The following is a 70,097-nucleotide window of genomic DNA, read 5'->3' as shown; positions in this document are numbered from 1 at the left end:
CACTCTGCATACTAGGAAAAGCATTAAGTGGGCTTTTAATGCTTAGATAAATATTACTTATTAGTTTAATGTATAGGATTTGGGAAAAGTGACTGATTCCCTTTAAATCAGTGCCTGAAATATACAAAAAAGTAGAGTGAAATGTATATATCTTTATTGGCGAGGTAGAATTAGAGTGCAAGCTTTCAAGATAGTTAAGGCCTCTTTTTAAGGCTTGTTCAAGTTCTTGTCAAAGCTTACAGTCTAAATATCAACTTGACCTTGTTTTCTATATCTCCCTGGGTAACACAGTACCACACGGAAAACAAAAAGTACTAGGAATGGGCAAAATGTATTGCACTTGTCTCGCAATTGTTCATTTTGCTTTGGAAGAGCTTCAAAAGCCACTCCCTTGGCTTTCAATAATTTCTGGCGTAAAACAGGCCTAGTGTTACCATGCATGTACGGTTTGCCAGCTTTTCATTATATTCCGCTTAAAACTCAGGGAGTCACAAAAAAGTGTGTGTGTTTTTATGTGGAAAATATTGTGACTAACTGGTATCTACACATACGTGTGTATCTACTGTATGGGATCGCTGCAGAAAATAGCTTAAGGGGAAGAGGGTGTTCAAAACTGAGGTGCGGCCTCCTGTTTAATTTGCTCCCCACATTGCCTTTCAATGTTTGTCTGTTCGGACACTCTTGTATATTCTTGCATTTGGACTTCACAGGGCTGTCCCGGATCACATTTTTCCCAGGAAACATACAATTTTCATGTAATTCTGACCTTAACGTGCCGGGAGTGAGTAGAAAGCCCAGTAACCAGCTCTGACTTCCGAAACCTCATGATGAAATGAACAGAGTTCTTAGGTATGCGTATGTTCTATTGATATTAAACAAACCAGGCCCTGGAAGATTCTGGCATATTATTTATTAAATAGTTATTAAAAAATGTTTATACAAATTACATAACACAGTTTACATCATATTTTCTAATTTGTACATAAAGAATCACAGTAAAGCTCTGAAATCCATTTTTTTCTGGCTCAGCCAGTCAATGGAATGACATATTAACCCCTTTGCTGCCCAAAATACCCAGCAAGGTAATGCAGGGTCGTCTGTTCAAAGGGTTTTAAAAAAGCAGCAGGTACCCATAATACTCAATGCAAATTCCAAATTTCCAGCAGGAGCCTTTACACAGAAAATGGGCTCCGTTTGATCTACGAAAAAAGTAGAGAGGGGAAAAAAATATTGCATACATTCCAGACTATCAAAGTCAGCAATTATAAAGAAGAGTTTTACAAATGAATAAAATGCTTTCACAATTAAAGAAATAAATAAATTAAACACATACATTTGTAATAACATTTTCAACAAGGTATTAAGACGCCGCACCTTTTCTTTCATGCAATTGTAGAGGTGTATAAAACTATCCAGCAGCCCACGCAGCTGGCATTACACAGAATTCAAATTATAGAGATCATTGAGAAAAGTGATATTCTTGCTTAAAATATGAAATTTGCTGAGTACATGTCACTGCTTTGACAATGGACACCTAAGAAATACTTTTTATATTAATCATATGTTTGACGGATGGATGTTCTCGTAAGGCAGCCCCCTACCCCCTTTTTGTAACCTTACCATCTGGTTAATAGAGTGATATGAATGCTCAGATTTACGTTAAATGCATAAAACAAGGCCCTTTTTTTTTTATGAGTCGCGCAATGAAATGCTAAATAGTTGTGCATCAAGAATAGCAACATTACGCTAGCTGTTCTTTACTTGCAGCTCCCATGATACGTATCCAGTGATCGTGTGGATTACAGTTCACAACTATTGGGTCCATTTATTGAAACAAAATGGCAAAAACAATTACAAAAAAACACATACCAAAGCCAACAGATCTGCTGAAATCCACATTTCCATAAATTTGGCACAGTGCATAATAAAATAGCTTATGCAAGCCTTGCCAGCTCCTCAGTTTCTTTGTTCCTAGCGTTGTTTTTTTTGTTTCCTAATCACAGCCTAAATTGTAATTTTTTTTCAGAGGCCAAATGAAGACGTTTGCAGAAGACACAAACTGCACACAGTGTATGTCAGAGCCTCTGGAAAGCAGGCAAAGTGTAATAATTGTCACAGAGTAGGCCAGTGCTCCAGAATCCAATTGTAGTAAGCGTTACCTATTCAGTAACATGAAAACATTATTTATGTAGATCAATTTTGTAATTAAAATACATTGACTCAGCTAAATTACTGTTAATTTAAATATTGCATTCCAAACTGATAAGTGCCTAAAGACTGCTTTGCACATCAAACACCGGAGTTTCCTTTTCAACATCAATGTGTCTACTCCATGCAACAGAAAAAAACATCCTATGATAATATTAGTCTAGGCATGAACATATATTAAAGGATATTGACAGCCCTTTTCTTTTTAGTTTGTACCCTGTATTAAACAGTTCCCATGTATCTTTATTAGCTTCTAATTAGAATATCAGTTTAATTTGTGCAACCCTACAGAATAATAATTGGTGCAATTTAGTTCTTATTAATCTGTTTTAAGGGCCCCACTATTTTTTGATTTGTAACTTAAGAAAACACATTTTCAATGCAGCCAAAATATGTCATGAATTTAAACTTCCTGCGGAAGTGGTAAAAAAATAATTTATACCAGACGGAGTGACAAGACAGTAACTGAATCCAAAAGCTGAATTTCGAAAGTCAATATTTTCTATGATGGAACAAGGAACAATAAAGGTTTTGCATTGGAACTGAAGATTGTGCGCCGTCTCCAACTTTGAAAATGGCGGGTTTCTGAGTGATATGGTAACTTCACAAACATATTGTAAATATTTACACCATAGGTTAACCTGCGCATTTTAATCCATAGTCATTATGCAATAAAGTAGGCAAAAAGAATAGTGAGGTATCAGCAGAGGAAATATATTGAGAGCAGCGAGGCGGCTAAAATGGGTTTCATCAGGCTAACATGGATGCTTATGACCTTTGGATAATGGATTTATTAAACAATAAGAGCTATTTAATATTCTGGCACAACAAGCATTTATACAATTTTAAAAAATGCTTCCAAAGGTAATGCACTCATAGGCCATTGTAGAAACTTTTGTGTTAGCTATTGCATTGCAGTATCTAGTATTATTGAACTATGCTTCACCCAAGGAAGCCACCAGCATCTATAGGGGTTACAGACAAATTGACTGCTACTAGTCTTAACCCCAACAGGAACAAACTATAACAGGAGTAAACCACTTGTAATTCTCCAACATTCTTAGTCAACAACTAGAGCAGTTGACTCTCTTTCAATACTGGGACATTTAGAGTACGCAAACATTTAGATACACATAATGAAAATGTTTTATGTAAGTATGACCATGATGGCAATGGTGGCTATGCTTAATTCTGGGCTGGATAAAGGAAATGCCTACACAACATTTACTAAATAAGGCCACCAGACTATGCACCTCTAAAAGGTTTTTTCTAATGCTAGAAAATACGACAACAGTTAGCTTTGTTTATTCTGATTGGTGTTGTGTAAATATCTATTTTCCAAGGCACTTAAGCAGAAAACATTAATAGACATATTAGTGATGTTTTTGTAAAATGTTGAACCCAGAAATTAAACCTTATGTATGTTCTTTAACAAAAAAGGCATCGAGTTAGCACATGGCACTGGCGTCTCATATTCTGGCAAATTCTTCATATGCATGATATGTGTCTTATTATTATTATAAATAAATCTAGAATGAGACGCAAAAGAATCATATTGACACCCTAACTCTAATTTGTAAACACCAATAATGATTGAGAGTAATGGCCACTTTGTAATGTGCTGGGCATCAGATTATTTATATGATTTTAGTGTCTGAGTGCCAGCAATCCACTGTGTGGAAAGGTTAACAAGTAACTGTAATCAGAACATTAACCGCTCTGAAATTGAACACCTTTCCAAAAAAGTAGTTGCAATTTCAAGTGGTCCACCAAAACAACAATATATGAAATGCAATCAACTCTCTCTAAACATACAATACATAAAAGGAACAATCAAAGCCAGCTCTGAATAGAAAACCCTTTAAAAAGTGTCCTTTTTGTTCTAGGCATTGGGAGAAAACTTTAGAGGGCTCCTGAAGAAGAACACAGTCACTTTTGTACTAGAGACCTGAAAGTAGAAAATGGCTCTTATTCACAAGTTATGTTAAGGCTCTTGAACTTGTGTCCAGATGCCACCATGCACCCTTTTCACTTTGCAGATATATCTCATTCTAGATACACATTCTCCTGAAAATGAGAACCACTTTATAGAATAGACATATCTTCTGGCATAATGGAGTGTTTAAACTCATGGGAAGCAAAGCTGCTGATAAGTGAAAGTGTTTTTGGAGGCATGGCTAGAAGGATAATCTTCCTCCATTTTTTTAAAAGCAACTTTGTCAACACAATTTCTTCCTCTGCTTGGTAGGAACACATTCATAATAGTGTGTCTTTCAAAGCTGCAGATTAATAGAAGTGGCAATAATTTACCATCACAGCTGACACTCAGAGATAGCTTTCAATGCAGTCCTCATCAGCCGAGCTTTAAGTGTCTAGTATTAAAATGGATAATTCCATCACGCTTCAGAACAGCATTTTTGAGGGTTCATCTTCACCTTGTGTTTGATGCCGTCATACAACTCAAAGTTATAGTTTTCTAGAGTTGTGGAACTACGAGACGAGAGGCCTGTGTAAGAACAAGTGCAGTAGAGAAGCAGGCCAGCGCATATGGCCCCAAGAAGAACTCCAAGTGAACTCATAGCAATGATGGTGACCAAAATTGGATCTAAGGTATAAAGCCAACTCTCTTCTTTGTCTGATCTTGGGGTTACCACGTTGCTGGTGGGAAGGGCTGTGTAGGCTTCAAAATCACCTGCAATATAATTAACATTTATGAACATCTACTTGGAGATTTCAAATAGGTTACATATAGTAGAAAAAATAGTATTGGATAAAAAAGTAGTATTGGATAAAAAAAAGAAATCTCACCAATTTTGCCAAAATTATGTCTCAGTGAAGCATCATAATCACTTTTCTCTACCAGCTCATCAACTGTAAAAAGAAAAAAGAAAATTATATATATAACAAGGGTTTCATAAAATTGTCTGTTTCAGGTACAAACTGGTTTAATAGGAATTCTAGTAATTTGATACTTTGAATATCCAGTGTCATTCTATAGAATGGACAATGCTTGGACATATAATGGTTAAATGGTATAGAAGTGAACTGATACTTTACTTAGATATGTTGTCTGTGAATTCCCAGTAACACTTGTGATTTTAATTAAAGTAGCACATTTTTGGACCACTCATAACACAGAAGGTATTAGCATTCGGTGAAAAGAATAACTGATTTGAAGATATAGGAGGTCGCTTAAAAATATTCATCTACTAGTGCTAAATAGATTGAACAATCATTACATAATATACCAACAATAAACATATAGAACAACTTTTAGTAGGAGTGATCTTGTCTCCATAAGACAATTTATCTCTTTGATAAAAGCATAACAATTAAAAAACTAGCACCTGTAAGACACGGATAAGTTCTCAACATTGGCAAACTTTCTAACTATGTATTTACTAATGGCCCTCATATTTCCAGTTTGACTAAGTAATTCCTTTTCTAGCTGAAAGAACTAAGACTGAAATGGATAAAATCAGTTAATTTTACATTGCAAACCTTTGCATTAATTGGTTCACTAGTGCATTTGCTTAAATATTCTGGTTATTCAAACAATGCCTTGAACTGTCTTTAGCACAGCGCAGCAGCTGACAGTTTGGTGCCACCTGCTAATAAACCGTAAGATTTGCTGAAAGATGAAATTATACGTCTGTATCCGACAAGTGCCATGATGCCATTCTACAGAGTTTTAGTGTGGGTGACACTTGATGCCCACAGTTGAACTAGCTCTACTACTATACATTTGGTTGTAGAACAAATCTCCAGTGCATTCTTCACTATTCTTCATCTCACAGCCCCTTATTAGCATGTTAGGTCAAAAGCTGGCTTTAGAATTATTTACCAGCTGGTGCGCAGCTTAAATGTAAATTTATGCCATTTACCAAACTATATACCATAAAACAATGGTAAAGAAAATACAAAACACTCTTTTGTAATGTTTATCACTTTGACTGCAACAATCTCAATACAGTAAACACAGTGACACCATTTTAAACCAAACTGATGAAGTGGGTGGTATCCGATGGGAGGATGAAAATTTGTTAATTTTATTTTATGAAAGCCCAAATCATTTACGTGTGTGTTCAATTCTCAGTGGTAAGTAAAGAGAAACAGATGTTTGTACAAAAATATCATCCTTTAATTACATTCCACACAGCACATTTTCAAATAAGTTTCAGATTTCCAAGATGTTTTTTTTTTGTTGTTGTTTCATTCACAGGCAGAGAGGGGCGAAGCAAGAGATGATTAAGTATTTGAAAGAGAAAGGGAGTTAGAATGACTAGATCATTTTCATCAGGATTTTAAAACAAGACAGACATATTGTTATATTACAGCTAGGTTATGAGTTTGAAGCAGTGACCTTATTTATGAATTATTAACAAAAAATTTAATTCAATTTGATCCAATTTACACGACAATCCTTTTGTTTTTTCTTGTGTCACACCTATAAAGAGAGCTCCTGCTTCAAATTAATTATTGTACAAACTTTTAATGCAACTTTTGAGTGCCGGTGGTTTGAGCACTGCTGTCTTTTACTCGCTCTGATACTCAAATAGCTTTTGCTACCTTATCACAAACACTGTCAGATCCAGATAGAAGTACAATTATTTTACAAGTAATGCTCCTGAAAGCACATGAAAGAAAAGATCTAAAAAAAGCAATTGATAAGAATTGCATGTACAGCCTGTGTATTAAAAAAAAAACTGTGTGATTTAAAAATAATGGATGGGGCTGAAAAATACCCCTTGTGTTTTTCTGTATTTATTTATGTTTTGTATAATGCATTCCATTATTTTGTATACTGTTCTTTGTGTTCCAAGATTTTTTTTTATATTACAATCATTGAGCTTTTGTTCTAAGTATGTAGAACCAGATGGCAAATATTAAATAGTGCTGCTATATTCAGCAGAAGGGAGAAGGCAAATAGCATAATCACCAATAAGTGTGCAATGGATGGAGGGGATTCAGTCTGACACCCTTGCTTTAAGAATGATGTGACTTTGAATAGACATAAAGGGATTCTGCATTTAACGCTTAAATATAGATTACTTGAAATGCATTGTGTTCCAAAAGTCCCCAAATATTATATTAAATTAGACAGTATGTGGTTAATGCACTGGCTTTCCTTTAAAGAGTTAATACACCCTGAGCAGTAACACATGCTTCCTTAGAAAATAGAACCTTAGAAAATAAGAGATAGCATTGAGGTTGTCAATGAGTATAATTAATTCAACTATTGTCTGTAGTAAAATAATGCTAAAAAAAATGAGGTGTCTTGCTGATGAAATATTTGCTTCACGTTTAACTATTTCACTTCTAAACTATTAGGTTAGATTTTTTACATTCGATTTCAAAAGCTATAAAAGTGCCAAAGGGATATTTTGTTTCAATTACTCTGCCAGATTTATTCGTTTTATGATTTGCATCATTTCTTGCTCAGATTTCAGGTTCTTACAATAATTGGGGGCAAAATGAAAAAAATGCAAATCAAACAAAAAAAAGAAAAGAAACAAATGTTTCTGAAATAAATGAAATGTTTCTTCTTCTTAATAAAGTCTCAAATTACTGAAACATGCACTTTAACCAATGTCACAACAATGGCTATTCTAGCCATATTAGCTGCAATATTTTCTAGGATTCTCATCTTAAGTCTCTGTGACATACAAAATATTTAAAATTGCAGGCACATCCCAATGTGTGTATCATACCACTATAAATTAACAGTAATGATTAACAGACGGAACAAATCTAATACAAAAGGTATTATCAGTGTACACAGCAGTTTAGCGTGTAAAATACATTCAAGCACCCAAATTACAGCATGAATACAAAAAAAATATACATTTCTATGTCACTTCATATATATATAAGGCCACCCATTTGCTACTTAAAAAAAATGCATGTAAAATCGATTGCTCTGTAACGTCACCAAGTACTGTAACTGCAGACCTTATAATAGTAACTCTTATGTTCTTCCAAACAAAAGCACGCTAATTAGGGCAACTAAAAGAGGCTTGGTGGGATATTAAGTATCGCTGAGCGTCAGAGAGGTTGTGCTCTGCTTCCCTGGCATTTGGGGGTTAATCACAGAATATTTTTTGGGTTTTTTTTTTCGATCGAGTTAATCAGGCAATAAACCTGTTGTCACACCACAAACCTATAATTTAGAATAAATACTTCTGGGAATTGGTAAGGTAATGGAGACGAGGGGACTTTTTTGTAGAAAGTGGTTTAAAATGTTTACATTCTTGGGGTATTTCTGGCGTAGGTGAGGATTTGGAGTTGAACAATGAATCCCCCCAACAAAAAAACACTGTATGACAGCTTGAGTCTGGTAATTTGAAATTAAGTAATGTTGTGTTACTTTTATTGTACGTGTAGCCAAATAGCCGACAGTTTGCTTTTCAGGGGTTGTGAAGCTACAAGTTTCATAAGGCTCAGCAGCATACAAAAAGAAAGCAAAGGCGTCTGTTGCATAATTGGGGGCGATGGTTCCATCCACAGTAGGAGAGCTGCCTGTTGTTTTGTTGGGCCTGGGTTTAAGGTGTTAGGGATCACACATATTAACAAACTTACAGGTAAGCCATAACTATTTAAAACCTCAGGCTTTCTTTTGTTCAGAAGGTTCACATGCTGAATTTAGAGCTTTGTCATGTGACCTTTAAAACTGGTTGGATTCTGCCATTAATAAGTATGTTATATGGGGACTATATTTTGGAGTTATCTGGTGATACTTAAAATTAATGTCATAGGGCCGCAATTGGATGGCTTTGAGGACTCATCATTGCCTGCCTGTTGATACTTTGAGCGGTTTTGGAGACTTGCATCAGTTACAGGATGTGAGATAAAATCAGGAACCGCTTTCTGATCTCACCCAGTGGTTTTATCAGGTACAGGCTGTACCCACAAAGAGGCCAATGTACAGAAAAAAATGTTTACTGGCATATCAAGCTCCTTTAAACACACTGAATAGATTGTAAGTTATGTTCATTACCTAGTAATAACACAATACGGGTTCAAATGTTTTGTTCTTTGTCTACTGTATTACAGTACAACACCATTCACACATGCTAAATCACACATACAGAAATGTATGTGTGTGTATATATATATATATATATATATATATACATACACACACATATACACGTGCGTATGTGTGTCCTTTAAGATAGATATACACCCTTTTTAGACTTTCCTTCATGTTTGCAGGCAATATTCCGTCTGGGGAAAAAATTATCATATGAAAAACAGAAAAACAAGTCTTTGAAAAAATAAAAGCGCATTCAGGGTTTAAGAGGCATCAAACCATCTTCTCAAATGTTTCCCAAGATGCAGCATTAGAGTTTAGAGACAGTCAAGAAGGGAGGCCAAGTGTCTAACAGTTCAAAAGTATGCAGACCGCAGTGTCCTTGGGACATAAGGGGCAGGAGGATAAAAGTGCAAATTCAGCCAACGTTCTGCTGTCTGTTAAGTCTAGATCCTGTGTCCGTTTCACCCTCAACACCGCGAGCTGTGGTCGCGATCATCTTGTTCTAGTTTTATAGTTAAGGTGGGTTCCACTGCCAAGGGTGTCCCGTTGGCGTAGTGTGAGGTTTTGTAGGTGATGGCGGGGTCGCTCTTCTTGGCCGCATAGCGGAAGCGGTGGTAGTGGAGCACCAAGGCCAGCGCGACGGAGACCAGCACCAGAACAGCGCCTCCTGCTGCCATAACGTAATACCAGTAGACTGGGATGGGCTGCACTGACACCGTGTCCACTGTGGGCTCGCTCCCTGGTAGAAGGGTGCCCCCTGGTGGAGAGACACAGAAGAGTGTTTCTAGGTGGGATGTAGGCTGACTAGAATCATAATAAATCACACATGCTTTTATAAATATTTTTTAAAATAAAACTATCCCATTTAGTTATTTAAATGTAAAATTATTGGCTTCTATAAAAACAAGTGGGATAAAACCATGATTTTCTTTATATCTAGAATATACAGACCTACAGTTTTTGTTCCTTAAGACTGTATGTAGAAGAATGGGATTGCATCATATTTTTTTAATATGCTATCTTCAATCTACATGTCTACAGCCACAAACACTACAGATGTAAGGAGAATCTACATCATGGAAAATGTACTCAGGAGCGACTAGTGCAGAACAGTTTAGCTATTATATAGTATAGTATTATATAGTATCATTTCATAACGTTCATGAATAACTCAAATAAATAATGTGAAACTTTGTTTCTTTTGTCCTAACAAGCATTTCCATAATGTTTCGGCAGTAAAGGGTTAAACTAACCATAGACCAGAGCCATCAAGAGCTTCAAAATCTAAGATAGAAGTTTATCATGGGGTAGCAATTAATGGTATACATGAGCTAACACCACTAATGGGCCTGTATTGTGTGATCACCCTTCAGGCACACAGACAGAAAGACTGTAAGTCAGCTACTGTTAATAGTGCTATTATTGTGTTAGGATAGGCGGACATAAACAAACAGTTGTGACTTTGAAACCAATAACATCAAAAGACTATTTGGACTCGACCTTAACTTTACAACTGCCAGAAAACTGGATACAGAACAATACAACTTTAAACATAGATAAAGACAATAAGCTGGGGTTGGCTGCTATTCTGCATTCTTCCTTCTTGGTGTGAAAACACAACAAACTATACAGAACTTTTCGTAATGGAGGGGGACGTATATTTGGAAAAAGAAAACGTATACACGTGGAAGTAAATCAAAACTAAAAAAGTTGACTAGATTTGTACCGTAAAAAAAAGATAAGGAAAGTAAAACATGTCACATTCATCAGAAAGATCAGGAACTCTCTGGAAAGCTTCTCACCCTGGCTGGCCTTGGCAACAGTCTTTACTTATATGGAACTGGAAACAGCAAGTTAAAATTCTTGGAGGTGTATGAAATACCACAAAGCCCAGGCTGGACCTTGAAGAAATATACAGTTTCCAATAACACAGGGTCAGCCAAAATCACTTATCGTGTAGATTTGTCTATATATTGCTTGCTCAGCAAAGCTGTTAGCCTGCCTAATTTATCAATTTAACCAGAACAGGCAATTCACTATTTTCCCCAAGGGTAAGTCACCCTCCCGGTTACTATTCATGCTAGAGACTGCAAGAATAAAATTCCGATAGAAGGTAGTATACCACCATCAGAACAGTAGAGTATTATCTTGAATGTGCTTTTTTTTTTGTTTTGTTTTAGCAGCATCAGAATACCCTCTTCCAGATTCAAATGTTCTTTCAATATGAATAAGTAGGATGAGAAATCCTTCAAGAGCTAAGAAAAACCCAGCATACAGTAAGAAACCGGCAGGGTATTTCACATGTACCAAAGCAGTATTCAAGCTATGGCTAAAGTAACTGGGGACCTATGGCTACTAAAACCTTTCATACGGGCATTTAATTTTTGTTTTAGTGATCTTCAAAGACATCTCCTTTACAGCTTATTTAAAATTCAATCAACATGGGCATAAGCAGAAAATGCCCTTATCTAATGTCTTTGGAAGACAAAGATTTGTAGTGTTGCATTTACCTTTGAGCATAGACTCTGTAGGGTTAAAGACTACACATCACATTAATAATAAGTGGATTGCAAGAAAGGGAGACCCATATTCCAGCGAATACAGTATTCTAACTATATTCATGTTAAGAATATATACTACATTGGTAATTGGTTAAATGTGACATTTTATTCATTTTCTCTTATATGAAGCGGGACTTTTGGTATTGTTAGTAACTTAACATCCATGGGTTCTTTTAAGAAACAATGTTTTTTTGGCATAGTTTACAAATCATATTTACATGAGGGAGTGGAAAACGCTAGGAATGTATCAAGTAGTTATGGTACAGAGCCAGCACACGCAAAGGAGTGGCGACCACATCAGACACACAGCTAGAAACACTAAACATAGGGTTAGAATTATTTACAAAGATAGTCCCAGAAATGGGATTGGAATAATTAAAATATTTTTATGCTTGAAACATTCACAAAGATCTGTGTGTTCTACTAGCACCATAACAAATTAGCCTCTCCTAAAAGTTATTTATACAACTCGACGCTGCACAAATAAGACTATTACAAGTAGCAACGCCACAATTGTCAGCGATCTTCAATCTAGTATTAGAGAATGAGTGTTTTCAACTAATAATGTGATTATTTGAAAACAAATAACCTACAACGGGATGTTGTCCACCACTGGGCATAGCTATTGCTGTGTTTGTACTGGAACTGGGTTTAGGTTCAGAGAAGTGATCAAATAAATATCAAGGAAAAATCTCATCAGCCTAAAAAGAATGAGCCTAAAAGAATGCAGCTTGGAGCAAGCAGAGCTACAAAGAGCTACGGTATTGCCAAATAAGATGCCAGGGCATAGGAATTATTCCTTGCCTCTTACACAAGAGCAGGGCTGGGCAGTACAAAACACTATGAAACGGTTGTTACAACTCAGTCAATATGACTAGGTAAGGATGACGGGGTTGTATTCAAACAGTAGCCACGCTGCATGTTGGGCTACAAGTAGACAGAAGACAGAAAAGATATTGAACACTTAAAAAGTGTAAATACAAAGCAGCTAAACACAAGCTGTTCCTATCTCACCATCTATACTGCAAAGATCTGGGCTTACAACTGTGTACACATAGCTTAACAACATACCGAAATACATGCAACTAGCGTTGGGATCATCCACCACAGTGACTGTGACTGTGGAAGAATCGAGGGGCTGCTATTTAATCGTGTATGGATCACATTGAGTGGCTGTGATGTAGTAGCCACAATTACTAGTTCCTGAAAACCATCATTAAAAGAGCTCCATAAAATATGCATCGTAGTTAAATGTGAATAGGTCATTAAACAGTTTGTGAGCATAACCCGTGAATGTAGAGAGGAGATTAGATTTATTGCGATGAGATGTCAGAGAGGTGTCACTTTGGTAATGTTCCAATATTATTTCGTGACAGCTCTAGCTAATGATGAGTAACCTTCGGAGAATATCATAGGTGTTTAGTAGAAAAGCTCACAGCAATTTAAGTATAAATTTTACTCTCTGACAAACCCCACTGTTTCGGATGAAGCCGCTATTAACCTGCTGCTGGTTGACGGTGAGCTTTTTCAGCGTTCAGCTGCTGGACACGGCTATTAATTGAGAAACTCCTACCAGGTTGAATTTATTAGTTGGGTCAAATTGGACTTGGTTCAGATGAGTAAATTGCTAGTAGTATAGTGAAATCTATTTGACACAACACAGACTTGGGTTAAAAGCCCTGTGCATTTATGTGTTCTACATGGTTAACATTCTCAACAAGTATGAGGATATCCAAAGGAACACGAGCACATATGGGACACATCACTAAATAAACATACAGCGAGCTGAGAGTTACTCAACACAAAGCCCCACACAACAACACAACAGTGCGACAACCAAAGCATTGATAAGAGGGGATATTACAATGTAAATAAGTCTCTATTAGACCCACTTTGCCTAAATTTGTGGATGGCAATAATAACATAAAATAACTGTTGTAAATCTTCCATTAAAAGGTAGAGATTTAAACGATTAGCTCATCTATTACATTGCCATTATCACTGAGATAGGGATGCAATCCTAAAATCAACTTACTGTCTATCAGACATTATTGATAATTTAGCTTTTACTGCCATACGGATTTTAGGTCAGCAAGGATGAAGGCTCCTTTGTGTCTGTAACTGACTATATTTATATTTATTATACCCAGTGCCAAAGACACAGATAAGGTACCAGGCAATAAGCATTCATGCCTATGTTTTCAAAGACAACAGTCCAGGGTCAATTGTGTCCCTTCTGTTTGGTTCATCTGAATTGATATTTTCTTACAAGCTCTAAATGCCTCTGGCCGTAATGTGATTAACAGTGTTTTACTTTGTTTTACACTAATAAAGAAAAAATTACATTTAGAGAAGACAAATCTATTTACAACTATATATTTATGAGCTTACCTGGGGAATATTCTTTGTTCTGTCCTGGAAAAGCTGTTATCGGTTCTAAACAAAGAAAAAAGAAAACATATTCTGTTTTTAGAAATATGTTTACAAGGATGGGATTACTCAAGAGACACGGGATCCTTCTTACATTTCCAAGCACAAGTGAATAGTGATTTTAGATGTTTCATTACTTCTGCTATGATGTAATTGTTTACAATACACCAGTGAAATCTGTAATTTCGTTTTCTCTACTTTTGTTGGTATCAAAGGGTAATTTTACCTTTAAATGTAAAAAAACCCAAAATAAACTGTATCATCTGTTGGGGCCATTTAAATAAAGCAGGTGTGTTTTTTATATGAAAATATAATCATTTTTATATAATCAGAAAATTAACCTGATCTATGTGATGACATCACAGCATTTTTTTTAAGGTTGTAAAAAATGTCATTTGGAATTATGGTCCACACAGGTGAACCACACAGAGCTTTCTACATGTTAAATAAGTAACAGAGGAATTTCTACATCCTATAAAAAAAAGGTTTGACACAATCCTATGAAAAGCAGGGTTGCCTTAAAGGCTCCAAGATGCCATTGGTGAAAATGCAGACCACAATTTACATTGTATCCTGTGCAATAACAGAGCATTTAATATGGGGTAATAGGTAAGGTGCAAATTTTAAACAGGGTTTCGAAAATTTGACCTTAAACTGGTTGGAGGCAATCAGATTTTTAGTACAACGCTCGCTTAATGTTTATGGGTGGCCAAACCTACTTTATTCTATTATATTGCCTTATCGACAGACATATTGTGCCCTACACTACACTGTGTTAATTTCACATGCAATCAACAATTTCCCATGGGAATCATTATACTTCATTTATTATGCAACGTCAGTGCCGGGCTGTTGTGAAATAGATGGGTATTGATTGGCTGCATCATTAACCGTTCGGAGAATTTGTCGTAAAACGTTACATGGAATCTCACTGTTGACTGAGATTAATCTTTCTGTGGAATAGAACAATTACAACCTTATAAAGACTATCACTGTTTAAATAAGCTATTCTGTAAGCTGCTGGATCAAAATGTTTTGATCGAGTCTTTAAAAAACATAGAACACCAGATGCCATCAATTCAACCTATAAACGAAGGCTGGATAGCATTGTCCCTTTTTTTTTTTTGGTAAAGTGTGGTGGGAGATACAATTCAAACAACAGCTTGAAGACAAATTTGATCACGTCTTGAATTTTTTGAGTTCTAAGATGGGATAGTAAAAGATTGAGGAGCTAGCCGAAGAGTTGTTAACCACTCTGACACTCAAAGAGTTAACACAAACCCCCTGTACTGCTTTGCAAACCTCATTAAAATTCAGTTTAACTCATGGACGGGATCAATGGACATTCAATTGAGCTTTCCCTACTGAAGTTACAATTATTCCAACAAAATGTAATTTTCTGGTCCAGATCTCCCAAATCCCCACTTATCTGAGTCAGTGGATCTTGAGAACTAATTAATAGGAAAAATATCATAAAGACACAAAATAAATCCTAAAACTAATTTTGTGTTGAACTGCTGTAGAGATTTGTAAGAAGCAGTCTGACATTAAAAATCAATATCATTTAAAGGGAGTCCATCATTGATTGAGCAATATGTTTAAGCATATTGTATATTTTAATACATACATTCCTACTGGAGTTATGGAATCAAATGTCCCTACATCAATCATTATAAACACCGTCCTTCAATGAGCTACCACATATTTTGCCATTTTGCAACGACTTTAATAGAGATCTACTGAAAAGAAGTGAAAAGTGCTAGTATGTGATACCCTTAACTTAAATTTAGTGGCATAAAATCAACTCGTTAGACAAATTTATAGCGGAACCCAGGAAAAAAACGAATTTGCATATCAGTATGGCTAACAGCATCATGGTAAGAGTGAAATATCTCCAGAATTATCATTTTTGTTGGCAGTCCTGCTGTACACACCTGTTCTAAATACCCTGCCAACAGCACGGGTTTTTATAGGAGAGTCTGTTATTTATTACATAAATGGATAGAGCAACGTTGTCACTTTACAATAGTGTTAACAAAAGGAGCCACTATTGCTTATGTGTAAAAAAACTGTAAACATGTTCACCGCTTAACAAATTCTTTGGAATTATCCCTGCGGCCAGGGGTAAGGCTGGTGGTTTTGTTTCACAGATCCCTCGATATAGAATACAACCAAATAGAATAAATATTTTAGCCGTAAGCTCAGAGTGCTCTGTAACATACTAAATAATGGTAATTGATAAACTGGCCTTCTACGATTCTATAGGTGAAGTCTGTCTGTCCCAGTCTACCTAAGCTACAAACATCTGTAGACATTCATATACCAGCCATTGATGTATAAGAACAATATAGTGATTTATCACCTTTCAGCTTTTACATTTGCTTTGCACATTAAGATCCCCCCTGAGAGATGTTTTTTTCTCCGATACTCAAACACAGAGTTAGAGCTCTATAATTCTCATGTGAGGCTCATGCCATACAGAGCCATCTAAAAGCAATCCCTACAGTGATTTTGCCTGACACTGTATAATTCCAGCTATATAACTCGTACGATAAAACAACGTAGGTAAAAAGCATAATCCTTTCCATTCCGAGATCCCACGACGAGTACACCCAGTCTTTGCGAGTCTATCAATATGTTAACTCGTTGTCCTCCATAGAGCATTACTGTGTTTGTTGCCTTGTTGTATTATGAAAGACCTTTCGGCAAGCAAAGGTTGGAAATTGTTTCCCTGAACCCATCAATCTGTCCATGCATATAATGTCGAGTGTCAGCTTGTGTGTGCCCCCTGAGGCAGGTTGCTTTATAAAAAGGTGAGCATGGTTGGAAGTTAATGATGATACGCTGACATTTTTCAATATCTTGTTTGTTCCTGGCCTAATGATGCGTTTTCTTCACCCACTCCACAGCTCGTCCCTAGATACTTCACGTACTAACTCAGATTCTGCCGTAACCTCTCTGTTGAACTTGACGCTCCGTGGAGGCTTTTAAAGACCTATGTCTATTTACAGGCCCCACGTTGATTGTAAAGTTTGGATTATGTTCTCACTTTGAAAGGAAATTTGATTTCAGGAAAGGGTTGTATTTTTTTTGCCCTGCTTGAAAGAACTGTGATACTTCAGACTTTAGAGACAAGACACTATACCCTTTAAATACAAGATACTAGATTATTAACGGAAAACAGCCGATAACAGCAGACAAGCGCCGCTATAGCCACATAGGTGTTGGTGTCCTTTTTCAGACATTATATGCTGGATCAGACCAAGAAGATCAATAGGCATCACCCTCTAAACAGCTACATGTGCAGTTATCGTATGTAAAACACAGTCAGAACATCACTTACCCATACAGTGCTCCATGGGTATGTCTGTAGCTATGCGAATGTCATCCACGGCGATTTCTCCAGACTGCCCTTTTCCAACAATTCCCTCAACGACAATCTTCAGGAAAAGAGCAAACAAAACAAAGTGATTGATGAGACCTATAAATGCAAAGCTCCATAAACGTAGTCTAATATCAACACTACCATGCGACCAACTACTGCTGCTGCTTGAATAATTAATTAATTTAAGCAATGGAATAAATATTTGTCGATTACAGATACACATTGTCTTCAAACATTGTTTTCGTGTGTAAAATCAGTCTTTGCTTCTTAAGAAAACGGTTACTTTGTTTCCGAACGTTCTGTTACTATTGCCTGGGAGCCGATGTCTATTATGATTGCAATCAGAGAAGGGAGGCATTTGTTTTAATAGCCAGGGGGGCACATATTGGCCTGAAGACCCTTGCTTGCCATGACTATGTATCTGTTTATTCACCCACATGCCTATACATCCTGCCAGTCAACCAAACCACAGAGTTCCTTTGTAGCGAACTCATTTTACCTTCGTTTTTGAAACACCGATCAATTTTCCTTTCTGTGCTAAATACGGATTACAGAAGACACTTCTCGTCCCAATATAATACGTGACTGCGGCTTGGCTCAGGGTCAGTGTACTGGCTGTTTTGTGAAATAGAGTCCTACAGGCATTGACTATCTACATAATTCATATTCCAAATCCAGTTTGAGCGTGTGTATAGTGTGTCCGTGTTGCTAGTAGCTACCATTAAATGCATAAAGGCAGCTTACTGAATACTAGCTACGAGCCCCTCTGGCGGGAGCGATGCTAAAGAGTTAAAAAAAATTCCAAATATAATTCATTTCTTTCTAATGCCGAGGAGTACAGCCTGTTTCTTATGTAATCAATGAAGTCTTCTCTGGCTCTCAAAGCAGCAAGTCGAGGAAAGCAACATGATTTTTGTTCAGCTTTTTAATACATTTTCCAGATCATCTTTTCTAGAGCTATGTAAGACAGAACTGTACCTAGATGCATTTAGTTAGAATGAATGACTTTTGTACCCAGAATCTTTGCCCTATGAAATATTTCACCTGTACACCTGCTTGGAGCGTCCGATCGGGTATGGGGCGGAATAAATGCCTTACTATTCTAAATATAACATGGAACTCTGGAGCATATATTTTGCAATTCCATCAGAAATGTTGCCTCTACAGCTGAATAAACATGAAATCAATCACAAGGACAAGAAGCTGTAACAGATGCGGGGCCTTTTAAACAGATTGTAATCATCCCATGCGTGTCAGGGGCTTATTAACACCTCGCTTTTCTCTTGTTACCTATAGACGCAGTCACATGTCATGCCGAGTACATTTTGTGGCAGCTCTTTGCACCTTATTATCACCAGATCTTTGCTTTCCCTTATGTGTCGATACTTCTCAGAAAAATGATGTCAGCTGATCAACTCTATGTGAATGTACGGGACGGATCAGGAAGTAATCTATGGGCTAATTGCTCTTGCACTTCAAACTAGTTTTTTTTTTCTTAAACGCACCATTATTCCCCAAAGTCCACTCCAACACTCGTTTGTAATATCTAGTCCTAAAATATATATTTGAACGCGCAGAAGAGGCTGATGCCTCAATGTACAGCGAGAACGGCTTTATACAAAGCATCAGCATCGTATCGCAGAAAATCAGCTCTTCCGACACGCTAGCTATTATTCATGTATTTTTCAAAGGACGGCCGACTTTATTCCGTTAACGCTGACTGTTTGCGGTGATGTGTCATTTCCGTTAGATTACAATCAAACTTGAAACACCGAGCTGATACCTACATGTCTAAACTACAGGGAGTGCTTCACATTTTATTTCCTCAGCAAGACAAGTCTTCAGCATTCTGCAGAAGACATCAAAAACTAACATCATCTACGGAGCCAAGTGCTGCCATAGATCAGTGCTTTTTGAATAACAAGCTGCGTACCGTTTAGTTGCTATAACAACACATGAAACAGAATGAAAACAACCCGGCCTAACCAAACTCTCTGATGGGAGTTATCCAGATTCTCCTGTAATATTAAAATAAACATTCTAAATCCTCTTAATGCAAATCTCTTATTGCATTTCTGCCAGAACTGTCCCCTTAATTCAAATCTCCTGGAAGTTGGATGCTTTTTTTCTGATCTGCCGGTGTCAGACTATTATATTCATGATATACACACATAACACAGAGTATCTGGAACTGGAGATTCAATAGAATTGTGTGTATCAGATATAAATCACCCTTTCAGTAAATAATACAATGAATTGTCACAAGTATTGGGAAAAGCACGTATTTGAAACCAAAGTATGGGAAGATATCATGTACACAGCTGCACCGGTGATAAAAACAGACATCATCAAGCCAAGTTAAAAACCACAGATTACAGTAATAAAACATATGCTGCAAGGAACCAAGATTATTAACCATTTAATAACCACCGTTTTCTGGTCTGGGGAAAATGCAAGTTTAAAAACCTTGGGAATCTACCCTGCGCAAAAGAAAATATGAAAGCCCTGCTTTAAATACCCACTGAATGTGATCTATTTTATCTGAGATTTTTGAAAATTGCAGAAGCCGGTGCAGCGGAAAGTGTTAAAATCCTGAAATATAGCTCAGTAGCAGCATTTGAGTAGGATATTGCAAAAAGTTGTGAAAAACTACCATATTCTTCAGTTTAGATACAATGCATCAGGGCCATCACTAACATGTAGGCAAACCAGGGGTGCCATGTAGATAAGGGGCACCGCCATGCATCAACCTGTGTTAGCAAGTGAATACAGGAAGGAATGATAAAGACAGTTATTTTAGGACTCTAGAATCTGTCCCATTGTAAAGGCCAGGTAACTGTTACCTACTGCAGTTATACCCGATTCCCATTTTACCTGGTAATCTCCTTCATAGCCGTGTAAGATGATTCTGCCTTCTCGCCAGTCGCTTGCTTGCTCTTCTTTGATCTTCCACAGCAACTTATTTTCTTGGCTGGATTTCCTTAGAATCTGCAGAGTTCCACCGCTAGTTCCCGATGCCCTATACTGAAACACCATGCAGTGAACACTTCTGGGCAGGTATATTTTGGGGCTCAGTAAACGTGCATGTTGACCTTCAATTCTCCCACCACTGGGCAGTCTTAGATAATTTTTGCTGTAACCTAAAAAAAGAATAAAATGTAAAAAAAAAAAAAAAAAAAAAAGGTATTCATTCAGATACAGTATCTTACACCACTGAGCTTGCAATATATTGCTCTCCATCTGGTACCGTTTAAGGTTGTGACCCTTAGCTGTCTGTAAAGATGCAACCCCTGGAGTTTGAACACGGTTTTGAGGTCACGCATATTTGGCAGACAAAAAAAAACAACAATTTCTAAAAAATTAAGTCTGATTTGAAAAGAAAAAAACTTTTCAAGTTGCACAGTGGAGAGAAAAACTATATTGTTGATCACTGCTCCCCAAGTCAACAAATTCTTATAATACTACTGCAAGAGAAATATTGTTTCATGTACTTGAAACACATAATGTATGTCCTTTAAAGGTCACAATATTTCTTTTTTCGTACGATCTGGCTTGAAGAATACCCAAAAAACCTCCACTAATTCACAAACTTTTAAAATAATCACAGCTGTTTCTTTTTGTCTTGAACTCCTGTTGTCTTTCATCAAAGAGTAAGACCACCCTGAACCCATGGCATCTCTCTCGAGCCTGTCTTTAAAAAGTGAGTAATACAGTTTCCAAAGAATTTTTAGCCAACGGAAAAAATACATAATTGGAAAGAGAATAAACAATGGGCAAAAGCCTTTACTATTAGAGAATATTATTTAACTTTTCCGCAAGGTGCATTTATTTAGGGCAGGATAGGGCAGACTTTTTTCCCAGTTTGAGTTGAACATACAGCCACCTTACCAAGAGATGCAGAGGTGGTGTACAAGAACGTCTCGTCTTATAAATACGAATAGAGGTTTGAGGGTATATTGAAGCATTTTGAGGTACACGGGGGTTGGTAAAATGTAGGGCTGCAACTAACGATTATTTTCATAATCGATTAGTTGGCCGATTATTTTTTCGATTAATCGATTAATCGGATAAAAAAAATGAATTTACATTTTTCATTTATTTAAAATAATTTAATAAACAAATGATGTTAAATACAAACGCAGAATAAAAAAAAAAACTGATAAAATGCATTTCTTGTCTTTATTTCCCAACCAGCCCCCCCAATTTATGCACATTTGAGCACAGGCTTGCCACGCTGCCTCCCAGACATGCCACGCTGCCTCCCACATATACCACTCCACTCTGCCTCCCACATATGCCACTCCACGCTGCCTCCCACATATGCCACTCCACGCTGCCTCCCACATATGCCACTCCACGCTGTCTCCCACATATGCCACTCCACGCTGCCTCCCACATATACCACTCCACGCTGCCTCCCACATATACCACTCCACGCTGCCTCCCACATATGCCACTCCACGCTGCCTCCCACATATGCCACTCCACGCTGCCTCCCACATATGCCACTCCACGCTGCCTCCCACATATGCCACTCCACGCTGCCTCCCACATATACCACTCCACGCTGCCTCCCACATATACCACTCCACGCTGCCTCCCACATGTGCCACTCCACGCTGCCTCCCACATATACCACTCCACGCTGCCTCCCACATATGCCACGCTGCCTCCCACATATGCCACTCCACGCTGCCTCTCACATATTCCACTGTGCCTGATACGCCTTATACCCCCTGATACACCACTCCATCCTCCCCAGACATGCCACACTGCCTCCCAGACATGCCACGCTGCCCTCCCCACATATGCCTTATACCCCCAGATATGTCTCTCCATCCTCCCCAGATATGCCTTATACCCCCAGATATCTCATAGTCCCCTCAGAGTCACAGACCTGTTCGCATCACACTGACACCATACTTTTATAAATAAGTACTGGGTTAATCTTCACTGCCCCCAGGATTTAGATTCCCCTTAGTTTGCCCCCCTTTACCTCTAACTGCGCCTTAAGTTAACTTTATTAAATTAACCCTCAGTCCTCATCATTAAATTAACACTAAACACCCCATTAACCATAACTACCCCTAAATTAACTCTAAATACCCCATCAAACACAACTACTCTAAATTAACCCTAAACACCCCATTAACCACAGCATCCCCTAAATTAACCCTAAAGACCCCCATCAACCACAACAGCCCCTAAATTAACCCTAAACACCCTATTAACCACAACTGCCTCAAATTAACCCTAAACACCCCATTAACCATAGCTGCCCCTAAACACCCCATTAACCATAGCTGCCCCTAAACACCCCATTAACCATAACTGCCCCTAAATTAACCCTAAACACCCCATTAACCATAGCTGCCCCTAAACACCCCATTAACCATAGCTGCCCCTAAACACCCCATTAACCATAACTGCCCCTAAATTAACCCTAAACACCCCATTAACCATAGCTGCCCCTAAACACCCCATTAACCATAGCTGCCCCTAAACACCCCATTAACCATAACTTCCCCTAAATTAACCCTAAACACCCCATTAACCATAACTGCCCCTAAATTAACCCCCACCTCCCCTAACTTTCAGCAGCCCAAATATTAATTTTATACTTACAGTTAGATGAGTGTCACAGCCATGTGGTTCTGGCCTTCTGGGAGAAGGAAGGGGGCGGGGCCAGTTGTCACAGTGATTACAGGGAGGGACTGGTAAGTAGGAGCTGCTGGTGTGAGTCACTGAAACGGTTTATATAATGAGGGGTATTTTTCAGAGCGTTTGCTCTGAAAAAACCCTCATTTTATAATCGATAAAAATCGATTCAACTAATCGATAATGAAATTCGTTGGCAACGATTTTCATTATCGATTATTATCGATTTTATCGATTAGTTGTTGCAGCCCTAGTAAAATGTATACTTATTTCCCAAGTTACCCAGCTACAAATTGCTATGTATTCCATTGCTTTGTGGCAGACAATCAGATCTCCTGCCTGTCCTCCAGCATCAAACGTGACCACACTCTACACATGAAAAGGCACAGTTTTCATAAATGAGAACAGCTTCTACGAAGAGGCAGAAATCCTGCGAGCCCCCACATCCAAAATGTCAACTAAACCAAAATTAGAACAACACACGCAATAACACAGTTCATCGATTAGAATAATACTAAACCAAGACCTTAACAAAGGGCAAAGTACAATTACAGCAAAAGGCTAAAGTCATGTAATCCACCACGTGCATGTCCTGTATAGTCTATGGCAACTCAATGCATTAACCATAACATGGGACTGGCATAAGAACCAAGTATCCCCAGATGGCAGATTTCACTAAAGTATTCTCTGACAAAGGTACACAGGAGGTTACGAAAATGACTGGCAATTATAATTTCTCGGGGGGAAGGAAATGAAAAGCAAAATCCAGCATAGGTTATAAAAATAGGTCTTTTCCTCTATGCAGAAGGCTCATTATATTAATTAAACATTATTAGTCTGATGGAGAGGGGCAGGCAATGATTTCTACTGGGACTATTGGTTAAGTATAATTTATTTTGCTGTAGGGTTTTAAACATTAACTCTTTGTGATGATGCACAAGTTCATTTTCCAGTCTGATCTATAATTAGTAAAATGTTTATCTGATTTATATATTTCAATGCATAATACAACCATGGAGATGGAACATTGTATATACACACAGAGATATCTGTAACTATATAACACAATATATATTTAAAAGGAACTCTAAGATAATAAATGACCATCTGCCAAAACTTAGATGTAGAAAAAATAAGACTAATTAAAGGTAAAAATAACATACTAGTTAGATTTCATAATAGCTGAAATAATTGCTTAAATGTAAAAGTAGCTAAAACGTGATACAGCCCAAAGTAAAGAGTAATGTTCTGTTATGTTGCCTATTTCAATCATATCAGATATTATGATCAGGATACAATAGGTAAGATGGCATTAGGAAAGGAGGTCCCTGCCTCATAAAGCTTACAATCTAATTCTACCATAGATTTTCACGCTGCTGTTTGTATTACTACCTTGATTTGTTCAGTTGATCACAGTCTGGAAACCACAGCCTTAAGCTAAGAATTTGAAGAGTATTGCACATAAGTTGTTCTACTGACGGTAATGCTTGGCCAATCGTTGGGAGAGGGTGCTATAAATTAGTATTAAGGATGTTATAAAAACATTTGCCTTTTTTTAACATGGCAAATGTCACTGAGCTAGCTCATGGCAGAGCTGACATATTTATATTCTGCAGAGGGGTCGGTTGCATTCCTAACAGCTGGAAGAAGAAATTCAAAACCTGCTCTGATCTGGAAGTCTCTAATTAAAATAGGTCATGTTGGGAGGGAACTAGACCTTTCACTAATTCAGCCTTCAGTTGTGTCCTCACAGTTAATACATGAGATTTTCAGGATTTTTATACATCATGCTCCTGTAAATGAGGAAGCACTGTGGGAAACTGAAACATACTGAAAATCGCTATATCATTATGTGCTATTTTTGAGCTTGTTAGCCCAACAAGTGCCAAAAAACTATGCATTGATATTACAGATATTATTCTTTTTTGTTTTTCAATTTTGGTCGCTATATTGTTGTCATTGTTACATATATTACCCCCCCTAGAAAAAAAACAAAAAACTGGCAGGGCTGTATGACATTATTGTAAAAGTAAAACAGTATGCTAAAAAAAACCTTCCTAGCTGTTAGGTTAAGACACCAAAACAAGCACATCACAACAGTTTCTATACACAGAATATTTTATAAAAAGGAAAAAAAAGTATTAGTATTTTATTTTATGACTTGATCAATGTAAAGATTCTCCAGCAATGTACTTAATTTATTAATCAATGACATTCTCAGTAGCACTTTCTAAGAAAAATCTTCATACCAAGAACAGAATTCAATCGGTGATCAATATTTAATTATATATATATATATATATATATATATATATATATATATATCTCAATTAAGGCAAGACATTGATAACTTACCAGGGTTGGAACTAGGATGTCCCATCCAAGGATTATTGGGGTGGAAGGACCATGTAAAATCAGCATTAGTATCATGCATCCAGCTGCAAACATCCTCAGAGTCGTCGAAATTGCAGTTAAACCCAGAGGGGAATTGAAAATCTTTAAGACAGAAAAACACAAGATGAGATATTGTGCTTTTTGTTATTTTACAACAAGCTACTTTTTCTCTTTCGTAAATTGAACTGAACTGAACAGGAGATGAAATACACGTCTTATGGGATGCTTTTAGTGAGCTCACGTATCTCAAACCTGATATTAGTCTTGGTAGAAGGAAACCTGTCTAATCCCACCAACAAAACAGAGACAACAAAATAACTAGGAGAGTCTTGAGAACACGCCAAACACACATCTAATTCCGATCATACAAAAGTAGTTATGTGGTAACAGGGGTGATGAAGAGGCTGACCTCATGGAGGTTTATTTAGAAAAGGGTTGGCATTAATAACAATTCCCAAACTAGCAGCCTTTAGAAATTGCATGTTATTTGTGAGACCAGGATAGCATTACTGATTGAAGTGCATTCAAATAATTCTCTCAATTCAAAAGAAAAGACATTAATGAGAAAAGTTACAAAATTTACATTAAAGGCCATCAAGTATAAAATAATGTAAATATTGTAACGTTCACAAATATAAGTGAAAGCTTACTAAAGATGCTGAATTCCTCCCTATACCTTGGTCAGGCTTTAGAAAGTACAATAAAAGCACAAACAAAAATATACATGGTTACCTTCATTTTCTGCACAAGACTCCCCGCAGTCTGAGGTTTCCTCTTCAGCTGTACTTTGTGTCGTTGTCTCTTCAGTCTTCATAGTGGGTTCTATCGTCTCTGAAGTAGGTTTGGTTTCTGCAAAAAGTGACAGGTGTTATACACTGGTCTGCTGTTCTATTCATGTTTAACAACAGTATTTTTTGGTAGCCCCCCAAATTATTAGAACATTATTAAGAAGGCTGCCAACGGTCATTGGGATTCTAATCTTTGGGTCCCTGATATATAGCAATAGGCACAGTGTCACGTTTCACCATGCGCTAGCTGGACTTGTTCAAACTTTGTTTTTCCATTTTCATTTGCCGACCACTAGTGGCCGCCCTAGCCAATCAGGACATCTCAGACTGATTATCAGGTCCAGCTGCAGTGGCTTACCTGATCAAGTCAGCCTTGATAAACCTGCCCAGCCCTGCAGTCTGGGCCTTGACATTGAAGTTGGAGGACTACCTGTTTGGTTCCTGCCTTGTTCCTGTACCTGCCTTGTTCCTGTACCTGCCTTGTTCAAGGACTACCTGTTCCAGTACCTGCCTTGTTCCAGTACCTGCCTTGTTCCAGTACCTGCCTTGTTCCAGTACCTGCCTTGTTCCAGTACCTGCCTTGTTCCAGTACCTGCCTTGTTCCAGTACCTGCCGTGTTCCTGAGTTGCGGCCTGCGCCCCACTAAGTGGACTCCCAAGAGGAGTGCCCTGCATCGCGACTCCCAGGATGACTGCCCACTAGCGGACGACCCTGGTTGAGTGCCCTGCAAGTGGGCAACCTGCCGTGTGCCCCGGAAGAGGGCTTCAAGTCATGTGCCCCGCAAGTGGGCTTATCTGCCGTGTGCCCCGCAAGTGGGCTTATCTGCCGTGTGCCCCGCAAGTGGGCTTATCTGCCGTGTGCCCCGCAAGTGGGCTTATCTGCCGTGTGCCCCGCAAGTGGGCTTATCTGCCGTGTGCCCCGCAAGAGGACTTATCTGCCGTGTGCCCCGCAAGTGGGCTTATCTGCCGTGTGCCCCGCAAGTGGGCTTCCTGCCAAGTCGCGTGACTCTTTATATATATTGTTGTACCACCTCATTCAATACAACTCTTGATCCAGATCTGTTGTCTGTGGTTTATTCCTGCGCCTGTCTGTAACAACCCCAGACCATAAATCATCGTGGGGTACAGACAGAGCCCCTCGTATCCCCTGCACCTGGGCTCCTTATCAACCTGTGTCCTCGGTTCGTGACACACAGCCAGCTTTTGGACACTACCTAGACATGTTGTAAGCTTCAAGATAAGTCTTCAACATGGTATCTGTCACGGAGCTGGCTAGTCCGACCGACTGCCTCCGCTGTCTTGTGCTCCCTTAGCCTGGGACAACACACTTTCCCCGGTTCCCCAGTCACTAGCCGAGACTCAGTGTAGGGTAAAACCAAACGAAGACTGATTTATTTTAGACACACAGAGCTGGATATATCCAGCAAAACACACATTAACATAAAACAAGATATTGGGACACAAACCGCCCCCTTAATCTGCCTCCCAGAGACAACAGGGGCAGTAACGGGATTAACAATACAATAGGTGGGGGGAGACTGATTTATACAACATTAAACATCAAAGAATGGTGGTCACTCCCTGGTGGCAGATCCTGGCTGTCTGCTGGAGATAATCCCCTCAGCCAATGATGAGATGATACTGCTGGGGGTAGCCACAGAAGTCTTTACAAACCCAGGGCCCATAGTCAATAGGGAGGAGGCTGGCAGTCAGGCTTCTCCAGTGGCCCCAGTGATGGAGGCTTCCGTCACAATTCTCCCCCCTTCGAATTGGACTGACATAGGATGAGACCCCAAACGGGTTGACTCCGTAGTCAGTCAGTTTATTTGGCCCATTAATTCCCTCCCAAAATTGATGCTCCTGCTGCTGCTGGGGAGATGGGCCGGCTGCGCCATCTCCCGGGTACCGCTGGGGAGGGATGCCTCCTGCATCCCCTCCCTGGTGCTCCTGTTGCCGTTGAGGAGGGAGTTCCGGTTGATCCGGTCCTGGAGTTAGGTTCTGCTGCTGGGGGGGCGGGTCGGCCGCTGTATCTCCCTGAACTCCTGCAGCTTTGGTAGGTGCTGGGCAGAGGCCAGCGATGCTCTGCCTGGTTGCCAGCACTTCAGCTGGGGTTAGGGAATCTTGTGGGTCGGCCTGCCGCTGGGGAGGGAGGGCCGGTTCCTCTGCTCCCGGACATGTGAGCTGCCGCTGGGAAGATGGACCGGCTGTCACATCTCTCGGTTCCTCCCACTGCCGCTGGGGAGGAAAAACAAGTTCCTCCGCTCCCGGACATGTGAGCTGCCGCTGGGGAGAAGGGCCGGCTGCCACATCTCCCTGTATCCCTGTAGTCATTGCAGGTGTGGGGCAGTAGCCAGCAGCGCTCTGCCCTGTTGCCAGCTCTTCAGCTGGGACTAAGAGATCTGGGCAGACTGCCCAGCATTCTGAGGCCCCCGGTGTGGAGACCGCAGTGTTATCCACCCCTCTTGGGTTAACATCCTCAGATGTAAAATCAGTTAGATCCACAATCTCTGGATCTGGTTGTGGAGCACAGTCGCACAGCTCCAGTATCGGATCTGGATTAGCTGCCCAGTATCCCTGTGACTCAGGGGTGGAGACCGCAGTCCCATCCACCCCGCCTGGGTCAACATCCTCAGGTGACCACTCAATAACATCCACAAAATCCACACAATCCCTGGACACCGGGGCATTCTGTTGAACGCGGTCAAACAGTTTTTTATACGCCTTCTCCAGTTCCCACTCCTGCGTAATTAAAAAGTCTAAATCACCTTTAAGTCCTAGTGCATCTGGGAGGTCCCACTCCCTGAAATCCGCCACTCCGCTGTGCTGCCGAAGTCCGGATCCTCCTGAAGACTATCCCATAATAATCCCAGGCCACCGAAGTCATAGCCCTCTGGAGAACAATCTTTCGCAGTTCCCCAATATGCTTGCTCTGTATACCACTGCAGAGCCCTATAGTGATCTTCCAGCTCTACCTCCTGTTGGACCAGCTTGTCCAATTCGGATACCCATTGCTCCTGGGGTTGCTGTCCCAGGAAAGACATCCGTAGTTCCCGCTGGTCTCTAATCTTTTGTTCGGAGCTTGGAAGACACTGACCCCGGCGTATAACAGCCCTCTGCCATACTGACCGTCGAACCACTTGCCTCAGGTTCTGGTATTGTTCTGTAGGCAAAGCAGTGGTGTAGCAGGAGAGGATGACCCGCAGCAGTCCCTGGAATTCGGATACCACATCCATGTCCTTGCCAAGGCGACCGAAGTCTGCCGTCCTGTCGGTCAATCCCGGTAGAAAGTAAGTGTCCCTCAGACTAAGAAGAAATCCCGCCGCTTGCCACCAATGTCACGGAGCTGGCTAGTCTGACCGACTGCCTCCGCTGTCTTGTGCTCCCTTAGCCTGGGACAACACACTTTCCCCGGTTCCCCAGTCACTAGCCGAGACTCAGTGTAGGGTAAAACCAAACGAAGACTGATTTATTTTAGACACACAGAGCTGGATATATCCAGCAAAACACACATTAACATAAAACAAGATATTGGGACACAAACCGCCCCCTTAATCTGCCTCCCAGAGACAACAGGGGCAGTAACGGGATTAACAATACAATAGGTGGGGGGAGACTGATTTATACAACATTAAACATCAAAGAATGGTGGTCACTCCCTGGTGGCAGATCCTGGCTGTCTGCTGGAGATAATCCCCTCAGCCAATGATGAGATGATACTGCTGGGGGTAGCCACAGAAGTCTTTACAAACCCAGGGCCCATAGTCAATAGGGAGGAGGCTGGCAGTCAGGCTTCTCCAGTGGCCCCAGTGATGGAGGCTTCCGTCACAGTATCTACATGACAACTCCTGTTGTTCACACGTTTGCTTCTCTACTTCACTTAAAGCAGGCATCTAAGCATCTTATCCTAAGTAAATGTCTTCTCTTACACCACACAGATAAGAGTATTTGAAAGCTGCTATTGTTACAATATGAAATAAGCAAACATTTTAATTTCAATTCAGAGTTCATTTGTAATTATCCAGATTAGAACAGAGACAGAAATGTGTACCGCACATTCCCTTCCAACATAAGAACCTGTTAGGAAATAATCGTGTAAGTGAGTGGTTCCTTTACACATTGCTGCTGGCCAAAAAAAATTATAATTCATTTTCTTTTTGTTGTTATATGAAAAACAGAGGGTTTTCATTGTTAATACCAGTACGCCACAAGCAGGGAAACTGACTTAATCATGGAAATTCAGCAAGGAATCTATGACGTGAAGATAACTTGGGTAGTTAACAGAAAGACTGGATGCTTTGATCCATGGTCTTCTTTGGCCAAAAAATCTTTGTTTTCAACCAGCTATAGTAAGAGTCTTTGTTCCAGTTAAGCAGGTCTGTTGTTAGCAATGAATTACAAAGAACACGGCAATACTATAAAAGGCAAAGTATTTATATCTTAGCTGGGATTAGCAGATGGCTCACATTTTAGTGCCAGGTTGCTTATTTTCTATCTAAAATTTATGGTTTTTTTCCAAGCAGGAACATTTCTGCTAGAGGTCTTCTAAGTTTAACTCATACAATGTTGGGACCGATCTTTGAGTGCTTCCAAGTTTTAGAAGAAAAACATACTTTACTTTGAAAACCTCCTATTGAATTATCCCTGTGATTAAATAAACTATTACTTACACATAAATATGCTATAGTGAAGCAAAACTAACATCAAGAAAATACGTCTGATATAACTTAGGACATTGTTGTTCAAGTAGTGAGAATCAGGAGTTTCCTTTCCATGTGTTCTAAGGATCGTCAACAATATAGAGGTGCTGTTCCATACTTATTAAAAAAAATTAAGTGCATTCTGTATTACGTAAACAAAATAAACCCTGGTAGATCTGTCATTTTATTCTTTCCTCTGAAGGCAGAATTACATTTTTTTTCCAGTTTCTATGGCAACAACCTATCAGGGCCTGCTTTTATGTCGGGTTTCAGTTAAGAGTTAACAGCAAAATTATGAAAGAGTAAAAATTTGACATAAATAATAGTTTCTTGGAAATGTTTGGGATGTTTCGCTCTCTCATGAAACTCAGGGATAAAAATACAACTCTTTTCCTATAGAAAGCAATGTCTTTGTGTTACTGGGTAACTATGGCCCTGTATGTGTCCTGTATGTTAATACCATTCACCATTCTATACACCACGCTTGACTGTTTATTTTAACTTTCTCTATAGCAATATGCAGCTTTTTATGTCAAATGTATTATTATCTTTTATTTATATAGTGCCAAAACATATGCAACTTTCTTAAAATACAAATAATCAAGGGGTATGACAAAAATAGAGTTAACAGACTCAACCGGCACATTACTAGAGAGGGTCCTGCTCGCAAGCTTACACTCTAATCTTACTGAAGCACCATTTCACTACATTTCCTCATTGCTAATTGCAAGTCACTAATCAGACTTTAGCTTCAGTGATACGCCGTCCCACAGATTACAAGTGGTGGTTTGTTGTGACAGGGAAAGTTAAAGAAAACTTTCTAATGGGCAGGCAGAAGACTGTCATAACCCTAGCGTTGGAAAGACAACGACAGTAACAAGCCATTTCAGATCTGCTAACACAGCGCACAAACTACTACTCTAACAGTACTGTAGAGAATCACAAGTAGGTGGATTTACTACTAAAAAGAGCACGGTTAAAAAAATGAAATTATTATCAATCAGGGCTGGATTTACATCATAAGCCCTGCTTGGCAGAGAAGCTGTAGGCATCTCCACCATTTCTACTATACATGGCAGGGGGCAAGTAGTCCAGAGAGGGGCTTGCATTTAGCCCCACTGACTAGTCTACTGCTTTTGAGGCAACGTGTAGTGTACGCTGTTTAAAAGGATTGTTTAGGATGAATATATTTGCAGCTATGTTTAATGTAAAGGTTTCCACTTTTTAAATGAAAGTAAGGTCTATTCTTCCTTCATTCCCAACATCTACTAGGTTTCTGTGTGTTGTGAAAAAATGGGTTTGAGAAGGTTTGCTAACAGCTGCCTGAAAAATATAAGATGGCAAAATGAAAGATATCCAATACAATAAACAAGTATAAAACCTGCTTATTTTGTTAGGATGTATTTTCCCTTTAAAGAATTCTAAGGTCTTTGATACGCTTTGAAATATAATAAACAGGCTCCTAAAATACTAATATGTTGATACATTCCTTTTCTTCTGATATGTTTTATCAGGCAAACGTTATTTCCTTCAGTTGAGTCTGGCTCCCATTTAATAGGCACTCCTAATAACTTCCTTACATCCTCCTAATGCTCCTATTATAGGTAATTATGGTATTTTGCTGATAGAAAAGCAGGACACGTAGCAGTCAGTAACAGAGCCCCGCCAGACTCAACGCACATATACATATAATAGCTAGTACTGTCACACAAGGCCACCTAGATCAGGCAATAGCGTGTGCCCTTTGTGTCTTGGTTGTCTGTTGAGAGCTTCACAAATCTATGTAGCCAAACACAAAAATTGGGAGCCGGCTTCTTGGGAGCCTGCAATAATTTTTTTCAAGAGCTACTCGGTTCCTATGATTTCTTTGTTTCTATAAACAACATGTGAGTTAAAATATAAGTTACAAAGTTAAAATATAGCTTCATGATAAGCTACTGAACACTATTATATATTTATTAAATGTGTATATATGTATATAAATGTAGATTTATGACCATTAATGACATGTTGTCCCCAAACTACTGGATGTATTTCGTATTTATGTATGAAATCATTTTTTCTGTAAATTAACTATTTTTTGTTTTGCGTAAAAGTGCCCACATTTGCCATCATTTTCCATTGCATGACTTGTTCTTAGGAGCATATTTCTAGGCCGCAAGCTGCTTCCCGTACTATATTCCCAACACTCAGCTTGAAAAGCACCTGATGCATTTTTGGGGCAGCCAGAGCCGCATTTCTCATGATGGCAATGGCAGCATGGAACGTTTGCTTGAGATAATGGAAAAGAAATGATCAGATGCTGTGGTGTGCAAAATAGAAAGTGAATGGAGGAGAATGCCCCCTCTGGAGCACAGACCAGCAAAAGGCAACTCAGATCGAGCCGTCCAGCAGCGCAATAATTGAAAGCAGACGCTCAGAACTTCAAAAAAGATTCATGCCAGATGCGTGGCACGGCAAAAAAACAACGCAATACATCAGAGAGAAGTTGGACTCCGGGAATAAAAGTCCCTTCGGTGCTCCTGTGTTTTTACATTTCGCTGCAATCTGAATAATCCATTTCAGCCCTAATGCTTCACCAGAAACACCAATGTCAGTTTTTGTTTTCAGAAAACTACAGCTATGGAAAAGGACATACCGGTAACTATACATAAGCTGGCACATATGTTAAATCAAAAATGTTACCACTATACGACTTTAAACTGCTGTCTAGTAGAGAATCAGATTTTTGCCTTTTTCATAGTAGCACAAATGGGACATGATGACAGATACGCTATGATTAACTAAGTCTAAAATATGTAATATAAAGGATAATATATACAGTAAAGTATTCGCAGAATTCTATGCTTTGACTGTTATATTCCCTGTATTCTGCAAGTGAGTCTGAAATTTTAGTCTCACGCCCTTATTAAATTTCCATGTAATATTATATTACACTTTGTTGAAACCACTGGTGCTTGTAATTTCATTATTTCACCAAATCATGTTGTCAATGGATCGCCTATATTAAGGTATATCTAGAGGTTTAAATTCAACCAAATACCTATTTTGCCAGGGATATTTACAAGCATTCTGGACTAAATGACACCGTGGTGTATATAAGAATCACAAAGTGCAAAACCATATGTTTTATAACAGATTCCCTCAAAAAGTTCTAACAGGCCACATTGTGTTACAAACCCCTCCAGGGTTAAAATGGGTTAAGCATGGGCCAGGTCATTTGGGGATGAGTCATGTGTGTTTTCCTAACCAAAGCATTGTGGAATTTATACTCTGTTTCAGCATCAGATGGCATGTCACCGGGGAGTTAAAAACCATGACCAGACTGCTTCTTCCCTTAGTGACCTCAGCCATCCGATACCTTCAACCTTTAGTCATCCGCACCTCGGTGTAATGCTGGGCAGCTATTAACCGCGGCCAGCAAGTACTCTTGTTTCTCAAACTAACGGAAAAGGAAGGACCTCAGAGTTGGCAGCTGTCAGCCTCACTCAAATAGTCCGGAGATCAAGACTGGCATCTATAAGAGAAGGGAGGGTGAGTATTTGCATTCAGATCTTTTTTAAAGCAAGAATGAGGTGAGGACAAGTGGGATTAAGAAATCAGGACTCATATGTCCATATGCAGAATTCCATTGCTTATGCTCTGCATGCTCTTCATAAGTACTTGAATACTTAAACAGGTTTCAAGTTCATTTAGTCTTTGTGATATTGACTATTGACAGAGAGCTAATGATGTCAAAAGTACATTATCGCTTAAAGTTAGTGGGCTCAAAAAGTAAGCAACTCTTTGCAAAAGCCAGGGAAAAACTAAAATATGTACCTATTGTGCAATTTTATATTCCTATTACTACATATAAAAAATGACATAGGAACGTTACAGAGATTCACTCAACTTATTTTTCCCATTGTCTAGCAGGCTGCACTCAAAATGTATTATTTATCAGAGTGAATTAGACAGGCTACTATAGGACCAGGGCCGGCCCTAGTGTTTCTAGAACCGTAGACAAACTATGTTTCCAATGCCCCTATGCCACAAGCAGATGGTTGCTAATATAGAAGACAGCCTTGTGGTGGCGCTCCTTACCAACTCAGAAACCCAGGGACATGCCCAGTTTTCATATATAGTAACATAGTAACATAGTAACATAGTTCATAAGGTTGAAAAAAGACCAAAGTCCATCAAGTTCAACCTATATACATATTGTGTCCCTACTGTGTTGATCCAGAGGAAGGCAAAAAACCCTTATGAAGCAGATGCCAATTGCCCCATACCAGGGGGAAAATTCCTTCCCGACTCCAAATATGGCAATCAGAATAAATCCCTGGATCAACGTTCTGTCCCTATTAATCTAATATCCATAACTTGTAATATTATTGCTTTCAAGAAACACGTCCAGGCTCCTTTTGAACTCTTTTATTGAGTTTACCATCACCACTTCCTCTGGCAGAGAGTTCCATAATCTCACCGCTCTTACTGTAAAGAACCCCCGTCTGTGCTGGTGTAGAAACCTTCTTTCCTCCAGCCGTAGAGGATGTCCCCTTGTTATAGATACAGTCCTGGGTATAAATAGGTCCTGGGAGTGATCTCTGTACTGTCCCCTTATATATTTATACATAGTTATTAAGTCCCCCCTAAGCCGTCTTTTTTCCAAACTAAATAACCCCAATTCTGATAATCTTTCTGGGTACTGTAGTCCTCCCATTCCCCTTATTACTCTGGTTGCCCGTCTTTGAACCCTCTCCAGCTCCACTATATCTTTCTTGTACACTGGTGCCCAGTACTGTACACAGTATTCCATGTGGTAGGTCCAACCCGTCAGAAATCTGAAATGCAAACCCTAAAGCAATCCAACAGAAATAAAGGACACTACCTGATCCAAACTTAATATAATATTTAAAGTTGATATGTTCCCTTTCTTTTGGGCCTAAAAAGATACCCCTTACATCGTTGCACATACCATTTGTCAAGGACGTAGAATCAATTTAATGTCTGAGACATTTGGAAATAACTATTTGGTGTTAACGTCAATCAATTAATTTTTCATAGGCATGAAATTGGAGCATCAGCTGCCCAAAAAGTCCTTCAATTTTGCTTATTTATTTGTTGCAGCATCTGGAGTGTTGCTGCCTATCAGACATAGCTCATGCATAAAAATATGGTCATTTAGACAACTGACCTTTACTGTCCTTTTATACACAGAACCTTAAAGCAACAAGGAAACATAGACATAAGCTTCTCATATGGAGAAAATCTTCTAAATATAATTGCCCATTCCATAAAGATATGTGAAATTACAAATGTATGATTTTAGAAAACATTGAAAGGTAATATTTGTTTGTGTTAATTCCTTCTGTACCCTCCATAGCAAAGTAGAAGACGTTGAAGCATTAAGTGAAGAACTGTCAAGTTAAAGCAATTTATGTGCAACTTATTTCATAACATACAATTCTGCACACGCCATAACAGGTACAAAACATATGTTGGAGTTAACTAAAAGATGCTAGAGGACATTTGCTATGTTTTGATGGTGTTCACTGAAGGGACGACAACTCTCAACTTCCTCCATCAGGAGCTGAAAGAGGTGTGTTTCCCAGATGTGGTTCAGTAAAACCCCAGAATCGGCCACATCTGGAGAGCAGACCGAGATTTTCCTGGATTCACCGGTGAATCCTTTAACAGGCTTCTTCAAGTATACCATATCAAAACGAACAATCTCATCTATACATTTCAGAGCTGATCCCATCGAGTTCAAACATATTCTTGGCCTGGCTGAGGTTTCAAAATGAAAAGGAGGTCTTTGTTTTAGACCTATGAAAGGAAATTGCCTTCTGGTGATCTAGGGCATTTTCAACACGCCTTTAAACAAGCGTGCTTCCTATATTGGGATGGTGGGGGTGGTATGCATATTTTTGTAAAATGATTTCAAATAGAACAAAAGTAGTGCTTATTGCATTGCTACATACAGGTTTCTCAGAAAAAAATAATTTACAGCGTTGGTAAAACGCTGTTCTGATTTTAAATACCCCTCTAAACTCCCCTATAGTTTATTTAGAAGCATGCTTGCCGAGAGTAATCTGACCAACAGGAAAATAAACTTGAATAAAAACAATAAAAAATGTGTTTGATAGTTTGTGTTTTTTAATATAATAATTAAATATAGGCAGTGTGATTTTTAAGTCTGGGTTGTTTTACAATCTCACCTGTTCTGTCGCAGCCTAGTATCTCCATTCTCATGCCCATCCCAGCTGGAGACCACCTTTCTGGATAAACTCGGACAAATTGCGCAGCTACAGGTTCAAACCGCCTCACTTCGGGAGTGTCGTAATGCATGTTACCCTCAAACAGCTAGAACAGAAAGAAAAGGCACGTGCTTCTAATTACAACAGTGGAATACTGAAAGATTATCTGTAATATATGGTGGCCGCTCAAGGGAAAGGTTTCCAGGATATCCTTTCATAAACACAGATATACCTAGAGGCTCCAAGTTTCAAAACTCAAACTCTTTGCTCGGCCTCGGAGGGCGTATGGAGTTTAAAGTAAATCAGCTGAACAGTATCTGAGAAACGTGCAAAACATTAACAGCACAATGTCTTAATTGTCACAGAATAATCAATTCAAATCGGGACCAAATCGGGAGAAAACTGGATTTAAACTCTGCGTGCTTCTCCGTAATGTCATTAACCCAAATCTACAATTAATCTTATTAGCTAAAATCATGTGCTGATGAGGTCATAATGGTATCGGCGCCTAGAAAGTTCAAAACATTTTAACTTCAGCTTGCAGAATCAAAGCACATGAAATTGCATGTACTATTTGTCAGTATAATGTGGGAAGTAATTATTGCTTGCTTGCACTTCCTGGGAACTTTATGAAAAAAAAAGTCAACTGGGAAATACAGCAGGAAGTGAAAAATGCAAAACAATTGCCTTCATTTAAAAAGATGTTTAAGAACAATAAAGGCAATGAGAGTTTGTATGTTTTTAAATTCTTTTGTAAGATCTGCACATATTGAATGTATAGTTTTATTATAAATCCTTTAGGAACGTGTTTTATATGGATTATTATGGGATTCTAGTCTTAAATACCTAATCTCACAAAACATGGCTTTAATAAAAATGGCTGCTCATACCTTGGCCAACTCTGTCTTTGGATCCTGTATAAATTCCCAGTCGTGTCCGTTCAAACTGTGGGCTACTTTGAATTTCCGTACAAAAGCCCTGTTTTCAGAGGTGGCAAGGCTTTCTCCGATCCGTGCACCTTGGATGATAACACCCTTTACAGTTTTGATGGTGCCCAGGTCAACCTGTAACCACTCCTTCCCGACCTGGGACTGTGAAATGTGGGTGTACCAGCCCGACCGACTGCTCACCAAACGAGCCACGCCGGGGGACCACAGATACTCCCTGGTTGAAGATGCTGTGATCTGGGAGTCTGAGATTAGGCCAGACATCATCCCTAACATATTTGAGCAGGGGGAATCTGTATAAACACAAACAAATCACACACATCAGGCAACATTTTTCATAGTATATATTTCTACACACAGTTATTATCAATAATGTGACTTTCTGTTACAGGAGAAGATGAAAAGAAAGTGAATATTTCTAAGTTCCAAATAGCTCCATGCCTTAATTCCGCTCTATCAGCGATTTAACTTCCCGTTCTGCCTTCTATGAATCTGGTCATGTGATATGAGCTCTCAATGCCCCGAAGACAACTAAGGAGGCCACATGGAAAGGTTTACCAATAAGGGATATCATTCCTTAATGAGAGGTACCCTGCCGGCTGTGACTTTATAACACACAGCCTTGTTTCAGTGCCGAGAAAGAATTTACACTGTTTGATGAATAGGACCCATAAAATAACACAGGGACAAGAGTTATTATACCCAGAGATACCAAGTTATTGCACAGTTGGCAGTCCCAGTACTAGTTATGATAAGGAATTCTATAACATTCAACAAATGAAATAATGACAGAAATGTTACATTATTTCATTATTGAGTTACATTTATCAGAGGTTTAGTGAATACATTTGATAAAGCATAATTACAAAAGTAAAAAGATTTTTTTTTAAATGTCATCATAACATTTAGAAGAGCCAACCTGTAATCTGGCATCCATAGAGCTCAACCCGCATGGCTATCCCTCTGTGCCACGTCTGAGGACGGAACCGGACAAAGCGAGTCAACACCGGCTGAGGAATTTTATTCAATACCACTTCCGATGCATCATCGTTCCCTGGAAATATCTACAAATGGGAAACAAATAAGATGTTGCAGTATCTGACAAAAAATGAGAGCTTGAATATGATTTTTCTTGGGTGTGTGTAATTTTGTATCTTTTCTGCAACATGTCTGCCCTGGGAGCAGTTAACAAACAGGAGTAAGGATGACAAAGAGCGGTGTTAACATTTTTGGCCAGATCCACATCTCTCCTCTCTGTTAAACTCTTCTGAGACATCGTCAGTCAATGGAAACCATCTGGTCTTCTTGCTTCTGTTGTGCTTAGGACATTCAATATATAAATGTGGCTGTTGGACACATCAATCTTAAACATACTCCAGAAAACCCTGCAGGCAACAAGTGTGTTTGTGCTTCTTACTGTGCAAAAGTAGACAAACTACAAGTGCAACATAAAATGGCAAATTTGGTGCTTTGCAAAAATGTTACAATCAGCACACTTTATGGGGTTAAGTGTTTAAAATATGCTCCTGGTTATATACTAAATATAACTTATTACAGTGAATAGATGGATAAGCATTGTGCATCATCAGGATTAAATACTTTTGGTATTAACATTTTGTTATTACTGTGAAATGGGAATAAACTGTGACACAAATGACACTGGGAACCTCATTTCTGAATAATCGAAAAATAATCTAAATCCTTATTATACAGTAATTTCTGTCCGAGCAATAATATGGACCATAACCTGGTTGACCGTATTTAAGTTATGTCTTCCAGAGTGATGAGCATCTGATAAAAATCAGAGGATGCCTTCCGCTGGCCTAAATACACAGAGCAGCTAAAGGTTACATGTGCATCCAAAGGATTATGGCTAATCTACTGCAAAATAGATATGCAAAATGATCCGATAACCATCTTTAGTGTTTCACAAAGCAAAAAAGGACAACGTGTGGCACATAACTAAAAAAGGTGAATTTCAATATTCAATATCATAACATCAATATTCTGATGTGATAAAGCAGCAAGATAGACAATTTTATGTTCAAGCTGTCTTTAAACTCTGTAGAATTCAATTTCTTTACCAAGTGGACGTGGGACATGAAAAGCAAGCTGTTTGGCCTGATGGGAAAAGTAACAGATCAAGCGCAAGGAAAGGGATATGAATTCCTAGGACTAATTAGGACTAAATTAAGTCAAAAGACTTCCTTTAGAAAGTCTGTGAAAAAATGCTTTATCTTAGTGGGAAAGCATCCTGTTAATTTGTATTGTTACAGGTTAAAAAAAATGACTTTGTAACTTAATGATTTTATCAAGATAGGACTTGGCTGAAAAGGTGTTTAAATTGTGATAGCCTGCTCAGATCCTTTGCGTATTGACTGACGATGGGGTTTCTTGACTATTGATCCAGAATTAGTGGTGTTTATTTGAGAGAGCCCTTGAACTTCTCTCATGTTTGAGCCGGGCTCTCTCCACCTAATGTATCGGTTTGTCTTAGTCTGTCAATTCTTGTCTTGTCACACCCCTTGAATATATGTATTGTATGAACCGCTGCGTAAACTGTTGGCGCTATATAAATAAAAGATAATAATAATAATAATAATGTTTGTTTGCTTATTTGTTTAAGCGTGCAACCACACAACTAACAGTCCCTGGACTCTGGTGTTGTGTGCGTAGTGCGCTATATCATGAAACTTGCATGTCTTATGCCTCCAGATGTTCCAGGAATCATGTATCTCAGTTGGCAGAGCTGCAGGTGGTTCCATTTGAAGTGAATCGATAGTGTTTGATAATGCCTATACTACAATACGCTCATTAAGCGGGGTTTAATACATATATATTTTAAGCACCATTACAAACGCAGGTTTAGTGCACTGAGCTGACCACTTATAATGAGAAGAAAGATCCAATCCACAGCTGAGGCCGACAGAACATTTAAGTGCCCTAAGTAGGTGCACTTATGGTTCAAATGCTCTGCATATTTACTTAATTTAAAAAATAATAATATTTTTTTCCCCTAAATCTGCATCATAGTTAAGAGTAAAGAAAAAAAATCCCGATCTCATATCCATTTATTGTAACCATGCTTTGGCACTCCTAATACTGTACATCTGAAGGGTGCAAACATGCCTGCTATATCATTTGGGCTTTTTTTCCACCACCTCGGTAATTGTACTCCACCTGTAGGCCCTTTGTAGTATTAGTTTGCTTCCACCAATAAAAATATAGATGGAGAAAGTGCTTTAGAAGTCTGCGGCCTAACAGGATTAGGATTTTAAGACTTCATCTGTGCGGAATTTGGGGATTGTAGGAGAGCTGCAGATAAGTCATCATTGCAGCTGAAGGAATTAGAAAAATATGAATGTTTAAGCAGTAGTCCCAGCTGTGTGAAGCGCTTATGTGAGCTGCTAGGTTGCTTTGATGTCAGAATGAATTTCTTTTAACCCACTGGATGACACAGGTCCACATCCCACCCTGCGACCAAACAACTAAGGGTCCGCTGAATGGAGGAACAAACCGTTTGTCGCCGAGTTAAATGAGAGTGTTGCATATATTAGTTATTACACAAACATTTTAAGGGTGTAGAGCAGAGGCAGTAGTTCTGCCACATGTACCATCATCTACTTCAAGATAACTACAATTACTATAACAAAGCAGCGGTGGGTTTCAACCAGATCCCCTGCGGCAATATTTTGCTGTATTATTATTTATTAATTTATATAGCACCTTCGCATTCTCCAACGCTGTAAGCACCAGGTCTTTTTAGTAACTTTCCCGGTGATTGTTTTTCCCCCAAAATGCTGTAGGCTCTCAATAATGAAAAATGTTGGTTCCGTACTCAACTGCTACTTTGTAAACATGAAATGTATTGAAAGTGATGAATTTATTCCAAAAACTCGCAGACTATACACACAGAATGTGTACTCACATTCTCCGGCTCCTCTCTTGCTATCTGCACACACAGCCTTGAGAATTCATTAAAGTAGGTTCCCCTGTCTATCGTATTGCATTTAGTATGCTGTATTAGTGCTGACAGCAGGAAGGGAATTTATTTCTGGTCTTTGAATTCGGCATTAGGCATCACTGCTTCCCCCATCTATAGTTCATACAAGTAAAATGATGAAAGGACAGTTTCGGGAACACCTCTATTAAAAACCCGATCCCAATTAGCAAAGCACACTGAAACTGCCAAGAAATGATACCAACAATCAGAATGACCGTTCCTGTAATACGGGACGCTAAATGTGTTACAAAAAACTTAGCTTATTCAAATCGTTATTACCGGTATATTCAAGTTATACATACAAGTTCGTCATCGCCCACCCCAGACAGAAATCTAGAATGAGAGGTACGTCTGCCTAAACAATATGGAGGTTTTCTGGCTATGGGTTTTAGGAAATTAATACTCAAACAGAAGCATTTACCTTGCAGATTGGTATGTATGTAGGAAAGTGTAATTTAAACATATTACAGGGCATGTCTAAACATATATTTGGCTGTATTAACATTTCTAGGGATTTTTTTACCTATTTTGAGGCTTTTCTGGCCTGTGCCCCTCTTCTTGTAATGGATGGATCTTGCTAATCCATTACACTAGACCCTGACTCTTAACAGCTTTAACAGATCTTGAATCTAAATGAATGCTAGATAAATCTAAGTTGCTGCACACAGGTGATTATTGCATTTATTTTTTTATCTATTGCAAAGTAGTATTTTCAATAATTTTCCATCTTCTTACGCTAAGAATATTAATGTAAACTCTGAGCTCTCTTTTTCTCTCCCTTTCGCTGGCAGCATGCCTACCCATCATCAGACTGCAGGGAGTAATTCAGAGAAGCCTTTAATGGCCTGACACATATATAGACTTGTATACATTTATTTAAACGCCTATCCCTTTTGTGGCGCGGAGTCAAGATGCGGCAGATATGACAAATCTATTTGGCATGGCAGTCTGGATCATAATACTGCAGTGATCAGCAATGATACGCAATTTAAAGGTGCCACGCTTTAACTTTTGCACTTGTATAAAATCATTTTCTCTAAACTTCCCTTCCCGAGCATTTCCCGAGAATATGGACCAGAAGTAAGATTGTTTGAACAGTCTTCGGATTAAAATAAATCAAAGGTATTTGGATTTTCACAAACCTTCAGTTCTGGTTTTCAGTTAATTTCAATGGCACGACTCATTTAACTTAACCGTGTCCAGGAAGGATCTAAACAAAGGGCCTGTATACTGCCGCTATTTATAATGAATGTTTGGAATGATTAATATTTTAGGAACTGCCAAAAAAACTTATACTTGATCCTTCCGACCTTCTGAACGACTTCGCAATGCCTGCACAGCTCACTTTAGATTGCTGCTGCTTCATTACATATATATGTTTTTCTTTCCCTGCATTCTAATGGTTTTAGTGCCAGAGGGGTCTGGGAAACATGGCACGTGGACCACAGGTTTGTCTTGACCTTGACGGTGCCCTGACCTTTCTCCTACCCACACACACATCTCATTTCTCTTGAATGTTTGTGTTCAGCCACGTATAGGAAAACAAGGGTTAAGCATCCCCTGGGTATACATTAAACTCATAGAACAGCGTGCTTAGTTCCAAACCCCACAGATGGTAGAAGCAGGAGGAAGATGTCTCAATACATCACTGCCAAGCATGATTGCTTTAACAGATACTATATCCCTCACTAATCAAACATTCTATGAATATAATATAACTTAACAGAAAAGCAGAGTTTTTGTTTCAAAAATGACTTTTAATTATGCCTATGTGTGTGACTGTGTGTGCGCATATGTATATATAAATACATTTGCATGGTTGGCACAGGAGTGCCTCTGTGGAGTACTTTCTAACGTGTGGAACATTCTATGCAATTTTAAAAAGTATCTTTAAAGGCCAGTAAGTACATTGATTTTACTATTTGGCCTAATCTATCTATCAATGTTATAGGGATGGTAGTGCATGTAATACTTAAAACCTCCATAAAAGGGAGAGGCCACTTTATTACTCGCAATAAATGTTCCTGAATATGCGAAACTCTAATGTAGTCAGGGTTGTCCTTTAAAAAACGCCCAAGGTCTCGATATTAGGCATAGCTGTGGATTTACTTTGTGGATTTACAGAAAGGGGAGAACCGAGCTGTCCAGGACCATTGGCCATCAGTTACTGTAAAAACTGAGTGTTCAACTACAAAATAATCTTGTACGGGACCCATAAATTACATTTGCCACTAGCTGGATACTTTAGAACGTGCATAATGCTTCTCCTGACTAAAAATTGAAGTAACCTATGTTGCTTGTTTGTGGTTTGTTTTACAGCAGCTCCCAAGTGCTTCTTGAAATTACTTGAAGGAAACTCTCACTCCCAAGTTTTAGGCCTCACTAACTCCCGAACAGGAGCTTCATGTGGTTTTGTGATTGTATTCACAGCGTGAAGAGAGGCCGAACATAAATTCTCAATGAATTCCATGTAGGAGACGAAACACTAGGATGGGAAAACATTTTTCCCCTTGACTTGCTGTCAAGGAGTCTACAGCAGTGCAAGAATGCAAGGCCTGATTTACTCTGCTGTCAGGAAGAACTGAACCCTTATTCTTGTTCTTTGTAATAATAAGTCCTTTTTTTGTTGCCAGAGAGATCACAGACAAACTGCGCAGCAACAGATTCATTCTGTTTCAATTGAAAACAGCTGCCCTAAATATAATTTCATTGAAGAGCAATAGCGCGCTGAAATGTTGCGATAAATGACTCAATATTAGGAAAGCGATGGCCAAAAAAACAGTCAGTTTTAAATATAATGTTTTGATTGGTTCAGAAAAATATCCACACAGGCAAACAGACGTAGCCGTCTGATCCTCCTGCCACTCAGCAAATGTTTCCACAGGGAAGAAACTGCTTTAGCATGTCATGCTTTGTCTACCAGTATCATGGTGTGTAGTGTCTTTAGTAATATCCCTATGAGGATCCACTGCTAACACATCTCTCCAACCCCTAGATATTCTAAAGGTCTGCTTAACTCCCTGGTCCCTGATCTGATAAAAAGGGAAGAGTGTGAGAGACATTAAACAAGCAGCTTTGTGTGTGAAAAGTATAATCAAAATAACCCACATGTAGTCAAAGCACAGCATACATTGGTTTGTCTGATCCTGGGTATGGCTTAAGCATGCTAATGTGCCCTTACCTAGCGCTTCTCACACACAGACAGGTTATACGTAATATTGTCTTACCTTGTGGTTTTTTCCATGCCGAAACATCATCCAGTCCTCGCCGTTGGTGCTGACCTCCAGCTTGTAAGACTTGACGTAGTAGTCAACATGAGTTTCCTTGGAAATGGCACCTTGAGTGGCCACAGCTGTCAGCAGGGTCAAGAAGCGAAGATCCACCTGTAAAGATGATGGACCAGAAATGAGTAAATATGTGATTTTGGTTATGGGAATGTTGAAGTGTTCCCAATCAGGCACCTTCTAAACACATTGTGGGAAAACATGAATCATCCACATCCTACGTTCCAGGCTTACTTAGTATTACCAAGAGAAAACCGCAAAAGAAACTATTTTCATATTTATTATAACAAAAGGAAAAATATTCTCTCTCAAAGGGAGTCACCTTCCCAAAACCCTAAAAGAATGAATTCTGGTAATAAAGTAGGCAATAACTATTTGGCAAGGTTTACAATTACACAGCAATGGTAAAATCATTTTTTATAGAAAGTATAAATGCAGATTAGTATATAATAGAGTATCCATAACAGTGATGAGCAAGTGTCACTGCAGTGATTATAAATCAACGGCTTCCCACAGCTTTCAAAAGATTGTATAAAGTCTTCGACACAGATACCACCCGAAAAATGTGGTGCAGAAGGCAGGCTATGCAGCTCTGGCACTTTGTTCAATAAACATGTAATGCAGTAACTGTCCAAGGCACTTTGCATTTTGCTTGGTGGCTTATTTTGCTTGCCAGATTACTAATGTGGAATAAATTATTAGAGTATTTGGCAGTTAGATAACAGCCCTGCCGAGACAATGTCCTTTCCCTTGGAGCCATAGGTGGAACGGTCAAATACCACCGTAATATAGCTTGACCTTCACCGGGGAGAGGTGAAAGGTGTTGGCAAATCAAGATCTTCGAGCTTCTTTACTCTAAAAGGGCATTATTATCTAGGCTGGTGCTTACTTCATTGGCAGTTTACAGATTCAGTTACCAAACATATATTATACTATACACAAGGTATTAAAAATTCAAGACTTTTAGATGTGTTTTTATATATATATATATATATATAGATAGATAGATAGATAGCTACAGGATAAGAATATCTTGTTTATATTTCGCAAGCCTTTTCCAAGAGGCAATGGGTTAAACGTGGCTGACGGTTCCTAGTGTACAGGAGCCCGGCTCGGAAGGAGTTAGACTGTTCTCTGCTGTACACTAAATCCCGCTTATGCTTGGCTCTCGTCCTAAGGGAGCTGACTGGTGACGGGGTGATTTAAAGCGCTGCAGCCTGTTTCTGCAGAGGTTCAATTCATTATGGCACTCCCACCAGCTTTAGCATTATGCTTCCTGACTAACAATTAATCCTGAGCATGGTGCAGTGAGCTCCTCTAAAGAGGAATACCTACTCAACGCAACCGCTTCCAAAACACTGTCTTTTAAGGGATTCAAAGGAGCCCTTGACAGGCGCTCAGCGTGATACATCAATATACCTGATTTAAACCAGTTCAGCAGACTTTGCAGCACACAGCTTATTCCCTCATCTGTTGGCATCAGCCTGGAAATGGCTATAAGCAGTAGCATTGCAGGCGTCTAATACACATTTCCATGATGGGAAAAAACCCAAACATTACTTTCCCATTCCTGAACAAAATTACCTTTTTTTTTTTTGCAGTTGGGTCAGATGGAAATAAAAGGCTTATTCTCAAAAAAAAACATATTCCTTCAAGAGGTTTTCAATGAATATTAAATATTTTCCAACTTATTTTGCAAAAATACCTAATACCTAATAAACGGTAAAAAAAGGTACACAGAAATATAAATTTGTCAACGTGCCAAAGTACCGGCAACAACTGATTTTCACGGGCTAAATGGGAGCCGCCAAAAGGTCAGATATTTGTTTGAACGTGTAGGTGTTTCGCAAACAAAGTTAATAACTAAACGGAGTAAAAATCGGGGAATCAGATTAATGGTGAGGATGAAGTAAATTGGAAGTAATTAGGGGAAATGATGGATAGGGTCAGATTCGAACGGAATTGTTACGGAAGAGTTATACTGAAACATTTTTTACTGCATTTATCCTTCATGATCTGTATCACTGCTAATAACCTGTAGTCCTAGAGCTATGCGTGATCATTATAAACCGTATCAAATGAATCCTTATTTACCTGCAGATATTCCTTGTTGTTGTCCGTGTTGGGGGTCCAGCCGTTATCATCGCTGTTGAGCCTACTCTGTTGGGCGCTCCACCTGCCATCTGTGTATGTAGAGGAGGCACTGATCTGTTCATTAGAAATCCGTCCAGACTCCATCCCCAGAGGAACATTGCACTGGAAAGCTGAAGCAGACACACGGAGATCAGTTTGTCTAAGATTAATTTAGATCTAATTGCTCTGTTATAGAACGATCAATCTACAAAACAGCAGGTGGCATGTTAACTCTCCTTAGGAAACCCCAATTTGTGTTTCTGTTCTTATATGCATGTTATAATCTGGACAAATTAAAACTAAAAATACAATTTGGGTTCGACTCACTAATCTCTAAGTACAGCGTGGTGTAAGGCAGGTCTTGGTAAATAAGCTTTATTTTGGAGGCTATGTTGTAAATTAGTGTCAGATGCCTGCCCTTCTCATTGTATCCCAAAGGTGTCTGCATTAAGCCTCCGAAACTGTAACTGACACTAATGATATAAAAATGATAATTAAAAATGCTGTACAGTTGCTCTGGATGAGTACAGACATGCTGCATTTTAACACTGGAGAAGTTTTGCCGAGACTTAGGTACTACGGAGACAATAAGCAGAATACATAATGAGTAGAAAATGCAAGAACGGTCTAATTAAAAAAGCATCAACATCAATGCAGGATTGTACTCAATTTCACAACCTATAAACATTAGTTTGCTTCCAAAAGATGTTCTTTAATTAAAGCCACTCTACAGGAATTCTATTCCCAGGGCATTGTGGGAATCTGCCTCCAAACGAGAGGGCCTCATAACTGTACATCCCGTAGTATAATTTCTACCAAAGGAAACATTAAGGGAAACATGGACATTTATGTTTGAAACTTTTATAACTGAAGATGGCTTTTTGCAAATCCAGAATGATCTTGCAGTAGTTGAAGGGATAAAGATTATAAACAATTATACTCCAAAGGGAATAAGAATGACTGACACTGAAATTATTGCGATGTGGAGAAAACTCGATAAATAAGGAAACAATGTAAAGAAAAGAAAAAAATAATGAGATAGGAACTCAGAAAAACAAGAATAGCTCTGGTATCAGAAAATATGAAAGACTGAGTAGCTTTAACAAGTGCACGGTTAGATGAAAGCTTGTTCTGTCATGGTCTGACAGCCAAGCATCAAAATTCTGAACTCACTTTCAGGGACCTCCTGAGGGACAAGGTAATATCGAGCTGAAAACCCATCTTTAGCAACCGCCATGTCAGTGTGAAAGGTGAGGGACAGGATTCCAGTTGAAGAGCGGATCTCAGAAGGGGTCTTGGTGCCGCAATACTTGCCAATCAAGGGCCCCACTGAAGAGAAAAATAAGAGCATCTGAGTTATCAGTTGAGGGTATTAGAGTCTGACACATCCTCCTGTGTTCCACTAACAGCACTTCTGGTGCTTTCTTATCTGCTCTACAGACCACTGACAGTAATAGTATATGCAGGAGGTAGCTGCAAATTCCTGTAATCTAATACAATACACTGTAGACCAAAAGGTAGTGATTTGATTGCTTAGCATCTTGCAAAGATAGAAGGGGTAGAGGGTGATTTAATGGAAATGCTAGGAAAACGACTGTTGCTGTGCTGTTGACAGAGTATAAAGACACCGAAGTATCAGGCACAAGCCAAGAAGCCTGATGGCCTAAGAATTTATACGCAACACAATAGTTAAGAGTCCGTTCCTACTTTTTTAGCGTCAGACTTCCGTGCATTTGAATTATATCTGTGCCTATCTGTGTGTATCAGGTTGTTGTTTAGTGGGAACACCCAGCTATTTCCGGTTGATGTCACTTTAGGGGCATCAAAATGCAATTCATTTAATATATGAGCGTATATTGCACTGCAATGCAGAGTATTTCAGATAAATCCATGTTATTTTAAAAATATTATTCATTCAATATTTGAATGATACAGCATGTAGAAGGAAAATGGGTCAGCAGAATAAACGTATTAACTCTTACCACCAGGAAGCCCATCCCAAATGTCCAGCCAATCATATTTGCAGTCACCCTCTCCGACTTGTAGCGGATCATACTCCAGGTCGAAAGTCAGGAACTGCAGGATTATCTCCATTTTCGGCTTGGCCAGGATAGTAAATACACAGTCCAGGTTGTGTGGGTATTTGTCTGGAAAGCTGGGAGACTCAATGGTGCCATTGATGCTGGTGAAGTTCCTTGAGCAATCTTCAGAGCCTGCAAGAGCACAAACAGGAAATATTGTCACAATGTGTCATGATCCTTGACTTGGAATGAAGAACAGAACGTTTAGGCACGAACATAACACAGTCGGACTATCACATAGCCTTGATTAAAGTAATATTTTCCTAGATTTAATCTATTCATTTATTAGTACACAAGATATATGTACAACTCTGAACATTACAGCTTTCTCTAATCTGCGGTCAATGAACAAACACCATTGCAATACACAAACTATCTGCGATTATATTTATATTGGAGCAAGTACTGCCCTGTCTATTAATTGGCAGCTTCTACAGAACCTCTTGGTTGCATTGCTATCAATCGGGTATTTGCTACAAGTTCTGCCCTTTAAATTATGATCTACAGCTCTAGGCTTTTCTTGAGCAAGCAGACCACTAGGTTCTCCAGCCAGCCCAGTAAATCATTTTGTGCTTGAGTTCTAATTAGGTAATACATAAACAAGTGGAAACCATATTTGCCCAGCAGCAAAAATGCAGCGTCTGCATGTAACTTCAGATACGTTTATCCAGTAACCTTCAGCATTCAGCTTACTATTCAATTATCCCAAGATCTCGCTTGTCTTCTATATTATGTGCATAAATATTTCACTCTGATACCCGGCACTGCTGCAAGTTGGGAAAAATACGCATGAAAAACCTGTTCTAGGATTCTGCTCACATGCACAACCTATACAGTGTGTGGGACCCAGGACAATAACTAGATCACTGATACAGCACAGATCCGCATACCTCTGAAACGGGGGAATGCTGAGATCCATCTCTCCCAGTCTCTCACAAATGCCACGCTATTACTTTTCACACTCCATATCTTGATGAGACAGTATATTTCTCTAATTCTTTAGCAATAAAAATGAGACCAAGACTAATGATATTTTCAATAGATTCCTGTTCTCAGTGCCAGCATAAAAAAATGCATAAAGGTGAACATATTTTTTTGTAACATGCACAAAGTGAATCCTGTACTCTGGATATTTAATCAAACCCATAAATCTAACAGATTTATTTTAGGCTGATAGCTCTTTTTATTTCATGAGATATATTTGTACATAGTCAACTTAAAAAAGGAAACAATGTTTTCCTTATAGCAAGGATTAATCTATTAGGCACAAATCTGAATAGCCCCTTTTAGAGGCACAGCAGAAGCTGTCTTTGTTACTTCCTACTTGACCCTTCTACAGCCATTCCCCATCTGAGCCCCCGGCACATTGACCCATTGCCTTGTCGAAAAGAACCATGTCTCTGATGATCCTAAATCGTATATGTACAAAGGGGCTGTTGACAGAGGAAAAGTCTCCACTTAACCTTAGTTCCCCTGACAGATCTCTCCTAAAAAAGAACTTGTGATACTGAAGTCTAAACAGACCCCTACACACTGTCACCAAGGTTTTTTGGTATCTGATTCTTTCTTTACCATCCTCTTGATTTAGTTTAGATGTGTTACAAATGATATGTTCTTCTAGGGTGTTTCTAGATGGATGTCAATACCCTAACAGACTTGACATGTAATTCTGATATGTCTATTTCACCCACTCCGGTGATTTGGGGCCCTTCTGTATGATGTCAACAGTTCCCACATTCCACTGCTGTCCCTTAAAAATGAATTCAGAATCTCATAAAACCTCGATCTAGTGTGCATATATATTTTGAGTCATGGGTAATTTAATGTATTCTTTTGTGCTTAGCAGCATGCAGGCAGAAGTGACCACCATGAATAGGTAAAGCTTCACCGCTTGAGTTGTGAAAAATCTATTGACCTCCAACACTTCTGTCCTTGGCTTTAATACATCACAATGTCTCTTGCCTGATTAGAAAAACTGTAAAGTGAAATGTCCCAATGATTTACAAAGATCTAAGAGAACACTCAGCTGATCAACGGCTGGCTTATTTAAGACTGACTCAGATCCCAGCATTAGAAGTCATAAACAGATATTGATTCAACCCACACATCAATTTAAACCAAAGCGGTCTTTTAGGAAGAGCGATAGTGAGACCAGTTAGCGGGGAAATTTACTTTTTACAAAGTGATGCACTGGCTAGACAGAAAAAAAATGAACTAGGATGAGTATTTTATAAAATGCTTTGTTTCCTAATAGAAAATGTGGTTTCATCTTCCAGGAAAGGTTAAATTAAATTCAATTTCAGAATTTTAGTTTGCTTATGATGACTATTAATCTATTTAACACAAATCTGTTTTTGTAGCTTTTTGCACTTAATGATTGTTAATGGCTATAATGTTATTATTTCTAATCTGAAAACTTTAAAGCCTCTCGGTGAAAATCTAAAGCAAATTCATCTGAAATGTAGATGACGCTTAAATATTGTGATTGCTCAAAAAAGGCAGTAGTACATCTGGGAAATGCCATACTATGTAACTGTCCACTTTATCACCAGAAAAGTTACCTGAGCCAACTAACCTGTTTTGAAGATCTCATATCGTAGTGAGAATCCAGCACCCTGGCGTGCATAGTCCGATATAAACCGAATGTAGATATGGGAACCCGATGAGGTGATGGTTGACGGAGCAATACTTCCACAATGTTTCCCTAGAAGCTCTGCGGATTCACTGTCCCCATCTCGGATCTCAATGAAGTCATACCTACGACACAAGAGAAGCTGTCAGCTCTACGACTACAATGAATCGGCAGAAGTTGTCACCTGTGCTGCGATGTGTATAAAATGCTTATAGGAAACTTAGAAGTGTTTGTACATAATACATTTTGTTTTGGTTGTACTGATCGACAACATTTATACATCCCCTACTCATTCAACAAAAAAGACACTCTGTCTACCAGCCCTCCCCCGCCAAGGAAAGTTTGCGAGCGTAGAATAGAATTCTGGAAACATTCACTTATATCTCGTCCAAAGCCATATGTTTTACATTGAGTGTTGTGTTGGAACCGAAGGCGGAAACAGCTCGACAAACTGCTGCATTTTTGTCTTTGATATGTTCTGGACAGCTTTCCTTTTATCACTGAGCATTTCTAGGGAACACTTTATCCAAATGCATTCCCTGTATGACAGACACATTTTGTAAGCTGGGATAAAAGGTCATCCCAGGATCGGGAAACCAATGGGAAAGAGCAAGGAAAAATACATAAAGTATCTAAGCCAAGACCCTGGCCGTGGAAATGTGCAAAATAAAAAATATGTTATGATGACCACAATGTATTGTTTGCCGGTTCCTACAAAATGTGTTACCTATTTTGTAATAACATCTTTTTTAGATTTTACAAGAGGTTTTAAGTTGGCAAGTGTTTTTTGAGATCAATGACCCAATGTCATATGTAAATAAACTGCTGTATTGGTAAAAATCACTATTTGAAGAAGAAACTATTATAAAAAAACTAATGGTGATACAATTGGCTAGGAATGCCATACTTAAAATATTCTCTCTTAATCTCACAATCACTTTGCTTGCTAGCAATGTGATTTATATACTTAAATGAATCACCACAACAGGATTGTAAAAAGGGCATTCTTGATCTAGTCTGCCCCTTAAATGTAAATTGAACCGGTGATTACATATGGAGGTGCTATTAAAGTATTATATATATATATATACATATACATCTTATTAGCCACATACATTGGTTAATTCCTATACGCAGCTACATCCTATCCTATATAATTCCTATATCAGGCTACACTGCCATATTGCTTTACCCCGAATAGAGAAAAGTATCCCACAATGCCTTTACACTAAATCATGATATAATTACATACAGATAAGCCACTGGCCACGCAAATTTCCCCCATTTGCCATAACTGCTGAGAATAACACTTTGACGCCTTGTAAAATGTCTTCCTCAATCAATCCCAGGCCTTTCTTCTTGTTTGTTTACAATGACATTGTCGTGTAAGACAAGTGCTCGCCCCTTCATCAGGACGGGTGGGCTGGGGGGTTTAGCGGCTGTGGCTGCTCTTCAGTCTGCAGATAGATCCGTGACTGCAGCACTATTCTATATCGTATAGTAGATGACGGAGCTATGTGTGCCCTGCCGTCTGTGGGTTCCCTTCACTCAGCAGCTATCTCCCAAGCAACCTCCTGGAAGATGAGTGATCTGCTAGACAGCCCGACAGTGTGGGAATATTTCTCTCTCTATTAGTATGTGTGCCTCAGGCATGAAAATAAGATGTTAAAACCCACAGCGTATCCAGCTTCTGCATTTACAAATGGTATAATGCTGCCTACAAGTAACAAAAAAGATATAAGCAGGAATATAACACACACACTATCTGTTATTTAATGATTTAGATAGCACCTTTGTATTGTGAAGCTCTGTAGTACAATAGGGTATGTGTGCTTGTGTGTGTGTGCTTGTGTCTGTGTGTGTATCAAATGATAGATTACATTATTTCCCAATCCCTTTGTTTATCTATACAACATGTTATTAAAAGGAATATTATGGGAAATCCTAAACCCATACTACTGTTTATTCATTGCTCGTGCATTAACTGCTCTCAGGATCCTAAGCCTGTCTACATGTCTACATGTTGCTGCATGACATCAGACGTTAAAATCGGTGACTGCCATGATGTCACTGATGTATCATCAAAAACAGACTGCATAGACTATGGGGCTGTCTCAGAAAATAACAACAAAAACTGCTCTTGCGATCTTACGATCTACCATCAGGGCCAACTTCGACGATGCAAAAGAAGCAAGTTTTATTTTAAAATAACTCTATAAATATGTATAGAGCAAAACCTACATCTCTATATTGATATAGTTAACTCTCCCTCGTTTTATACATTTCAGCCAGAGAAGTCCAAGAGGAAGAAAGTAGCAGAATTTTCTATTCTTTCACTCTGTGGTATTATTCCTTATCAGCTTGAGCCAGAGACAGGGAGAATAGAAGATAAAGGGAAAGAAGCTTCTAACTGAAACACATTGCACATGACAAGTTAAAATGTAGAAACGATCGTATCTGTGGATAAATGGGTATGATGCAAAAGTATTATTTAACTGCTATATTGCAGAAATCACTGCTCGCTGTCATAATGCGACCCTCACTGGCTTCTCCCTTTGAATAATATAGGCATAGTAATCCACACATTCTATGCTGGTATAATGTATGGATCAAAAACGACCACATCTCAGCTAATGTTGCTAACGATTGCTAAGCCTGTGTTTAATTTGGGGTTTTCTACAGGCTGTCATTCAGACATTATACACTTTAATTAAAGCGTATTTCTGTCCTAAAATTGTGTCTATAAATATGCTTAGACTGAAGTTTAATTACAGTTTTTAATCCAGGATGCCACTTTTGGAATATCCTCCTACTTCAAAGGATAGGACCTTGAATCAGCCAAAAGATGATTAAAAAGGAACAATGCCACCCACTTTTACGCTCAATGAAAATGAAGGAGGATGTACTGAATTTTGTGCCCAGAAAAGCTTGGCATTTTAGTAAATGGTATAATATAGGAGGAATATTGGTTCAGACACGAGACAGCTGGAGAGAAGTAAGGCTGAAAAGAGTTGCAGAATCTCTATGTTCTTCTCATGGGCTAATGCTTTCCTTCACTCATGCTGCCCCGTACTTCTGGGGCGTCTGACCACCTAACCTCCAGCTTTTACCCTACAAATACTCAAGAAAAATCTCAAAACCCACTTCTTCAGAGAAACGTAAAATCTGCCACTAAAACAACCCCCACACTATCTCTCACCTTTCTCCATACCTTATGTTTCTCCTCACCCGTTTCCCTCTAGAGTGTAAGCTTGCGAACAGGGCTATCTCCACATAATGTTTGTCTATTCTAGTTTTGTCATACCCTTGATTATATGTATTGTAAGAAGCACTGCGTAAATTGTTGGCGCTATATAGAGAAAACATAATAATAATCCAGATTGTGGCTAAAGCCCAACAGATGTATCACAGTCTGAGTGTGGTGTACTAGAATGAGAGGGAGTTCCATTCAGGAGGAAGGCAGGCAGGGTGGCCAGAAGCAATGACACAAATAGAGAAGATTGCAGTGTAAGGCATGACACGTAACAGATTGACAGTGGCAAACTGGAATGAAGCCAGGTGGCAGAAAGGATTGACACAGCCACAGAGAATGGCTATTACATGTAACACAGCATGGCAGAAAAAGGAAAAGGCTGGTAGTTGGCATGACAGAGGATCAACATATACAGGACAAAGTGTCAAAAATGCCAGAAAACATTACATTTATATTTTTTTTTTCTTTCTATGCACAAAAACATGCCACATAAACAGTCCGACGACTCTATCAACTTTATTGTTGTTTGTTATTGTCGTACATTTTGTCCAATAATAACACAGTTTCACCTATTAAACCATTATTTATTTGTTTCTTTAAGTAATTTATTGATATGTTTCTAATTTCTATGGGCAAAGATCTTAAACTATTACTTGTTATTTAATGCAGACAAAGAGAGCAAGTAAAAGGAACTGCAGTTAATATTGTAAAGAGACCCAAATTAATATTTTAAACAATGTACTCATCACAGCTGGGACCTCCTTGGTTTTATTGTCTTCCTGTTACTTTATTAGGCTGTCTGTCTATCTTCCTTCCATGTGACGTGACTTACTATGACTTGTCATCCCAGTCAAGCATGTTTACAGGTAATTCCCAAATTCTATTGCTTTCTGTTCAGCCTCAATGACCCTCAAAGCAGGCGAATTCTCTGCCTGTAAGGAATCAATTACTTCCTGCAACACTTTATTAAAAGTCCTCACATCTCCTGAAGCTCAATAAGAAAAGTGAGGAGGAACAAAGAGGGTTGTGATGGTTATGGAGCATTAGATCTTTAATACCAACCTCCCCGGGCAATAGAAAAAAATGTCAGGGTCTGTACATACAAACACAAACAATGTAAATTCACTCATTCAACCAGTGTTTGGGAAGATCAGATATTGGAGGTTTGATGACAGAGGTTCTGAGATTAGATCTCAACTATTTGCAACAGCATCTGAGCTAACCCTTTTGGGACTGTCTTAGTGTCATATCTCTCTGAATTTGACTACAATTCCCATAATGCTGCTTTTGGAATGCTCGAAATGATGGAATGGTAGCAAACATTATAAGAGAACACATTTCACTGAGTTTCATTTCTGTTGTGTAGTCGAACTTTGCAGAAATCAGATGATCCTGTTTTCACAATATGGATTTTCTGGCTCTAACACCTTCTCCGTTACAGCACTCGCTAATTAATTCTTAAAGTCGTTTAACACCCTCTACATCACTCTCACGTGAAAGAATAATTTGCACTTTTTGAAAGAGATGTTGGGTGAAATGAGCAATTCATACAAACAGGTTTAAAGGGGAAACGTAAGGACATAGCTCTGTTATTTTATTTAACTTTGAACACAATAAACAGCATTGTGGTTTTAGTCGAATAAAGTCCATTATATTTTTGATCAATAATGGGAGCGCAACAGAAATGTACAATTCTTTACACAGAGCCATAATATGCAGAACATTTCTTAATGTTGAGAATGCTCAGGCCTTAGGATTCCAGCAAATTGTACAGATGCAAACTGGCATATGTGGGTCAAGACATCAATTATTTATAACTTAAGGATATTCTAACATGTGAATTCATTTATAAAAGACACTAACAATTTACCTCTCATTTCCAGAGATGGCTAACACAAAGCTAAGATCCTACCTTGCTCCACAGGCTTTATTCATCAGCAAAAAATCCTAAAAACCCTTAAAAGGGCAGAATAATTAATGTACCGCTTACACTCCCGAGTCATGTGATTTGCTTTGATACGAATGGGTTAAATAACATAGATCAGCAGGTCTGATACTGCACTGTAGGTTGCAATGTTTCTTGATGACTTCATCTGTGCATTAAGGATTGGAAAAATGCACATGCTTTATAAATAGTGTTTTATGGGTAGTGGGATCTACGTTCGTATCTTGGGCCTAAAGGTCCCCAGTGCACACGTGAGATCAATAGTAATCAATGGCTTAGTGCTGGCACTCGAGAAACCTCAACCCAGCGGGTCAGACAAGGATTCTATTTAATCTATAGGGTAATGACATCATGTGGAATATGCCAGACACTGGAATCAGACAGGATTCTGACATTAGTGATCTTGCTGCCTCTCGACAAATTATTCTGGGTCTGTAAAATCTTTCTGGTTATGAACCTACGGCAGTCGGTTTCCTAAAATGATTAACTATGAACTATCCGTGGAGTCTCCAACCAAAGTGTGAGCGAATGTTCTGCAGGGGGAAGTGAGCACTTACTTGCAATCGTGTTTTTCAATTTCAAAGTGAGGGTTGAAGTTAAGTACAATCTTCTGGTTGGGTTCTGGAGCGCTGATAATCCACTCGCAGTTCTGATGAGATGGGTAGTCATTTGGATAACCAGGGGAGGTGATGTACCCAGGATCTTTGGCATTTAGATGACCACCACATGAGTTTGCTGCAAAACAAAAGTATAACACTTCAATTAAACATTCAACAACAACCAGCGTAGGTCAAGTACTATATTTCCTAGAATAAAGAACTCGCTCATCATATACAACATATTACTATCAAATGTGTCCAAATATAATCAAGTCAGGGGTGAACCATGTTTTTTTTTATACATTATTGCTCTTAGAAGTTTGCTGTGCCTTAAATAAATTAAGCTGAATAAACAAAAGGGGAGTTTTGGTGGTCTTTCTTAAAACTATTGGATTGACGCCCTAGTTGAAATTCTAGTTAAATACGTTAATTAACATAGCTTTGCATAGTGTGTAGTAGACAAGTCCAAAAGTGTCATCTCAGCATCTTTGCAGAATAAAACACAGCCTTGGCCCAACACTGATGTGGCAGTGCAATCAATCACAGGCCGTGATTCCTTCGCACCCTCAGTAACCGTTACTTGCAAATGTTACTAATTCGCCAAGCCTACTGCCTCAATGTAATGAGGGCTGCTAACATGGTTTCCCTTATATATAGATGAGAGAACCCAAACTTGTGTTTTGGGATTTGTTGCCTCTATTAACCAACATACACACAGGAACAATCTAGAGTTTCGATGTGAAGTCCTGTACAGTATGATCTTTCATTTAGAAGCTATGCTCGTGAATATGCCTAATAATCATGAAGAAGCCAGAATCCTGAGCAGTGATATACCATCAAGCCCTGCAGGGTTGTTCCAGTCTAGGAAAGCATTTCATTGCACCATTCAATTTAATTCATTTTAGTACCCAACGAATCACCCAAAAACAAAGTTACTGTATGTTACAGAAGCACAAAAAATAAGCATCATCTAATAAGTAGTAATTATAAAGGCAGTAATTATATACCTATATCATTTCACTGTGTGTGCAAGGATCTGTTTCAAGGATGTGTCTCCCTGTACATAGGTGTGATGACTTTTGTCACAGCAGCCCACAGGTTAATGGGAAATAGGTCAAAGTCCAGTAGCTCACCAAGAATTTGCCCTCTATGCCCTTTGGCTTGCCCAGACTATAGACCCCTAAATGCATAGAGCAACCCCAGAGCAAAAGGCAAACAAAGAAGGATATCCTAATTCACCCTCGAGGGTTTTGTCCATTAAATAACCCCTTCCAATGCTTTCTCCTTAAAAATGTAATCCAGAGTGCATATTAACCCATTGAGTGCCAAAGGCAGGACGAAAACCAACAGTCAATATTTCTAGTACAAAAGGCTTACACCAAAGCTGTCAAAGAAGACTCACTAACTACCGCAGGGATGGACAATGCTTAATCATAAATGAGCTAAACCCAAGATAAACTCTCCTGTAATTTCTGGTGCTGTACCAATTGCAGGTTGGAGTGCTTATCTGTGACAAAGAGGTTTCCTTCCTGCTCTTTATCCAAGAACACTGTGAGTTAAATGCATATTTTAGAAAGTTGATGTTCGGAACCAAGGCTTTGCCAAGAATAACAGAACAAACGATGCTTCAGCGTCCCTACGTTTGTAACCCCAACCTTGTGTCTCTTGATGTTGTTTCATAGCCTTCTCACAAAAATATTCATGATAACAGGCATCTGCTATTGACAAGGATATGCTTCTAACGCCTCAGACATTTCCAACATTTTAAATGGCCAAATAGCCCTTAAGGCTGTAGAACACTTTCATAAACATTCTGAGCTCATGGGAAAAGGACATGCTAGAAGATGAGATCAATTATCCCATTTATTATGTGTTCAGAACTATTTAACATGTGCAATCAGAAATGCCAATTGTCTGATTTTGTCTTAAGACTGCTTCTTTAGATTTTTAACCGTAGACCGAAGAAGGGACAGTAAACAACCATTAAGTGGATCTCACTATGTGATGAGATGGGGCAAATACAGGCACCAAGGATGCATCCTTACATTTTGAACAATTTTGTACAAAAAAAAGTACAACAATGGCAACTGTGAATCAGTACTGATCAACTGTATCTAGATTTAGACTGGTTTATCAAACTTCCTCAGTGATACTGATGTTATTAAACAAATGATTGTGGTTTTTCGCCAACATGATCTCTCCTCCAGATAAAATACATTTAGTTTTTACGAGTCACGCACAGCTTGCTCCAGATCATTGGATAAGCCATCCTCGCTGATACTTTCAACTGAAAGCAGTAAACGTTTAACTGGAACCAGTAAATTTATTATTTATTCCAGATCTCTTATGGTACTTCATGGTTCTCGAATTGGCATATACAGCAAAGGAAAAGTTGGCTTCATAAATTCAAGCTAAATCCAGGGAGTGCATAAGTTGATTAAGCAGGGTGTTGCAAGATGCTATCTCTTTTTTTTTTATGGGAAGCAGAATTTATTTTTCATGGTAGTGATAACCAAGTTTACCTAGGTCCTTATCTGTTGTCAAGTTCTGCATCTTTAAAAGGTAACGGTTGTCACTACTTGTTACATAAACACACGATCGACAGATTCTTGTTCAAAAACACAGCAAAGACACAATTTGAACTTGAATTTCTTCAGGAAATAAGTCAAGGCTGGGTTTCCGGCTTAGCTTATAGGAGCTTAATTATTAATTTATTAATTATTAGATTGCTGAAATATGGACTTTTTTGTCTTAAAGTGTGGGAGTGCATGTCCAGAATGTGCAACTTCCTCAAAAACTGCCATAAACTGGGGATTTTTGTTTAGCTGAATCATATACTAATTTAGTTCAATACAAGAACTTAGCAGAACAACAGGATATTCCATTATAGAATGCTTCCTTTCAGTTACACTTACTTACTTGGTATTGCTTCCCACCTCAAAATTTACTTTAACAATTAATTGGCATTTAGTTTTTAGGATTCTTCTGATCTTAACCCCTTTGCCATAAAAGATTCATATTATGCTGGGCCAACTACTTATGCAGGAGACTTTGCAGGAGATTTACTAGGATCGATCATCCATGTTTAACTCAGAATTGATGTGCTAAATATGTATTCACATGCCAACACAACTGGCAAAAAGTGAGTTAAAAAGTTTTTTTTAGCAGTTGCCAAACAAACTAGGGAGGGTATAAAGAGACAGTCTAAAACTGGTCTCTGAAACAGAGAGGAGTATGAAAAAAAATAAGTAACAGACTTTCTGTGACATCTGGTAAAGTTCCTATGGGAAGTCCCATGGGGTCTGCCAAACATTAACAAACCCACCTCCTCCCTGTACAAAATATCTTTACTGTGCAATAACACACGTAGACACCCTGCCTGCTTGTGAGTGTTAAACGCGCATATCACCTGCTGCTGTACACACATCCGTTCTCTTGTTATATAGCACATCACATATAAACAGACAGAATTGCCCCCCCCTTCTTGTGCCCCCTAATAACCTGCATTCCCCAAGCGGGGTCCTTATTGCGCAACATAAATAGAATATCATCTTTCAATAAGATTTTTGAGAACATTGCAAATCCATGTTCGATAGAAAACATTTCAAGGACTCTGTAAGGTCTTTCTTCAGGGTTGTTTGCCAAGTCAGCCAATTCTGATAAGCATTATCATGATCTGTGGCCTCCATCATCACTGTCCCGTTACTCAGATGAATGTGTTACTGTTGTCTAAGATGTGTACAGTACGTTGTTTTGTTTTTTGTTTTTTTACAAGACCCTGGCAATGAGCTGGACAACTCTGTCTGATGTTTTGCACATGACAAAGCAGCTGCTATTCATTATCCTAAAATATTTAACTATTCCATCACTGAAGAAGGCAGTCCAGGACAAAAACCTCTGAAAAACACCCTTAGTTCTCAGTTTCTTATGGAAATGTTCATCTCCTCTTCCGACTGCCAATGGAATCCTGCATCATCATCTATAGGTGACTGTCCACAATCTCCACTTCAGCTCATGTAGACCACCTTTCTACGAATGATCAGGCAACCACTTAGCAGACACCATCTAGGGGTTTGGAAACCACATAAATTAATTTTTATTTGAGGTGGGACGTGAAGATTGCCCTACCCCTTTGTATAGACATCACCTCAACTGGTTTTCTATCCCATGTCAGCAGCTACAGAGCAAGAAGTTGCCTCTTGGTTCGGGTGGAGTTCCTTCCATGGTCCTACTCACCACACAGAAATACTAAACTTTTGCCAACATTTTGCAAAGATTGCAAAAATGTATAGCTTTATTTTCTTACTGTGTGAACATGTCTGTTCATTGTTCATATAAACATCTAAGTAAACAAGGTATGGCCTATACAGTGACTCTAACTCTTTTTTTTTATACACAGAAGCTGTTTCAAAGCGCTATGATTTTGTTCTCACGGTTCCTTACAGCAGAAACTGAAGCTTACTGGAATTTCCAAACAAATGTTTACATTGTACAACTCTTAATGAATCTGGCATTTTTAGTTTCAGTAAGGGAAGTGATCTGCATCAGATGTTACTTAGTTTGGGTCAGAGACTTATTTAATGTCTTGTAGCACATTGTGTAACTTTGGAATGAAAGCATTTTTGAAAAGGCATTGTTAGTGTTCACACGAAACAATTTAAAAGGGGACTTCATTAATGACAACAGAATTTTCTTTTAAGTAATGGTGAGCCCCTCTAGAATAGATCAATGAAACCCATTTGGTAGTTATACTAGGGGTATGGGAGTTTGCAGTAGCCCCGCCAACTCGGGATGCTCACTTTTTACTCATCTGTCCCCTTGGACAGTCCAGCCCTGAGATTATCCCACACGTGGGCAGATTGGTAGATTTGTTATTAAGTGAGAATGAAATACAATCTTGAATAATTCAATAATCAATAACAGGCTACAGCACAAGTGCAGATACTCTAGAACTGAAGTGAGGGTTCTACTGAGGGCCACAGCTAGTATACTCACTACAGCCAACACTGTGTATTAAATATATGGATGCCAATATGTGGGCCCTGGCATCCTCTCATTTTATGGTACAAACAACTCTTAAATACCCAATCTTTACTACTCTGGGAATAAAATTAAACCTCAGTTCTCCTTCTGTTGATACGCCAAGTTGGAGCCAAAATTCAAAGTTCACCTACATAACAAAGGCAATATTATATTCAAATGCAAGATTGGAATTCAAGAGGTAAAGGAAGGTTTTAATCTATGTCACATATCTACATTTTCACATTCGCAGTTTGTGGAAATTTTTAGCAAAACAATGTATGTTGCTAATAGGTTACAGTTTGGAAAGAATTTTCTCTGTGAAAAGATGTCATCTTCCCTTAAGCCACCTTGTTCTGCCTCCATTGTTTCGTATCTAATTGCATGTCATAGTAACTGGATAATTGGAGCACAAAGATAATTACACTTGATGCACTTTTAATTCATTGCAGCTTTCTTCCTCGGCGGCTTGTGTGCGACGCACTTCTGAGCAGCGAAATGTATGAAGATGACATCGGACAGGCTATAAAAGGCATTAATTTGGTGACAGAATAATTCTATTCTCTCCATGCCCCCTCCTGCCCATTTTTCCGTGTTAAGGACAGCAGCTAATGCCTCAGCACTTTATTCAAGTGATATCACAGATCAAAAAATGATTTAACGTTATTCAAAAGTTACAAAACAGCAAACGCTAAGGGCCGTAACTCCTACAAATACACATATGGAGCTTCTCAGACATAGACCTTCCTGATGATTTGCGACGGTTATGGAAAATGTAAAGTACAGGGTTATATCAAAACAGCGATTGGGGACTTGACTTGGGGAGCGCCTTGGCACAAAATGCCCAGCAAATAATTTAAAACCATTTACAGCTTGACAAACGAGTTTCACTAGACCATGGAGTACTGGGAAATCAAATTATAATACCCAAGCACAACGGTGATTATGGTTAATTAGGCAGCACATAGGGACATGTGACCTTTCAGCTTCCTCTATGAGCATGGCCAAACATATCATTACATATATTTTACGCCACCTCTCCAGATATATATCTTTTGTGATGCAACCTAAACTTGATTTTTATTGACATTTCAAGATATCATCCAAGACACCTCCGTTGGATTGTCTGTAGCTGAAAAAGAAAGTGTGCCATTTTCAAACAGAAAAGGTTAAAAGAAGGAAAGTGGTGATCAGATTCTCAGAAGACTTTTATGTGCCATCAATTTATATGTTTATGTACATGATAGAATTGTAAAGGGAATGGAAGCAATTGTAACAAGCCTATTGATCCTCTGTGTGTGGGAGCCTAAACAAATTTCGAAAAAATGTTCACTTAATATTTTTCAAAGCTAAAGCTTTGATGAAATTACACATTTTGCTTTGAGTAATTTCATCTGCTGCAAATCAGAGTTTTGGTAATTTCATAACACAAACAAATGTAATTTTGATGGGGCAAAGAAGATGATCTAATGGCGTTAGGGAATATTTATATCCTGTTTTCTCCGGACATAACAGCTAATATAATTCCAATCGCTCTAACGATAGGTCTGGCGTTTAACATCATAGACATCTGTTCAGTCGTGAATCCACCACATTGTGTCACATCAATTGGACAAGGGTACCTGAACACATGCAGAGTTTGCAACGTATGTCCCTTGTCATCATGGTACACAATGAACATAGGAATGCTGTGACGCTGCTGCGTGTGATGGAGATCCGTCAAGACCATACTAAATAGACAGCCTTGGCGTAATTAAAGGAACATTAAAGCCACATGATAAATAAACCATATGTTGAAGGCACTTTTAATATGTCCTGATTTGGAGAAGAATTCAAAGGACGCTTTGATGTTTATGCATAAAGAGTAATTCTGATACGAAATAAAAAAAGTATTCCAATTAAAAAGCATTAGTTACTATGGTAATTGCTCTAATTTTCCAATTGGCACGTTTGCTGTGTATGTGGAATGGGTGAATGTTCCACAATATATACTGTAGGACAACCCAGGCTTTAGACTTAAGTATTTGCAAATAACAAGCATTGGATTTTAGAATTTGTGGGGAACCAGGTTCCAAAATAGCTTATTTGGTATATTTTTTAGTCGATAATGCAAAATGTCTATAAATTTAAATTGCTTACTGTATACATATGTTGAATAATAAAAGACATGCTATGAATTTTAGAGGAGGTGTGAAGTGGGTGATGGTGTTTCTCCCAGCCTAAGTGGAACAACACATTAATGATGAATCTACTAATGGCTTAGCGCTAAAGGGAATGGTTTTGCAAATGAAATAAGTTGGGTCAAATTCCCACAAGAGGGGAAAAAATCTTTCACACTTTTCATCTACTAATTAAGAATCATGTACAGCATTTCTAGCAGTGTTCTATTTTTGATGGATATTGTCGGAAATAATTGACTTTTTTTAACAAATGTTTTGCAAAAAAAAAACATTATGGAATAATTTCTCCTTCACTTTTTTTTTTTTTAAATTTTCGGCCTGCTCTGTCAGACACAGCAACTCAGACCACAGTAATCCCAGTGTCTGTTGCTTCATGTTATGAATGTTTCATTCCCCCTGAGAGTCTCGGAGAAGCTGTAGAAAATGCAGGAATAGATTTCTTGAAGTCATTGTTGAAGATTGCGACGACCCCCCCTTGGGTGATGGCTTATTACTCTAAAAAGCATTCTGTGACATCATGTTCTACTGCCATAACCCCCACTGACAGGGTAACCGACGTTAAATAATGAATTAAAACTTTTTCGGGTTCAATTAACACATAATCATCTCCGCGTAGGTCAGGATTCTTTGACGGTTTCTTGAGGATACTATCATTTTTTCTTGCTTCTAATAACATACCAGTAGTGCAAGTTTGTTCTTTTCATTTTTTTTTTAATGTAGGCTGTAAAATGGTGGCCCAAGGCAAACGTGCTGAAGCATTATTTAACAGAACAGGGTTGTATTAATAGTGGAGCTGTTTAGCAGCAGTAATAGAAGAAAGATCCGTATGTAATCATTGTGAAATGAGATAAGACACTTGTGTCTAAAAAATATTGCTAAGAATTTACTTGAAGGAAGACGTGCGATTGATGCGAACCACACGTGGTGATTATGCATGTGCTGTGCCGGCTGGGAGTTGTCCATTGCAACTGAGGCATTTCTGATTTACGGATTTCAGGTCATATATGCAAATTGTAGTCACGACGAAAGGGAAGAGAAAGAAAAATACAATATTGAAGCCTGAGGTTCTACTTAGTGTGGTACCAAACAGTTCTACTGTTTGGAAAGAAACGTACGACTGATGGAAGCCTCCATTTCCAATTTGAAGAAGATGTTATCGCTTGCCGATACGACGTCAAACACATAACACCATAACTATTCCAACCACTGAAAAATTGTATAAGCCCGTCTACAGCTGGGGTGAGACTTGCATTAATAATGGTTCATGATTTACATTGATCTCTGACACGTCTATTTTCTTTGTAAATGATTTCTAAACATCTATTATAGAACTGAAATAATCTCCTAATTCCACCAGTCTATACCTAAAAGGACATATTAAACAGCATGTGCGGTCCATTATGGGCTGTAGTTCATTAAAATGTATACGGTGGTCAGGCTGAGCTCTGTAGCAGGCTTGTAAGTATACAAAATCCCTAACGAGACATACGGAGGACACACTACGGAGAGACCGCCCCACTCTAGGTGCACGATCCCTCATGCAAGATTTGGTTACATTCATAACAAATGTTTTGTAGATACAGCAATTCCTAGACATGACATCACATTTCCCCCATAACATTCTTCTTCCCTTAATTCTATCACATATCATCAGAAACTTTTATAGGGAGAAGGAAATCTCAGGAGAGACACTTAATGCAGTTATGTCTCCATTCTCTATATGCTTGCTGGACTGGCGCTCTCTTGTTCTAGTACCCTTGAGAGTATACTCCATAACAGCGTCGGTTTTGCTTCACCAGTACGATAGATAATATGTATTCTGGACAATACCTTACATGAACATTTCTTGGAACAGAAAGCTCTAAATTATCATGTGTAGCCTGACTCACGGGAAAACCCCAGCTCTTTATTATTGAAAGGAAATTCCACGAGCCACCGGACTAGATCTGCATTAAAGTCAAAGCACATTATAAGAATGAGGTTGCCCATAGGATCTGACATTCCCTTATGTCATATTTAACATTAGCACCTGTATAAATTGTAGGGCTTTATTTCCAGATATTCAGCATCTGTAGTTTTCTCCATTTTGGTACTAAAGAAAATCCACGATTTATGCTGCCCTTCAAACAGACATTCTATCAGGTACAGCGATGTATAATATTTCAGCCAAGGCGGGGTGGGCAGCTGGGGCAAATAAGCAAATCTGGTCCTTTTTGTGCTATTTTTATGGCCGTATATATATATATTCAATGCCTGTTGTACAAGGCGGGATAATGTCAGTGGCCATACTATTATTGGTCCTACAGATGCCATATGACTTCCCATAAAGCAGATTAGCCATTAGCCTCCGTCGGGGGGGGGGGGGGGAGCTAAATAAAATCCCCGTCCACTCACACAGATGTTCTTCTCACTTTTTAAAGACCAACACACTTTTTATCATTTATTGTGCCAGTACAGTCTTTTAGAGAAGTTCTTGATTTATTTATTTCCATCCCTTTGTGAGAAACACATTGTATGTCTGCAGAGGAAGGATATTCGCATTAGAATTGCAAACTCAGCTACCTATGAAACTCAATTGTAAGAATATTGTTTTCTGAGCACATCGTCTGCTATGGAACAGAATACATAAATGCAAATATGTCGTCTGTATAAAATATTTGATAGTCAATTTGAATTTCATTACTTCACATTGCACTACCTTAAAAAATTGTTAATGATTTTAAAAACTGCCAAATTACTTAAATAATTCCCTGCAAAGACCTAAAAGGTTCACTCCCAATATCTACCCCGATTTATATACTAGACAGATATATTGTATTTTGCTGTTATTGCGTATTTCTTTGACAAAATCCAATTGTATTTATTGGCCTAAAGTAATTGCAGTGACTCTCTATCCACATGTTATCACGTATTCTGGAATCTGAATAAATACAAATAAAAGTATATTTTTTGAAAGAAAAATGTTTTTGTGCTACTGATTTTAAAAAAGGGGAAGCTACTTATGAATTTCACAACCTATTCAAAAAAAAAGTCATTAAACCACTTCCTCACAAAAAAAGATGCATTAATATCATATTTTTGGTATTGTAAACAGGACGTTCGATTAAGTCAGAAACACCTTGTGGTATATAGTAACTGGTAAACCATGATGGACAGCCAAATTGAGGTGACCTCATCCTTGATCTCAATCAATACAAACAATACACTGAACGATTGGACCTTATTGGCTTTTGTCCTCAAACAATGTATGTAACTACATGTGCCGCTGAGGCGAAGCCAGGTTTCCCATTTTTGGGGTGGGCAAGCAACCAGGACTATGATGAAGTTATTCTTAGTGGCGCCTACTTGAACTTCCCACTTGTCCAATTAACTGGTTGAGTATGAGCGCACCATGTCAGCCTCAGCCTAGTGTTTCTACCTTCCAAATCAAACCTCACGTGGCAAGCACCTTCTGGCAAGGAGAGGAAAGAACCTAATGCTGGTGCCACTAGCGAGCTCAACGCCACCGGCAGACACCAAGGTCGCCTATATGTTTCTATAATGCAGCTGGCTCTATATATGAGAAATGCGTTGAGGTGATGAAATGCATCAGTTGACCTTTGCTTCAGCAGTAAATTTAAACCTGCTGTGTCATTTTTACAGAATATCTCTTTCTGTTTAACCATTTTTTTTTACAGATTTAGAAATGTGTAATTATATATCCAATATTACAAAACACCATTGTGAGAACACAGGTTTGAAAGATATTCTATAGCACTGCAAAGCCTATCCTTTCCCAGAGGAGAAGAAGAATTAAAAACGCTCTGTTCTTACTATCGACTCTGGTGGGATTCACAGATTTCACTTATCAGAAGTTTATTTTTACACTGCAGCTGCACCGTCTAAGGTCACATAATTTGGCTGCAATCCCAGTAGTTAGAAATTAATTTTTTCCTTTTTAATACGAACTGGTGTCCCCAAGGGATTAGATCAAGAGCCTTATCTGTATTTGACAGCTTCCTAAACCTCCACAAAAATATGCTTTCTTCTGTGAGGGTCTCCTTGGTGTAAGACCACAATGCTTTGCAACATTTTGCTGAAAAGCGCTCCGAATTCCAAAGGTCACACCACGGGCTTCAATTGACACATTGTAATCAAGTGTTCAGTTCTGTAATAATTCGTAACTAGATATTCATATCCAACGCTTACCATAACCTCGCAAAATTAAATTCACTTTTCTGATCTGTCAAATCTAGCGCTGTTCCCTTACTAATTTCCAGCTGCTATTAGTCGTTCAATTTAGCACTTGAATTGCTTTAAACAGTGGCTTTAAGACATATTTTATTGAGTGTTTACATTTAATAAACATTTAATAAACAATATTTTGCCTGTTACGATAAAAATGTACACAACTCATCAATAACAGGTTTTTTTTGTCCTTGGAAATTTCCTTGTTTTCTATTTAAACATCACTTATGCATTAAAGACATTTAACGTGTAAATAAAATGTTGTTAAGGGAAATAACTGCTAATTAAGTGAAGTCCAAAAAGTAATCGCAACTTCTAAGGTATCCTGTGTTCCCATTAAGTGTGGATCCTTGGTGTTTGAGCTATACTGTCGGATTAACACATTTAATCCAAACCGGT

At 38.7% G+C, this 70,097-nt stretch overlaps 1 protein-coding gene across 1 annotated transcript; it reads right to left on the bottom strand.

Moving 5' to 3' along the window:
* Positions 1-9,711: 9,711 nt before the first annotated feature.
* On the bottom strand, positions 9,712-66,147 carry LOC149287585 (neuropilin-2-like). Its single transcript, XM_089492771.1, has 17 exons — positions 66,007-66,147; positions 64,271-64,283; positions 58,231-58,408; positions 52,419-52,600; positions 49,745-49,975; positions 48,936-49,091; positions 47,724-47,893; positions 45,573-45,728; positions 39,262-39,406; positions 38,286-38,635; positions 37,357-37,501; positions 26,405-26,521; positions 25,634-25,774; positions 20,495-20,760; positions 17,579-17,675; positions 14,197-14,241; positions 9,712-10,001 (listed from the first exon to the last, which is right to left on the bottom strand). Exons 1-17 carry the CDS (start codon positions 66,145-66,147, stop codon positions 9,712-9,714), a joined length of 2,823 nt encoding a protein of 940 aa, XP_089348897.1.
* Between the last annotated feature and the right edge of the window lie 3,950 nt (positions 66,148-70,097).

This window comes from Sceloporus occidentalis, unplaced genomic scaffold (assembly GCF_023333645.1).
Source record: "Sceloporus occidentalis isolate IW3139 unplaced genomic scaffold, rSceOcc1.0.p SCAF_59, whole genome shotgun sequence".
NCBI lineage: Eukaryota > Metazoa > Chordata > Lepidosauria > Squamata > Phrynosomatidae > Sceloporus > Sceloporus occidentalis.
The sequence above is the reverse complement of the archived record's forward strand: the minus strand, read 5'-3'. Positions and strand labels throughout refer to the sequence as shown.

Coding starts and splice junctions, on each gene's coding strand:
- LOC149287585 (XM_089492771.1), bottom strand. CDS start 66,147: ATGTTATTAGAAGCAAGAAAAAATGATAGTATCCTCAAGAAACCGTCA. Junction 26,522..37,356: donor ACTAGGCTGCGACAGAACAG/GTGAGATTGTAA, acceptor CACTTTTTGCAG/AAACCAAACCTACTTCAGAG. Junction 20,761..25,633: donor ACATCCTAGTTCCAACCCTG/GTAAGTTATCAA, acceptor TTCTTTTTTTAG/GTTACAGCAAAAATTATCTA.